The sequence below is a fragment of the Polypterus senegalus genome, chromosome 1 (genome assembly GCF_016835505.1).
Source record: "Polypterus senegalus isolate Bchr_013 chromosome 1, ASM1683550v1, whole genome shotgun sequence".
NCBI classification, from domain to species: domain Eukaryota; kingdom Metazoa; phylum Chordata; class Cladistia; order Polypteriformes; family Polypteridae; genus Polypterus; species Polypterus senegalus.
Window position 1 is genome coordinate 86,183,332 of NC_053154.1, and position 72,089 is coordinate 86,255,420.

The following is a 72,089-nucleotide window of genomic DNA, read 5'->3' on the forward strand; positions in this document are numbered from 1 at the left end:
TGAGAAATAGTTTGAGATGGCTTCTGGAAACACTTTGTGTCTGTCATGAACTCGGCCAAATGGGACTTTCTGGTAATGCTCCACACACATACAAACCCAAGGACATGAAGCAGAGATATCACTACTCTCTATTTGTTATGAGCTAATAACAGTTACAGTGACAATGAGTTTTAAACAAAGCGGCCCCACTCCAAGTGTTCAGTAGCAGGCCTGCTCTGCAGCCTGCCTCTTTCTTTCATTTGCAAGTTTAACTCCCATTAGCGAAACAAAGCAGGGAGCTGCGGGTTGGCGGTTTCCAGCAGCCCGCATGGTGTGGAGCTTCCCTCCATGTCCCCTCTGCTCTCTCCATGGGATCCTCATTCAGCTATTGTCTGGGAGAAGTCCCCAACCACTTTAATGGGAGATAATAGGTCCAAGAGTGAAAAGCAGAGGAATTCTCCCAGCAGGCACACATTTGTCACCCCTCACAAAGACTGTAATACATTTTAGTAAGAGAGGAAAAGTTTCTTTCATATTTTCATGCATAAAGAAAATGAAACAATTTTTCCTTTTGAAATGAGTTAGGTGACATGCTACAGAGATGCCCTGCGCCCCACACTAGTGTATGCTTTAGGGAGTTTAAAACGCTATAATGCGCTGTCTGCGCCCAGTTTACTGTAGATTTACAACTCAGCATTGTAGAAGAAGCACACAGCAAAGATAAAAGGAATGCTGGGCTTTGTGAGCTTAATTACAGAGTAATAACCAAGTTGTTCACAAAGCAAGAGCAATGTGAAAAGTAGTTTGAAAACATTTACCTTAATACTGTCTTTGAACATTCCTAAAACAGACATAATCGTTAAACCTTCATTAAATGCCACACAGTGCAAAAAAAAAACTTTTACTTCATGCTGTTTCATGTGGTGGAACGGTGGTGTGGTGGTTTGCTCCGGTAAAGCCTCGCTGGCACAATGCCTGGGTGGAGTGTGCCTGTTCCTCTCTGTTTGGTTGAGTTTCCTGTAGCTCCCCAAGTTTTCCTCTCACATCCCAGCGGTTGATCAGCAACTCTAAATGAGTGAGGTTAAAGTGTGTGGCCTGAAATGGACAGACACCCCAAGTTAGTTCCTGCTAAGCTGCAGATGCCTTCAACCAAGAACTGGACCATAAGCTGAAGAAAGTGGGTCCAATGGTCGATGGATGTTCAGTCAGGCTTTTGCTCCATCAGTATGTATTAACTGATCCTGTGGTGAGCTGGTGCCCTGCCTAGAGACTGTTCCTGCCTTGAGCCCTATGCTTACTGAGATAGGCTCCGGCTTCTCCTTGTCATTGCCCTGGATAAGCGGGTTAGGAAATGAATTGATGGAAATAAATAATATTTTAGGGTTGCTAACAGTTTTGTAATTTTCTAAATATGACATTTGGACCATGCCAAAATATGCATACATTATATAAAACAAAAATTCAAGTGCTTATTATCTGATTTGTATTGTCAAATGGACGGCGCTGTAGTGAGTGCTGCTGTCCCACTGGTATAAGTGAATCACAGCTTGTGCATTTACCCATTGTGTCAGTAAGGGATGTTCTCCACTTTTTCTGCCATATCTCAGAGCCATACAGGTTAGGTTTTGTTGTCTGTTTAAATTAGCCCAATATGTACAAATGATATCCCATCCAGAGCTGGTTTCTTCTTCTTTGTGTCTGGTGCTGCTGGGATGGGTTTCATGCCCGTGTGGCCCTGAAAAGGATTAAGTGGGTTCAGAAAGTGGATGGGTGGTTCATATTGTAAACTCTGTTGGCAGCATCGCCACAGCTAAGCTCCTACTATCCAGAGCTAAAGACACCTTGCACTGCAAGTGTGCAGATGGGAGCTCCCTTTTGATCAGATCCATTAAATTAAGAGTGACTGATTAGTAAATGTGTGGCATGTGAGTTTATTTGATTGCAAGAATGGCCACATCTTGCAGAATTTAGTTATTTGCCTGAAACTCTCATATATGAAATAAGTACCTCCAGATTAGTGAATTTGTTTAAAATGGATGCATGTTATGAAGCTTTTTTTTGAAAAGCAGTCTGTTCCAAAGAGTCACCTCATTATGTTCATGGCTGAGATATGCTGCTAATTAGCATTTGGTTTTATTGCATATTATTGTCTTTTGATAGCTCACAGGAGAAAGTAAACGAAGTTCAGATAAAGGGATTTCCCTGTGTTTACCCTTTTCCTATAGCCAAGCTTTGCTCATAGCTTAGCCATGAATTTACAATAGAACCTCACCAGACAATAGAGGAGTGACCAGATTTAATGAGCAGGGCTCAAGCTGTCCAGCCTCACCAGTTTTAGACAACTCTCCCATGACCCCCAGAGTGGCTGAGGTTACCAGGACAGGGGGTGAAGATCATCTTGCTGATGGAGCTGGGCGGACTGCCGCAGGTGAAGTTGAGGTAGACAGCTGGAGCGTAGGACCATTTTATTTTTATGTCTAGGCAAGTGGGTTCAAGTGCAAATTCAATTTGTTAAGGGTGGGGCTGGGGCCAGCCGGGTGAGGGTGAAAATGCAAGCTGAGGTCCTTCTTATGGTTCACAGATAATTGAAAGGCCCGCAGGGTTGACTAGCCAAAGAAAAGTCTATTGGGGTGCAATTGACAAAAGTGAGTGGAAAGGTCAAAGTTGAGTGATGGTGTGGCATGGGAAACTTTCCTCAGAAAAGAGAGGGTGGGGGATCCTGAATTGGGCAGATGGCTCTAATTCTAGCTGTACTGAAGACTCTTGGATTTGGAGGGGGTTGTAGCCTGTTCCACTGCTGTCCTTTCAGTCGAATGGGCTATTGTCATGTACCTAAGTTACAACTGAATAAAGTCACTCTTGACGCAACCCCCTCCCACCCCCATCGCCTTCCCCCACAATCCACCCCCTTGCCTCCGTCATTGTCCCAGCACCTACTGGACCCCAGGACCCTTTTTCATTGAGAGGCTCCATAGCATCAGGATTCTATTGTTGTACAAGAGCTATAGATCTCTCGCAGGCGGCTATTCCAGGAGCCATGTGGTTGCTTTGGCAGCAGAAAAAAAAATCCATCAATCAGAATAGGGGAAAGTCAAGTGCACCCATCTCAGAATCATACCTCCCTTATTATTTCTTACAACCCCCCCTAAAAAAGCCCCAACAATTCTTTGTCCTTAGTGCCTAGGAATGAAGCTATCAGCCCCAAACAGTCATTGCCCCTGGCCAGAAGTATGGTGTGCAGACACTAATAGTCATTTAACAGCAATGGCCCAAGGAAATTCGACATAGCCTCTTTCCTTTCCAAAGCATTAAGGCAGACAGAGGACATCACTCAAGTTTGCCTGTTTTTGTTACTTGTTGTTGAGAGCCTTCATCTGTATATACAAATAATCCACATGTCTATAAGCATTACAAGTGTAGTAAAAACAATCTAAGAAAACACATTAACCATTGCTCATATTTAGTAAATTATGGTATTGAGATATATGAGTCATTTGGGGATTGGAAACAATTTCTTAACAGAAACTCCAAATTGTAAATCAATAATGTGGATAAATCCAAGCAGCAGCCAGAGCCCATTCTGCACAGCCCCGTAACCCCCATCTGTTAATACACTACACTAGATATACTAAAGTATTTTACAGTATATCTAGCATATTCTAAACAGTATTTAGTGCAGATATTAGCCTGCTGCCTTTCCATTGCTACCCATAATATTATGTTAAATAACCATTAACATTTTCTACAAGAACACAGTATATGACATTAATGTGATATGTGCCTAGATGAACTTCACCTAAATATTTCTCTCACAGTGTATATTGCATCATAAATGGAAGGAGTAAAAGAAAATAATGAAACACCTTATAAAGAAAATAATATATATTTACTATGTCCAGCTTTAATGCTGTTCACCAGGAGGCCAGTCTAATCCACAAAATAAAAGGCATAAAAAATCTAGCTGCAAGCAACAAAGGTCTGTGGCTAAGGCTCCATATATCGACATGGCCTCTACCTATTTCACCCCTCAACCTACTGCCATTAAACAAGGAGTTTAGCTAAAGGACATAATTACCTTCTGATTAAAAATGGTCTCCAATGGAAAGTCAAACTGCTATGGCTTGAGAGGAACCTGGCTGAAACAGGCCTCAAGTATAATAACTAGGCCAGAGCCGAGCAATAATGGGGGGGTTAAGGCTCTAGAGGTAGAAGGGGGACAGCTAATTTGTGACTGAAACGTGTCATTAGCATTTTGCTTCCAAAATAAGCTCTTCTCTAGTTTGCATTTGAAAAGTGTGATCAGACTCCACTGTTTGATATAATACAGCCATATAACAATCTTCATGAATTTTTCAGGATTGCTCGACTAGATGCATGCCGGTTTGGCTGAGTGAAAGTTTATATGATAAAATAAACAAAATGGTTTAAAAATGTTTTAAATGGACCATTTTCTGGAGCTTTAGAAGAGATTGCGCAGGACTAAACGCCTAAATGCATATTATTTAATGTAGACACAAATATGCTGCAGGCATGAATAGCAATATTTCATTATTTGAGAAAGGGGGTATGTAAATAACAATCATTATTATTCATATTAAACATCATTTTAGGCAAATCACCAAGTCATGTTTCAAGTGTGTTTGATTGCACAGTGCACATATGAAATATTTCATTGTTCATCTCTACCAAGGAAACGCACATAATTTATAGCACCGGACTGTGTGTTATATGAGGTTGTTTTATACGTATATTCACAACGCTTGAACAAGCATAGCCTGTATTAAATGTAAGACACATCTCTGGTCAACTGGGCCAGATGCAGTAAGAGAAAAGTCAAATAGGTTTTCTTGACATTTTCAAAAAAGATGTGAGTTCTATGAAGCTGTCTCACCAACATGAGGGTCACATATGGACAAAATGTCAGATTATTAGCATATGCAGTTTTAAACATACAGTATATGTTTTCAATGTAATACATGTTTTTGACGATATGACACTGTACATTCTTGTTGCCTGATGTTCCTCTGCCTGGCACACCTACTTTGTACCAGTGCTGCAGTTACTGTAGGTGGTACAGAATGCTAAACCATTGATCAGATAAGCCTGTGATTCCAGAATAATCTGATAGGCATTTCCCCAAATGGCTTCCAGAACACATACCTTCTAAGATTCTTTTCTGAAGTGTCATCCGCCATTACAGGCTTTTTGCTTTGTGATAAGAGTCATCATAAAAAGACATTATTTCTATAGAACATTTTCATACAAAGGATGTAGTTCAAAGTGCTTTACAAGATGGCAAATAAATAGGCATGGCCTCATAAAATACGTGAACTATGAGTTCAGAATTTTGAGAATGACACAGAAATGAAGGTAGGCATTGCACTTCTGTGCTCCTCAGTCACCATTTCCGATTTCAAACAACCACTATTGAGAGAAACCGTACTTTACAACCTCATAAAAGCGCATAGTCTTTTATCACCTTTTGTTAAACGTAATAAAGGGCAACATTAAAACAGAAGCCTCGTTCTGGCGAGGTCTTAGCATTTGCTTACATACTTAACTGAATAAAATTTAAAGGCTACTTCCTCTTCTTGCATTGGAGCAGATCCCTTCAAACAGCCAACAGTAAACACTAACCTCATGAGCCGAGGTGACAAAACAGAGTAGCCAGCCAGCCGGCCAGGCGGTCAGTCAGTCAGCCATAGGAATAATTATCTAGGTGAACTGTGGCATGGCAAAGACGGCAGGAGGAATGGCGTAGCCATGAGCAGCTGCACCAGATTTCATAGTTCATTTATTTTGGAAATTGTATGCCATATCACAAGAATATGCCACAAAAAAAATCAATATTGAGGTTTACTCACATGTTTATAACACATAGAAGTGTGAGAGTATATTATTTAATTATTTAGTATTATTTCCAAAAGTCTGTTAATAGTAACAATAATAATGCATAATATAAAGCTTATAGCTGACCAAATACAAAAATTGAAGTACCTTGCCCCCCAGGCCTTAAAAGTTGCATATTTAGTTTGTCTCACCCACAATATATTCAAAAACCAGCCTGTTCTCACATTTTCCACGTACGTCAAGTGCATCTCTCTCTCCTCGCTCCCCAGCCCCCACAAGCCTGCTGACCCCATCCCTTTATCTCCTCCGGCTCCATTGTTTAACCAGAAGTCAATTTTGCCTGACACTGCCCGGTAGTTCTCAGGCCTGTGAGGCAAAAGAAGCCCCCTTGCCAGCTGTCAGGATGCAAATGTTGCTGTTTCAGACTGACCCCATGTTTCAGAAAGTCATCCTGATGTGTCATCTGCTCTCTCAAGTGTGAACTCTAGACAGAACCATCTTAGTAGATTTGTATGCTGACTTTAAATTCAGCCATCTTCCAACAAAGAGTTTATATTGTGTATGCCAGTATGAAATTATTACAACATGTAGGTGTTGGTCCCTAAATAAAAAAAAAAAAAAAACAATACAAAATGTGTCTGAGCCCAATACTTATCAACAATAGAAAGTTAGAGACCACAAAATGTGTGTTAATTTGTAGTATCATCTTCAGAAAACACCACCACACAAAACTGTACCATACTGTGCTCAATTTAACGGCAGCAGATTCTGCTTTTGTCTGCTTTAAAAGCCAAATTTACACTTATGCTATTTTGACATTTTAGAAAAATGTATATGATGGTGACATTTGTTGGTGGTTTTGGATTTTATAATGATAATAGTAATACATTTTATTTATATAGCGCCTTTCCCATGCTCAAGACACTTACAGAATATAAGAAAGAACAGCATTTTGAACCACTTGCTACTCGCTTTGTGTTGGTGGTACAAAGTGTATAAGCATTCTTAGGTAAAAACGTTAGCCAATAATAATAATAAATAATTAATCAGGATCAAACATAACAAATGGCTGTGGCTCTTATGCCCATCCTCCCTCACATGGTATGACATTTGGGCAGCTGCTTTCTCACTGAGGTGGGTATAAAATATATTTTTTATATCTGATCTCTGTATCCTGGGCATTTTCCTTGACATTTTTTCCTATTTCTCTTATCCTCTGATATTTAGTGAGTATTATGGGAATGCTCCCAGCATTAACAAGGTGAAGTGGGAGACCTATTCTAGGCAGGAAATAAGAATTTGTTAGGCATAAGCACACCAAAACATGTCTTAAAGCATCATGTGTTGATGTAAGTTGCTATTTTGTGTCTTTATTGAAGGTGAGTGTGTTAACAGACAATTACAAATGATAGCTTTTAGTAAATGATGTTAGATTTAGTTAGTACTGCTGTTAACACAAAGACTAGATGGAAATGGATCATTCGAAAAACAAAAATTTAGTACATTAAGGGCTGAATGGGCTTCTAAGCAGAGCAAAGTGATACAAAGCTTCAATGATGTAACTGTGTTGTTTGAAAAGGTCAGTCGTGAAGAGACATGTGAAGGACGGTACTCTGGGGGAAGACGCTCTGATGGGCTGGGGAAACTCATTGTTGGTTAAGGATCTGTGATCCCACTTTCATTCATACAAATAACTCGGCAACAAGTTGTATAACCAAGGAGCTATGATTGATTACAGCAGTGTGAATACTGAATGAGAGCCAATGCCACAATTTAAAGGTACCGTAAATATGAATTTCTGATTGATTCACTTACTTTATCACTTAGCAGAATGCTGTTAATCAAGTTACACAACACTGTGCACAATTTAAAACACAAAGCCTGTAATGATAACACAAATGTGACATATCTTCAATAAGAAAGTAATATTAAGCTAAAGGACTCTCCTTGTCATGCTATAAACAGAGCAATGTGTGACAACGATTGAATAAATTGAAAACAATGACACCATCCAGGTCTCAAGGACATCACATTATTTTACTGAAACCTTTAAACTCTCTGTCTTTATTTAGATCACAACTTCTTCTTTTGGCTGTTTCTCTTAGGGGTTGCCACAGCGGATCATCTGTTTCCATTTTTTCCTGTCCTCTACAGTTTGCTCCCATCACCTTCATGTCCACATCCATAAACCTCCTCTTAGACCTTCCTCTTTCCTCTTCCCTGGCAGCTCTATCCTTAACATCCTTCTCCCAATATACCCAGCATCTCTCCTCTGCACATGTCCAAACCAGCACAATCTCGCCTCTCTGACTTTGTCTCCCAACTGTCCAACTTGAGCTGACCCTCTAATGTACTGATTTCTAATCCTATCCATCCTCGTCACTCCCAGTGCAAATCTTATCATCTTTAACTCTGCTACCTCCAGCTCAGTCTCTTGCATTCTGGTCAGTGTCACCGTCTCCAGCCCATACAACATAGCTGGTGTCACTACCGTCCTGTAGACCTTCTTCACTTTCACTTTTGCTGATACCCATCTGTCAAATTCTTGTTTTTTTAGTGTAAAGTCTGTCACTGTACATCAAAATGGAGAAAGGGCTGACATTCATAATTAGTACTCACATAACTTGTAAGTGGTGTATGTCTAAGATACATAACACTTCTGAGGCACTATCTGGAATTTGAGCATTAGAAAGATTTAGATGAGAACAGGCCATTGAGCCCAACAAAGCTTGCCAGTCCTGTCCACTTAATTCCTCCAAAATAACATCAAGTCTAGTTTTGAAGGTCCCTAAAGTTCTACTGTCTATCACACTGCTTAGTAACTAATTCCATGTGTGTGAAGGAAACTTCCTAATGTTTGCGTGAAATTTACCCTTAACAAGTTTCCAACAGTGTCCCCGTGTTCTTGATGAACTCCTTTTAAAATAACAGTCTCCATCCACTGTACTAGTTCCCTTCATAATTTTAAACATTTCAATCATAATCTTAATCTCTTAATCTTCTTTTATTTAAACTGAAAAGGCTCAGCTCTTTCACTCTTTCCTCATAATTCATCCCCTGTAGCTCTGGAATCAGCTTAGTTGCTCATTTCTGGACTTCTTCCCGTTCTGCAATGTCCTTTTTGTAGTCTGGAGACCAAAACTGCTGAATTCTCTGCACAGTTTTCGATGAGCACAATTGCACTAGAAGAAGATCTGGGAAAATCTGCTGGAGTGATTCCAGGACTGTGAGTTGAATTCTGGGGAAATATTTAGGAAGTGGAGTCCTTTTTATCTTATACAAACAAAGTGGCCAGCCAGTTGGTGATCCAACATCTTAGTGTCTGTTCCCAGCCTTGTCACTGTCTCATATCAGGTGAATGTGGACTTTTACACGGCCTTGCAGTTTTCAGGGTAGGTTAAGCGGCATTTGTAACGTGTCCCAGTATGAGTCAGTGTGAGTGAAGCTTACTGTCTGAATGTTGTCTATGATGGACTGGTGCCCCTTCCATGGATGTTTTCAGCCTCTGGCTAAAGCAGGTTATGAAGGTAGAAGACTGAATGAATAATAAAGTTCTAAAGTTTGTAAGGGAAGTAAGTAAATCTGATGTCAGTTTTTATTTTTCTTCCTTTCATCTAATCATTTATTTCTAACTTGATTATTTGTTGCCAGTTTTACTTCACATGTAGTGATTGTTAAATAATTTTTCTTCAGGTAAAACAAATAAGGTCTACGTACCTGATTTACCCAGCAGGGTGACTGACACATGTACCTTGTGTCATGTTTCACTGCCACATCATTTTCAGTTTCAGTCACAGCTTAGTATAAAACAAAATGAGTAAGCACAAGGCATTTAGCTTGATCTTTCTTCTCTGCCACACTTTGTTTCAGACTGTCCATAAAGGTTACCAATGCTGCCTAACAATAAGATTTGTGTCACGGTGCTCCCCGTGTGGAGTTTGCATGTCCTCCCTGTGTCCACATGGGTTTCCTCTAGGGCGCCCTGTTTTCCACCCAAACTCCAACATTGATTGTCTGGCTGCATCAGATACAGCACCATGGAATAAAAAGTCTGTGGGGCAACCCCAGCGCGCAGACGTCATCTCGAGGTGTGGCGATACAAGACGTGTATGGTGTTCAGAAGTTCAACATTTTACCCACCTTATAATTTCACCTCAATGGTATTTTGCCTGTGTCATTGTCACATAGTTAATGCTATTGTCACAGACATGATTTTTTTTCTCAGCTCAGTCTCCATGTAGAGTTTTCACCTTTAACATTCTTGTGTACCGTCTTGGGTTTCCTTCCAGAGCTGGCTAGTGTTGCTCCCAGGATAGAATTTGGTTTCCGACCACCTTGTAATTGAAACAATCAGATTAGAAAATAGACGGACAAATACTACCTAACCCCTTTCTCATCAATGCATTTTGTTGTGTTATTTCTTTTCAGATTACTTTTGAACCTTACTTAAGAGAATACTGTATAAGGAAAACTTTAGAAGTTTGACACATTGTTCTGTACCGCCTGTATGTTGTGAAATGTCAGACTAAATATGCCTAATATAATGTTTTTTGGCTTCTCCACAGGCCAGGACAAGACTTCAGAGCTTTCTTTCCTTTCAGAGCCAGGTGACGTCATTGCAGTACGGGATCGTCCACTTATGCTTCACTGCCAGGTTGAAGGAGAAGGGCCTGTCACCATTACTTGGAGAAAGAATGGGGTGCCATTGGTGACTGGACAGCGTTTTTCTGTATTAGCCAATGGCTCTTTGTTGATCGAGAACTTCCACAAGCGGCGTGACAGCAATGAGACTGATGCCGGCGAGTATGACTGTGCAGCAGAGAACCGTTTTGGCATGTTGATCAGCAGGAAGGCCCGTGTTCAACTTGCATGTGAGTCTTTTAGCAGTTGAAGAAGCCATCATTGGGACTTAGGATGTAAATGAATTTACCCAAAAGGATTTAGAGGAATTCAAAAATCAGTTTTTCATATCACTTAGTTAATCTACTTTATATATTACTCATGTCATGAGAAACCAAGCGATGCATTAAGATGGAAAGAGTGGAGGGCAGTGAAAGCAGGCGAACAAAGCGATTCAGGCAAATATTACAAGAAACAAGACATATATAATTCTGCACCAGGGAAAATATGTAACGTAGGGGTTGAGAAGGACAGAAATGGCATTAGGGTAGCATGGGGAGGGGAATGGGCCACAATTGTGAAATGGGAGATATACATGAAATCCCACACTGTTAATAAAAAGTACCCTAATAAAATGGGCACCAGAGGCTCTGATCCACGAGAGTGCAGGTGATGCCACACAAGGTAATACAGAGCGTCGCCACCACAGAATTCAAGTTAAGATCAGCAGTGGGATGTATAGTGAAGCAACATATAGTGGGCTGTTTCTCCACTTAGTGCACCCTCTTAACCTGAAAACCAAAGATAAAAGAAAATGGCAGTCAGTTAGTGGCAGCTTTTTCTTACCTTGATTGTTGTGCCTGAAGGTTTTCAGGTTGTCTGTATTTTAAATAGAAGGCAAGGAGGAGGAGGAGTGATGGGAAGGATTGCTAGAATTTTTCTCCCGAAAGAACTTCAGAAACTTTTTTGCATAACTCAGTGGAGCAGCACCAAGCAAACATGGATGCTGCCTCTAAAGCCTCAAGTACATGTAGTTAACTGTCTTTGTTGATGTCCTTTATTTTATTGTACAGCACTGCAGAACCCCATTCACATTAGCTTTTTTTATCATTAATGTCCTGTTTTCAAATACAGTATAGTTATTTTTATTTAATTCTAAAGCAGAGAAATATTTTTTCTTAAATTTGTTCTACAAGATCCAAAAAATAATCCAGTGATTTATATCTGGGAGGTAAAAATTATATTTTGAGCTGCTACAGCATATAATCAGCATTATATAACAACAACATTTATTTATATAGCACATAGTAGCTCAAAGTGATTTACATAATGAAGAAAAGAAAAATAAAAGACAAAATAAGAAATTAAAATAAGACAACATTAGTTAACATAGAAAAGGAGTAAGGTCCGATGGCCAGGGTGGACAGAAAAAAACAAAAAACTCCAGACGGCTGGAGAAAAAAATAAAATCTGCAGGGGTTCCAGGCCACTGGACCGCCCAGTCCCCTGTGGGCATTCTGCGTAACATAAATGAAATAGTCATCTTTGTAGTTAGGGTTCTCATGGAGTCAGTTGATGTTGATGGTCATACAGACTTCTGGCTTTTAATCCATCCATCATTGTTGGAACATCACGGTGCTTTGAGTAGATGTTGGTGGCGCAAACCACCACCAAAAGGACACCGGAAAAAGAAACAGAAGAGAGAGTTGGGGTCAGTACGGATTTTAGAGCCACCATGAATAGTTATTCTAATGAGTTGGATATACAGAGTATCAGGATTTTGATTACAGTGAAGTTATGAAAAGGCCATGTTAAAGTAATGTGTTTTCAGCAGTTTTTTTAAAGTGCTCCACTGTATCATCCTGGTGAATTCCTATTGGCAGGCTATTCCAGATTTTAGGTGCATAACAGCAGAAGGCCGCCTCACCACTTCTTTTAAGTTTAGCTCTTGGAATTCTAAGGAGACACTCATTTGAGGATCTGAGGTTACGATTTGGAATATAAGGTGTCAGACATTCCGATATATAAGATGGGGCGAGATTATTTAAGGCTTTATAAACCATAAGCAGTATTTTAAAGTCAATCCTGAATGACACAGGCAACCAGTGTAGTGACATCAAAACTAGAGAGATGTGCTCAGATTTTCTTTTCCTAGTTAGGATTCTAGCAGCTGCATTCTGCACTCGTTGCAAACGATTTATGTCTTTTTTGGGTAGTCCAGAGAGGAGTGCGTTACAGTAATCTAGTCGACTGAAAACAAACGCGTGAACTAATTTCTCAGCCTCTTTCAATCATATAAAAGGTCTAACTTTACTTATGTTTCTTAAGTGAAAAATGTTTGAATGTCTGAATAATATGCGATTTAAAATTCAGATTGCAGACAACAATTACCCCTAAGTTTTTTACCTCTGTCTTGACTTTTAATCCTAATGTATCCAGTTTATTTCTAATAGCCTCATTGTATCCATTATTGCCAATAGTATATGTATACACCAAGGTATCTGATGTAATTTTCTGAGGATGCCAGTGAGGTCAAATGACCTAACGATATCAGAAGGAAGCCTACACTATTCCGCCATTATGCCAAATCTTGTCTGGCAAACCTCACATGAAATGGGTGCCGCTCTCCTGATTGTAAAAGAGAGCTGCACACCCACAAGCTACCATACAGGCCTGGCTCATTCGGGGGCACAGTGATGCAGTGGTCTTAGAGACAACCCAGAGCAAATTATTTTACAGGACACTGAAGACCCACAATTGACCCTGGAAAGGACTCTGCTCAAGTCTTGGATGTGAAACCCCAAGTGGAGTTCAGAGAAGTTTATGTTTTATTATGGTACTGACAAGACATCAGAGCATCACAAGACAAATCGGGCAAAAAGAAGGGCCAGAAAAAAGAGGGAACACAATACACATAGTGATGACTGGTGTTGTTTTGGGTGTTTTGTGCTGGACAGGTAGGTTAGTTATCTCCTAAGGTTAGGCAAGCTGGCAGATCCTCTATCCAGTGGGGCAGCACTCCAGCCACTGACAAGATGCAATAGTTCTGAGTTCTTCCTCTATTCCGCTGTCTCTTATGATTAGATTTTTGAATGTACCATTTATTTGAATACATTCAGGGGTCTTTTCTGGCTTTGTTCTGGTTTAGAGTGACTCTTGTTCTGCTGCTTTTAACAGCAGACATGTCTACAGTTACATGGCGGTAGACCAATTTGTTGCTGCTTCCCACTGAAAAGTAATTTCAGTTTTGTTGCAAATAGTGCAAACAAATTGGTAAAACCTTTGCCCCAAACTGAAAAAGGGTATTTTAAGGTGTTGCTTCTTTTTTACATATTCAGAAAGACATTTTTGTTTTGCAGGAGGGGATTCTAGTAGTATAGTCCACGAGGTAGGAATCAAACCTGGATGGAGTGCCAGTTGATTGAAGGGCACAGTCCAAGATACCAATTTCGAGTCTCCAATCAATGAAATAAGAAATCGAGCAAACACAGATAGGTAGGGATTTGCCCCGAGAACTCTGGAGTTGCAAGGCCCAGTGCTAACTACTTCCTGTTGCACAACTTCACCATTCCTTTTTATTATTTTGAGATTCCTGGCTAAATATTCTGCTTGAGCATAACTACCCTGATTTCTGTTTTGTTTTATTTAGTACCAATAATCCCATTCATTTTTTTTCACCTTTTTTGCATTTCTATGTACATGATTACATTGGCAAACATTTTGTAACCATCAGAGGATTTCCTGATCCTGCTCTTCTTTTAATAAAAACAAAATGATGGTTTAATACAGCTACGTTGTAGGATTCAGAAAGGTTATGGCTGGGGAAAAGGTCGCTGTGCTGGTAAGTGTGTGTGTATGTGTGAGTGGTTAATACTGCAGCAGACGCTTCCCAAGTGGTCATTCACTGAGGTGCTAAAAGTCGGTCATGCATTCTTCTGGTTTAGACAGGCCGTCTGAAATCCTGCCTTTTGTGTCGCCACTGTGCAATGCTAATGCTGAACTAAATCACCCCTGGTGTGGCATAACTGCCCATAAAAACTGAATAGCGCAGGAGAGTTGCAAAAGACATAGAGGCACAGAGGTTCAGGAAATGGGGGTTCAGTTAAATAATGGAGTTTTCTGTGCAGATGTAAGGCTTAGGCATTTACATACTTGGTGGAAGTCACAGCCCAGTAAGGGGATAGCTATGGAAGAGGCTAAGAGATAGAGCTCTCCTTTCTGTCTGTATGTGAGTACTGACGGAGCTGGAGACGGAATTGTAAGACAGGAATTTCATTTGCAAGGCTGATGTAGTCAGGCATGGTTAGGTCATGGCATGTCTTCTTTTGTATCTACTCACTAGTTGAACAGAAGGTGAAGGTTTGTTTAAAAAGAAATCAGCAGTGATAGGGGTTATACCAGGAAAACACCAAGTTCTGACCCTTACCCTTGGCTCAGTTTTAGATCCAAAAAGTCCATAACCATTACACTTCAACTGATATAAAGTCTATATGCTCTGTTAAAAAGTATACGTAGTGTACGCTGAGATGATCCACATCCTGAAAAGCCCAACATAAAATACAAATTCACCAGTCGTGTGGATCACATCTGGTATAACTTCCTAGCAATAGCTGATTCGTTGACAAAGAGAAGAGCTGCGACATCAAGCATTAACTGGATTTATTTCATATAACACCCACTGCAGAAGAGTGCTTTACCAAAGAATGAAGCATTCAAGTGGAGAAAATGTTAAAGAAAATGAGAATGTTATATTTTTAACAGCCTAGGGTATGTTAATGCACATATTTTCTCATTATATTTCACGTGGGTTTTTGTACAGTAAAGACGTCTAGGTTTTGCATATTTTAAAGTCGGTCAAAAATGACATTGCCAGAAACGAATGATTAAACACTAATGTGTTTGTGGGAAAGGCTGTTTATGGCTGGGAGGAACCATGTTCCCCCTAAAATATCTGAATTTTCTGAATATCACATAAATTATTTTTGCACACACACAAATACAAAACAAGAATCTTTCTGCTGTAAAGTGTGAAAAGAACCTTCTGCTCCAGCTACCTGGTCACAGAGGAAGAGAAATGGTGATTTTTAAGGAGAACAAGCTGGAACATACAATTATGCTGCATATACAGTATTTATATATTAGATTTGTATATTATGTGTAAATGGTGACATTATTGGTTTAACAGAAGGCACTGAAGAAAAAAAAAGCAAAATGAGATTTGGAGAAAATAAATGACTACTGTTCTAAAACTGCTCAGGTCAGCCATCATCCAGACATATCCTAAGTACAGAAGAAACAAAAAATGAGTTTCCTGTTTAGTTATCTGTAAGATGGTCTTTAGAGTCAGTGAAGCTACAGGCTTTTCTAAATTATGTTGCCATAAATTGTATAGTAAGCTGAATTTACCAGTCCTTTATATTCTTTATAATCATTCTTTCGGATCAACTTCAATGAGCCTTGGAGTTCATGTACAGTAAAGATTTAGTTTGTGCCATTGTGTATCTTTCTGTCTGCTTTCTGTGATAAGGACTGGTGTGACAGTATGCCATGCTGGACAGACCAGGCCACTCTGTGCTATGAACATTTCCTATCTCCTCTCGGGAGATTACCAAGCATTCCCAGGCCTGTCAAAAGATGTAATCCCTCATGGATTTCCTGGATCTTCAACCCCAGGGACATCCTAACTATTTGACAAACCACCTCAACTGGTTCTTCTTGATTCTGAGAGGCAGCAGATCTCCTCTACAGTCCTCTCATACTGCTGAGCTTCTCATTTATCATCAGGAGTGAGCCAAGGAGCTGGACATAGGAGCCTCATTTTAGCCACTTGTCCTTGTACAGTAATGTCATTCTTTGGTCATTGTCCAGAGCTTATGACCTTTGGTAAGGACTGGGATGTAGACTGACCTGCAAATCAATGGTTGTGCTCAGACAAAGTTTTGGAACCTGTCTGCTCCAGTGTTTGTAAATATGCAGCCCTGGTCAATTTGATGGTCCGTCTCAAACTCTCCATTGAGTTCTCTCATGAATACTTTGAACTCCTAAAGTTGAATTCCACACCTTACCTACAGAAACAGGCTGTTTTATTTTTTGAAACAGGACCATGGCTTCAGGTTTTGACTTATCTGGACCAGAGCTGTGAACTGTAGTTTGGGATACCTTTTTCTTGGTCTTTGCACAAATTCTAAAGCTGCCATTTGTTTCTTTTGTGGTGAGGTGACCACAACTGCCGACAGCACTCCACTTGGGGACTCAGTACATTGCAAAAAATGAAATCTAAGCAAGTGAAAAGTATTTATAGCATGACAATAAATCTTATTTTCCTTATTGTACGAATTATTGACTTATCAAAAATTTTGTATTTACTATGTTTTAGCTTACTTTAAGAAATCTTGTCAAGCTTTCTCTCATTAGCTGCTTCTAGCAACTTAGCCTAGTGATCCTTGTTATTTTTTAAAAAAATGAGCAATATTTTATTTCACAAAATAATGAAATAGTGTCCTCTTTAATTGAAAAAGTTCATCACATTATAAGCCATTGGATTTACAGATAAGGGCCTTCTCAGGACACAGAGCTCGTTTTATAGCCAATCATTCATTAATTCTTCTGAATCTTTATGTAGGGGGACTATGGGGGTCTGGAAATATTAAATGCAAGTTTGGCTTCTAATCAATCCAACATGCATGTCTTTGGTATGTGCAACAAATACCAAACTAGTCCAAGAAAAGCAAGAAGCTCTAGCTATGCTGCACAGTGCTCAGGGTTTTTATAACACCCAGTTTTGGTGGGGGTCATATAAAAGTAAGAAGACAGGTGACAGGGTGGGATTTGATTCCCTGGCCAACATTATGCACTTCTTGACAGCCATCTTTGAATCCTGAGATTAATGTTTCCCTAATATAGTTAGGAAAATTTTACTTTGATTTACTGGGGCTCAGAACATTATTTAAAGATACTTTTTATAGTAAGCAATCAAATGGCCCTGTATGACCTACACCCAGAAATCTAAAATTATATGGATAAATGAATGCCAAGTATATTATGTAATGGTGATCTCCACAACTCTAACTTCTCTAACTTTCTTTCCTCAGCCCTCCCCAAATTCTACACACACCCTGAATCAATGACTGTTGACGAAGGTGGTGTTGCTCGCTTTCAGTGCCAAGTGAATGGCATCCCAGAAGCTGTGATCACATGGGAGCGAAATCGAACAGCATTGGACACCATTGACCAGAGGTGAGCAGATGACTAAACTGAACAAATGTGTGTGCTTATCCGAAAAACCATTGACGACAGCAAGTTTCTGAAGTAAAAAGTGGTAGTGTGGATTTGTGTTTATCGTCCATTGTTAACTTATTCTGTTATTTTACCATTTACTGTATGTACGTAGGCCTTAATTTTTGGGAGAAAGCAGACTAATTATGATAAATACTCTAGACCCTTTTTTTCAGTACTGCTGGACAAGTAAAGCTAAAATAGTCATATTTGCTTCTTCAAAATCTGGCCCCAGATGTCAGCCTAAATTACTATGGTCCCTAGCTAGCTGACAACACTGTTTAACAGAACTTAATCCATAATTATTCTGTTCAAGTGTGCAAACACGACAGATACCTTCTTGATAGACTAAGACTGCACGAGCTAAGCAAGGCCCTACATTAACTTTTTGGCCATCCAGACCACGGATATCTACTGTCTATAGACTCTGACCTCCATAATCCTGAACTGAATTAACAACAGACATCATGTCAAGGCACTTCATACAGTAAGTACTGATGCACAGGGCCTCTGCTTACAGTTATTTTTTTTATAGATGGAACACAACCATGTTCGTCGTCTGGCTCGGGGTCAGGAGCAGGAATTGAACTGCCATCTTTTCTGACTAACAGTCAAGTTCAGTAGCTACTATACCAAATAATAATAATAAGAAGAAGAATATATAACATTCTCAAGCCCATTTAATTCACACAGGCATGGGATTACCATAAAAACGTCATATGAACAGTGACCAGGCATAGAATTCAAACACATAGAACTGAAGCAGAAGCAACACTAACCACTGCACTGCCATTCTGAAAATTATTGTTAGTGAGAAATAGGGTGGCATAAAGTAACCCTAAGATTAAAGTAAAATGTTTTATGAACTTTTCTGTTAATTCTAATAAGATGGGTCTAAACAAAAGGCTTATCGGAGAAAGAGTTAGGTTATTATTGACTTCGTTACTCCAAGTTAGCTGATTACCTTGACATTACCATGATATACTCAGACGGCATTTATACGCACACTCTTATATGTCAAATAGCAGATCCACAATTCAGTTTCTCTACATATGCAAGCAGGCTGTTAAAGGGTTGTATTTTCTTGAATTTTGTTTTATTGTTTTAGAAAAATAAGCTTATCAACTTTCATTTCATCGATCAGTCCTTTTTGGTTTCTTTATGGAAGAAATATTCTAGCTTCATGTAATGTTTATTCTTTGGATTCATTAATTCCCATCCAGGTACACACTCCTGCCTACAGGCATCCTGCAAATCACAGGTGTCCGTCGGCCAGACTACGGCTTCTACCGCTGTGTGGCAACCAATATCGCTAATACACGCTACAGCCATGAAGCACAACTCAATGTGTCAGGTGAGTGCAGGGCCTTGGGAAGATTTGGACTATACGATGTACAAAATTGCCAAATTCTTTGCTAAGTCAGATACATTTTAGCAATCATTTTTTATTTTATTCATTAATTATAATAATGATAAGCAGAAATATGACCCCAGAGTGGAATATCTTCACCCCACCAACTAGTCCTAAAAAGATGGAATGCAGGACATCATAATTTTTTGTGAACTTCAGATTTACAAAAGTTTGAATTAGTGCATGTTTTATGGTACAGTTTTATAAAAGTTTGAATTAGTGTAATGTTTATGGTAATGTTATAATAGGTTTCTATATTTTTTGGCGTCTTATGTCAAAGTCTAGAAAGTTATGTAGTTACAGGCCATATGACTTTTGCACATTGTCTGATGGGAGTCTACAAGCATCACTATAAACGAGACTGGCACTGGCACCTTTGTGTCATGTTGTGACCCATGTGGGAATGTGTGGTTCCACCAGTTCAGGACTGTGAACAGACAGTATGCAGGTACCTGGTCACCTGAAAAGCATACTACAGTAACCTGTAGTCCAGTGAGGTCCTAACATGCTGTAATCCCCATTCCCATCAGCATCATAACGGATCGTGTTCCCGAGTAAGATTTCAATTTCTTGGAACACATACAGGATAAAGAAGGTCTCTGTAGTGAGTGTGGGCAATGAGCTTTTTGATTTTGTTCTGAATTACATAAGGTATAATTCAGATGGCTTGCATCAAAGGCGCATATCTGAGCTCACTAATTCCCTTCAAAGTGAGGTTGTCATGGAGACGCCTCATTTGCTTCTGCAACACAAGTTTTCCTGGTCTTCCTTGTAATAGATTCAGAGGGTGAGCTTTTGTAGCCATTGCCTACCATTGTCCAGGTTGTGATGGGCAAATTTCCATTTCAATATTTCTAGTACACACCTGGGTGAAAGATTTCTCTGATACAGTTAATGAGCTCCATGTCTTTTTTTATAATCCGACTAAATGTATTCATTTTTAATTTGTCTATGATATGTCAGTACACTGTATGTTATAATAAATATTTTATTGTTTTTTAGCAGCTGCATCCCAGAGGATGTACAAGGAGCCGGTTATCCTCTCAGGGCCACAGAATCTTACCCTCACAGTTCACCAAACAGCCATCTTAGAATGTATAGCTACAGGAAACCCACGGCCGATTGTCTCTTGGAGCAGACTTGGTACGAACACCTTGGCCTATTTTATTTTTAATACTGGATTTATGGTCCTCTAGCATTTTTCCTTTATAAGAGGGGTGCAGGCTCTGCCTGTCACTTTGTAATACGTTTATCTGTTTTATCTGGACAGTTCTTTTACTCTGTTATGTCTGTCTAACATCTTTTTGGGTATCGTTTATTTTTTTGAGTTCACAGAAAACTGTTTTTAATGTCTCACTTACAGATGGCCGCTCCATTGGTGTGGAGGGAATCCAAGTGCTTGGCACAGGCAACCTCATGATTTCAGATGTTAGCCTGCAGCACTCCGGAGTGTATGTTTGTGCTGCCAACCGGCCAGGGACTAGGATGCGCCGTACTGCGCTGGGGCGTCTTGTTGTACAAGGTAGGAAACGAATGAGTTTTTCAGTTCTAGAGTGAGTGGGAAGCCATAATGAATGAGAATGGATATCTTAAAGTTCTCTTCTGTTAGTCAATCTCGCTACACATTGTCTTGATCAATAGAGGTCAGGATAGTGTTGATTCCATGTAAAATCAAAAAGGGGAGGATGGCAAGTCCAGTTCCTCACCAATATGCTGCACAGTGCACAGGAGTTAGACACCAGTATGAACTAATAATTCTGAGAACAGAGGAGTTTTACCACTCTGAATGGCTGATCTTCAAAAAGATTAAAAATATAGGAAAAGACAGAACATCCATTATTAGAACACAACACAACACAACATTTGTTAACAAGGAAAAAGTCATCTGGTCTATAAAATCCAGTGTAGATCCAAATTGATCACACATTCACTTATTTTAAATGTTTTACTTAAAAAATGATACCCAGCTATATATATATATATATATATATATATATATATATATATATATATATATATATATATATATATGTAGTAATAGTTAATTACCATAATATATTAAAATATATATCTATAGATTAATATATATAGCCCCAGGCTGAAGGGATGGGGGAGCCAGCCTCCGTTCGACTCAGTCTACCTCTCGCCACTTGTTGGAGAGTACCTTGCCTCCGCTTAGCTAGCAATACCTGTTTGTTCAACAGACAAGTTCATCTACAGATTGTTAAGGAGTAACGGTTGACGTTTTTGAGAGAAAGACCAGAGCTGCGTGTTTTAGAGCGTAGCTGCTCATTGGCAGAGAGATCACAGCCACATGCTTTTCTCCCCACATGGGGGGATGCTCTCCCATCAGAGTTGAACACGATTAGATACAGTGCCAACGTTTGACGTTGCAGCGTACCTACCTCCCATTTCAGGAGATTTACATTTTTTTCAATTTTTTTTTATTGATTTTTAAAGTTTGTCCTGTTTCACTATCACATGAGCAGAGCCGCAGGGAACAGCTGGTAGTTTAATATAAAAATAATGCATTTTGATCTCCCTTTTACAAGTTGGGGCCTCCTTTTTTTGCAGAGAAGTCATTTTGCTCCAAATGTTATCCTGACAACTCCTTTTATTCTTAACGTCAAAAATATGCACCTATGCATTATACTTTTAAGCGTATACACCAGGGGTCCTCAAGTTCAGTTCTGGAGGGCTGCAATGCCTGCAGATTTTTGTTCTAACCCAGCTGCTTAATTAGAAGCAACAAATCTTAAATAATTTCATTCTTGCTAGTGCTTTGAATCTGTCATGTCAATTTATTCTTATCCTAAGGATGTTTCCTTGCAGAGGATATCATCTAAATGATTTGTGGACCAGGGTAGATTAGTAATCCACAGCTTTTCCCTTTTTTCCTTTCCATTTCTTCCAAGTGTTTTATTAAAACATATACTTGATGAACACACATACACAAGTGTAAGTGGGACTAAGTTATATGGTGAGCTGCTGGCTTCCTTTGTCTTTTGCATCTCATTGTTGGTTGGTAGCTGTGGAAGAAAACAAGAAGAAATTCAGACCAACTGTTTAAGACTAAAAGAAGCAATTAAGGGTTGGGAATCTTAATGAGTGAGCTAGCTGAAATGATGCCCACAACTGGTGCTTGATTAAAAATGTTTCAGAAGCAGCAATTGGCTTCAAATTAAGAAACTGGGAAGGAGCAAATAATCTACAGCCTCTACGGCCCACCTGAATGAACTTGAAGACACCTGCTATCATGGAGAGCCAGAGTACATCACATTGTGAATTGTTTCTAGGTATGAACCTATCTCAGGTGGGATGGCAGTCCAGTGCAGGACACACTGACTTGTGCTTGTCCACCTTCACTCATATTGGACCAATCAAGAGTTACTGTTTCAAACAATGTAGGTGTTCTGGAGATCAGAGTAGAAAACAGAAACAGAGAGCTCTGTAGAAAATGAATACCTTAAAGTTCATGCGGTCATAAATGTCAAATGTTTTTCAGTTTAGCAATTTCCAATTTCACATCCCATATCCAAATGCGTCAAGCATTCATGCTCCATGTACAGGGACTTTCTCTAAGTCCATTCTCATATATGCTAACATATCTTTACCTAAGTAAGAATGAGATTAGAAGGACACCAAAAACCATCCACTCTTCATATCTGGTCCAAACGTTAGACTCAGTCTACTGCAGGGGTCCCCAATTCCAGTCCTGGATGGTGGCAGAGGCTGCAGGTTTTCATTCTAACACTTTTCTTTATTAGTGACCTGTTTTTGTTGCTAATTAACTCTTTTGCCTTAGTTTTAATCAGCTTGCTATTTAAAACTTGGGCCCCTTAATAATGTTGATCTCCTCAGGTCCACAAAGCATTTTGATGGTGTTCTTAGAAAAAAGAAAATGAACAGTTTTGGAAATGTCTGCTGTGGCAGACTGAGAGCACCAACAAGCCGTGGAATTAATTAAATAATTGGTTTAATTAACAACAAGGATTGGCTTCTGATTAAGAAACTGGATAGAGTGAAATGGTTGGGGTTTGTGGTCCTCACTTAGCTGGTCATATGTTGGCACACTAAGATCTCATTTCTGTTTGGGTGTCATTTAAGGCAAAAATGAAAAATTCTGAGGACTGAATCTTAAAAAACAAGGCAATTAAAATGAAGGGAAAAGAAGTCAATTAGCAGCAAAAGATGAAAACAGATTAAAAAAGAGTTACAATGAAAACCTGCAGCCACAGTGGCGCTTCAGGACCGTAGTTGGAGATTCCTGCCCTCATAAGCTTTTATTGTTATCATTAGACTAGCATGTCCAGAAGCCTCTGATTTCTACATTTTATACTTGGATATCCATATTTCAAGTTTTTACACTTTAATAATTAATTAAATTTATATACCACTTTTCACACTACTCAAAGCACTTTACATAGACAGAGGGGAACCAATTCAGCCACCACCAATGTGTAGCATCCACTTGGATGATGTGACGGCAGCCATTATTGCACCAATGCGCTCACCACACATTAGCTGTTAGGTGGTGAAATGGTGGAAGAGATAGCCAATTAGAGACAGGGGATAATTTGGACAGCATAACGGACAAGGCCATTATGGATGATTTAGCCAAGACATCAGGATAAACCCTACTCTTCTGGAAAGTTTCCCAGGGATCTTTAAAGACCACAGAGAATCAAGACCTCGGTTTTACGTCTCATCTGAAGGACAGCGCCATTTTTACAGCACAGTGTCCCCATCGCTGCCCTGATCCACACATACACCACAGGGTAAGCACCCCATGCTGGCTGGCCACACCAACATCTCTTCCAGCAGCAACACAAGCTTTTTCCTAGATGGTCTCCCATCCAACGACTGGCCAGGCCCAAAGATGCTTTAAAGTCACAGTCCTCACAACTTGGTCACTGTTTATAGTTTGTCTCCAGGTGTTCCAGGTTTCTCCCAAATTCTGTACATGTTGGCTAGCCTAATGGCGACTTTGTAGGAATGCCTGTCTGTGCCCTCTGCTAGACTATCCTGTCCAGGACTGGCTCCTGTCTTGAACCCATTGTTACTAGGAGTTGCTGTAGTTTTCCACAATTATACAATGGAATAAAGACATTCATGAAATGGAAGATTAAATTAATTGTTAACAAGATAAAGGAAAACGAGATCTAACTTAAGCATATGCTGCTGAAACATTATGAAAGCTTGTACTTTACTGGTGTAAATTTACAGGGCCCTAGTGTAACTTAGTCCTTTGTTTTGGATTAGTATTTATTCTCTTTCATACGTAAACTATTTTGAAATCTGTAGTAAGAATTTAAACAAACAACAGAAATGTGATGCATATGATTTTAGATTACAATAGAAAATAATAATGGCATCAAGAAGCATGGGTAAAAGTGCACAATGCAAAATAAACCGCTCCAGAAAGTGACTTACTCCATTTTCAGCCTCATAGATGGTCACTGCCCTCAGTAGATATACTCCACTGTTCCAGAGTAAAACATAAAGCCTTAAAGATCTCATCTGACCCACCACACAGCCTGCATCCTCTGTACACTCTCCTTCATCCGATAATCGCTTAGGTCTCTCAAGATCACAGCCATAAAGGTTTGTAATAGTTGTTCCTCACAAACTATCTAATTCATAAATTTACACTCTTGGGTATTCAAAGGACACGATAATTTTTTTATACTCCATTTACTTGTATAGATCGTGGAAGTAGCCTGTTTGATGGATATGTGTAAAGCTTTGCCGTGGCTTGGTTGGTTGGAAATTGTTGAGGAATGATTATCGCTATTATTCTTATGTGGTGCTTACATTTGTATTGATTTTTTTGTTTATATGAGTTTCACTAAATCATATTCCATGTGACTAGCAGCTTATGGCAATAACTGAAAATAAAGAAAAATAAAATAACAGGCAAAAGGAGGCCGAACAGATTTAGCCAACTTAATGTTAAGGCTTTTCATTGCAAACCATCCCCACTCTTAGCCTATCTGTCCTTAGCACATTGTCCTTCATATCTGTTTGTTCTCAAACGTTCATCTGGTACATGTATGCTATTTTTTTAGATCCCAATTTGGCTCTACTTGTGTATTTTGACATTGATTGTCCCAGAAGATGGCTTTAGGTCCTTCTTAAGTTAACCTCCTATTGATTTGTTGGTTTGGTGGCATAGCCTGCTCTTTGTTTGGACAACTGATGTTGAAATTCCTCCATCATACTGTTTAATGACTGGCTTGAAATCCCTTTGAATGTACTTTGTGAACTCACCCAAGAGACAAATAGGTGTCATTTTCTGAGTTTTGAGGGCTCCTGGGAGCATTTGTCCTTGAGACAGTGTGGTACCACTCACCTGGAATGGTTATGAAATGCATGAAAGTCTACGCACATCCAGAAATGCGCACAATCTCCATTTGCTTGGGCAACAATTAAACATTTAACTTATATCACAGAGCATATTTTACCTTAAAATAAAAAGATACATTAAATAAGCAAATAGTAGGAAAAAGCTGCAGCTGTATGGCCTTCAGAAGATATAGTGATGAAAGACAAGGTACAGAGGAAGTGCAGAACGTCATAAGCAATCGTCCTGTCGCTGCCACTGCATGCCTCAGTTGCTCTAAGCAATACACAGAATTTGTGAGTTTAATCCTACCTGTTTGAAAAGAAAGGGCTGGTTTTCATTGCACAAATATTTTATGGTAAAAATATAATATATGTAGAACTACACCTGGGTTTATAAACCTTTAAGCTAACTACATGTATGAAAAGTGAAACAATGAATCTGGGATGCTGGCCTTAGAGCAGAATTTCAAAGAAAAAAAACTGGCTAATATAAAGCAACAGTGAAGATGGGCAAACATTCAGAATCACCCAGAAATCCACAGTTCGATGTCTATGCTTCTTAGTCCATTTGAACCTTTCCCTGCCATTGTTGCACATGACACTGGTGTTTGGCATATACTGCTTAAGGAATAATATGGCCAGCAGCCAAGCCGCCTGCACTTCAGAGCAAGTCATCCTTCATCCTGAAGCTAAGCCTGGTGAGTACTTGGATGGGAGACCATCTAGGAAAAGCTTGGGTTGCCACTGGAAGAGGTGTTGGTGAGACCATCCTGGGCCTCTTACCCTGGGGTCTGTGTGTGGACCCCAATGCACAAGTGCAGTGCAAAATGGTGCCCACCTTGAGAAGAGATGTAAAACGAAGGTCCTGACTGTCTTTGGTAATAAAAAACAATTCCATGGCATCTTTCTAAAAGAGTAAGGTGTTTCTCAATGTCCCGACCTACCATGTTCTTGTCCATTCCTCCTAGTCACCATCTCTCCCTTTTTGGCTGACTATCTCTCTCAACCCTTCACAGCCTAATAGCTAATGTGTGCTGAGTGTACTGGCACTATAATGGCTGCCATCACGTTACTGTGGCTGCTGCACATGAGCGGTGGTTGAAGTGACTCCCTACTGCCCATGTAAAGTGTTATGAGTCTCTAGAAAAGCACTATATAAATGTAACTGTCTATCTAAGGGAGACGCCAACTGAGGACCCGTAAGGCATTTCTTTCTCAAAGTGCGGAATCTGATGTCCTTATCCTCTTATAATGTTGTCCATCTGTCACTTTCCCTTCTTCTATCCTGGTTAGTTTTCCCTCCTCTCTCAATACAGTAATAGACACCTTTGTGTGAAACCTTCCATATCTTGTCAGTCTGACAAAATGAACTAACCTCCACTTCCCAAAACAACAATAGACTGATGTGTTTTTCCAGAAAGCTGTTTAATTTTGCCCATTTTTGAGTCCAGAATAGAACTTTAGGAATGCCAGTACCTTGCAGTCTAAGGAAAGACAGCTTACCTGCTTTACTGAACAGAACAGCACAGGTACAAATGTTTATCTAATAATGAAATAACATTTAAAGAGGATTAACAAAGGATGAGCTGATGGAGTTTACCATTAGGGTGCTGAAGCAATGACAGCTGAAAATAGGGCTTTGCAGTCATATGGGAATAATAAATGAAAAAAGGAGCAATTTCAAGTAGTGATAGTCACTAGAAACACTAGTAATGTCTTGGCTGTTTATTGGTACCTCAATCTATCAACACCAACTTGTGAATGCTTGTGTATATATCTCATAACCATACACACACACGCGCACACACACACACATATATATATATAACATTTATAATATAATTCACACAGTTTTGGCCTCCCCCATATTCACTTATGTCTTGCTGTACAGGCCTCGATCAATACAATACTTATTAAAGACCCTAATAGCTTATCTAAGCTGAACTGAAAGGCAGGCAGGGACTGCAGCTGCACCTTCAAGCCAAGCACTGCTGTGTCTGTTGACTTAAATCATTAATGGTGATGTTTGGATGAACCCTGGTGACTTGTTCTTACTGACAGACTGTGTGAGAAAAGCAAAATTAGGTTATAAGCACAGGTTATTGTTGGGAAATAGAATTAATTTCATCCTGTGGAGAGAATTGGATCCAAACTAAGATGTGACATACTGCTTGACGTTCAGGTCAGCTCCAGCACATGAATGGGTTTATCATGACACTTGTGTATAAAAAGCATCCGTGAGTCTCAAAGAGAAATGCTATGGTCAGTATGGCTTGGCATTATTGCAGCCCCTTTTCATTTGTCTTCATGGACATCTTAATTTTTTTTTTGAAGGTGCAGAGGCTAAAGGCTACACATTGAAAGGCACAAAGTCTGTTACTCGAATTTTGCAATTTAAAACATCTTTCTCTGTTGATCGAAGTTCACATCCACCTTCCATATGGACACCTTTGGTAAATATAGCAATCTGTGGATTCTCTGACTAATCAGAATGACAATGCAGCTCTTCGTTATTAAAGAAGTGCGAATGTGAGATGTGAGCCTTGGCCTTTCGCACACTCGGTCCTGATCTCCTTGGCCTTAAACTCCATTTGGGAGACAGAGGCTTTGAACTTCATCTGTCTGTGGCTCTGCTCGTGCATGTGTGTGGGAGTGTGTGGCACCTCCCCGAGAGCCTCTGGAGAGTCAGAGACAGCTGCAGTGCTCCGCTGGACAATAGAAACCATTTGACCAAACCTGAAAAGGTGGGGGGAGGGCCCAGCGCACTAAGGAGATGAAGGGGGATGTGGGAAGGCAAGGGAAGGCTTTAGCCTTCACCTCTGACCCGTGACCCTCTAACAATAAGCCCTAAGAAAACCACGGTGATGAATTGGCAAAGTTGAATAAACAGGGGCCGGACATTAGCATGGGTACATTTGTAGTGCGGGAGGGAAGATTGATGACGATGTGCTGCAGGAGAGACTGGCCAGTCGGGGACACTGGAAAGGCCTGCGCTGCCATTGTTCTCAGCTGTCACATTTCTGTCACCCAGATCTGTCCTGCAGTGCTGGCGGCGAGACCAAAGTCGAGCGCACACTAGTCACCCACTGCTTTTTTATTGGAAAGCCAGAAGACAAAAGACAGCGACCACTAAATCACAGGAAAACTCCTTTTATTGCACAGAAGGCGAGAATGAAAGATTTAGTGAAAAATGAGAATCTCCAAGTGACTGTTTTGTATGGGCAGAAGCTTCACATTGGCTGTTTTGGAGACGAAAGAGTCAGGGTAAAATTTTAAACTGCTGTTGTTTTTGTGAAAAAATGACAGGGACCAAGTTTTCATTTGCATTCTGTTAAGACTTTGCTGAGGGACTTAATGCTGCTTTACAATTCACCAAAATCTAAACCTTGCTTGTGTTAATTGGACAAGTGTCTTGCTTTTGAGAGACCAGGGCAAAGTTCCTGTGTCTTGTAATAAGAATAAAAAAATTAAATATTATGTAAAGACTAAATGGCAGCTTGCAGTTTTCGATGCCTTTATGTTTTCACATACGCAGTGGTGTGAGCTGCTGCCTCACAGCTCCTGGGACCTCAGTTCAAATCCCACCTCGGTCTTTGTTGGGTTTTCTCCAGAAATATTCCAGTTTCATCCAAAATACATTCACAACAGGTTCTATGGTGAAGGTATACTATATACTGTATCTGCTCTACACTTAATGTTGCCCTTTTAAAAATCCATCCCGCTAAATCTTAACTACAAGGTCATGGGGGTCCGCTGGAGCCAATCCCAGCCAACACAGGGCGCAAGGCAGGAAACAAACCCCGGGCAGCCCACCACAGGACACACACACACACCAGGGACAATTTAGAATCGCCAATGTCCCTAACCTGCATGTCTTTGGATTGTGGGAGGAAACCAGAGTACCCGGAGGAAACCCACGCAGACACGGGGAGAACATGCAAACTCCACGCTGGGAGGACCTGGGAGGCGAACCCGGGTCTCCTAACTGCGAGGCAGCAGCGCTACTCACTGCACCACCGTGCTGCCCCCCTTTTAAAAATGGGTTTGCAAAATAAATGGATGTTTTCTATTTTACTATGAAATAGTCACATAAATTTGGGAATGTTGCTTCAGCTCCAGATTTGCTGTGAAACCTTTCGCTGACTTCCACTATTTGTGATGTTCAGAGATTCCTCTATGTGGACATGAGTTTAGGCCATGAGATCTTAATTTCTAGAATATGTGTACTTGTGACTCCAGTTTTTGTGCATGGCAGCCCATGTCATGCTGATTCCATCCTTTGCGGCAACGATTGCCAGGTTTCTTCTGGTTGTTACTTTAAGTGGGAAAGAAGAGCGACAAGGCTGATTCTGGGATGGAGAGGTATGAGTTAAGAGGAAAGGTTGAAGGACTTGAAACAGATATATATTAAGAGGTGACATGATTGTTGTGAGTGTTTCAAATTATAAAGGGAATTAGTACAGTGGATCGAGACGGTTATTTTAAAATGAGTTCAGTAAGAACACACGGACACAGTTGGAAACTTGTTAAGGGTAAAATTCACACAAACATTAGGAAGTATTTTTTCACTCAGAGAACCATAGACGCTTGGAATAAGTGACCAAAAAGTGTGGTGGACATTAGGAAGTTAGGGCCTCCAAAGTTTGAATTGATGTTGTTTTGGAGGAATCAGACGTATAGGATTGGCAAGCTTTGTTGGGCTGAATGCTTGGTTCTTATCAAAAATGTTTCTATTGTTCTAATGAAAAAGTATTGTTGCTGTACTGCCCAGGTTAGGATTAGCCAGTAGAGCAAATAGCTGTTGTAGCTCAAAGCTCACATTTTTTAAAAGTGCAACTTGCTTTTACAGGAAATATTAACAAAGGCCTTTAAAATGCCAATTAATTGATAGAATGTATTGATGTAAATGACAAAGAGCCTGAACCAGGAGCTGCTTGTTTCTTTCTATTCAATTTGCACTGACATGGGAGCCTATGAGAAGTCAAGCAAAATTATACCTTTTATTGGCTAACTAAAAAGATTATAATATGCAAGCTTTCAGGGCAGCTCAGGCTTCTTCTTCAGGGACATGGGAGTTAGGTTAACTTAGATTAGGTTAAATTACCAAAACTAAGTATAAGGCACTAGCGAAACTTATTCTGGAGTACCGTCTGTAGTTCTGGTCAAAAAATTACGAAAAAGGCAAAACGGCACATGAAGTCTTCAGATAAAACCAAGTGCACCCTTGGCTAATCTGAAAAAGCTGCATTGGAACCTTAATCAGGTCCTCAAAATTCACAGAAACATTGATAAAGCTGAGTTCCTCCATTTAAGCAGTGAATCGTGTACTCAAGAATATTAACGTGCATTAAACACTGAAGCCAGGAAGCTCTTCCTCACACACGAGTCATGAGAATCTGGGACATAACATCAATTCATGCAATTGAGGCAGAACAATCGAGAACTTATCAAAAAATACACAGTATGTGGGTGAGGCATTGAGACATCATGGCTGTTACTTTCAGGTCTATCAGCTGTTGCGTGGTAAGTCATTTTAAGGCAGTTAGAAGATCTAACTTCAAAGGCACTCTTCTTAAAACTTACTGTAGTTAAAAGGAACAAGTCAGAATTTTGGGTCCAAAATAGTCTATTGTCTCATCCTGACAAAGTTGGACCAAGAGCATGGAATTGCACAAAGAACAAACACATGCACACTATGTATCATGGCGCCAGAGAGTGCCAACATGATCGGTGTTGGTTGAAGAGAACTTGTCAGTACTTTATACACAAGACGATATTACCTAACCAAACACACCTAATATACTGAATGGTTTCCTCTTATTTGTCAAACTTCTCAAGTCACCTGTAATGAAATAAATAACAAGAAAATGTACAGATGTTAGTTAAATTCTGTAGAAAAGCAAATTGAAGTCTGTTCAGGCATTTCTGGAATGGAACAATGAAAGGAGATATTATAATATAACATCCTGTTCAGAAATTAATAAATTAGTTTGAATGATAATTATCTAGCATTGGGTAATTCAGGACTGAATGTGGCGATCAGTGCACTGGCCCCTGTCAGCAAACAGAATTCGTTTTTTATGTTTCTGAATACAAACTTCAAATAAGAAAGGAATAGAGTAGAATAATGAAAATTTCAAACAAGAGACTGCCTTTTGTCAATAAAGCAATACACCCGAGAAGAAAAATTCATAGTTTAGTTTTGGTCTCCTTATTCATTGTCAGCTTGTATGTGACGTGTAAGTGAAATTGTGTGTATTGTTCTTGGCCTGTTGTAACAGGAAGCACACAATAGTAGGACGTAAGTCGGCACAAATTAATATTCAGCCTTTTAATCTCATGCTATAAGAGCAGGCTTCAGCTCCTTGTTATGCAGTATTTGAATAAGACCATTTGAAAAATGAATAAATGAATCTAACAGATAATTGTTTTTTTTTTGAAGTCAAGGCTAAAAGATCAACTAATGATGGTGGAGCAAAACTTGATATCAACAGAAGAGAATGCATTCTATTTAGTTTTTTTAACATAAAATGAAAGCCTCATTTATAGACAATCTAGATTGTAATTTTTAGTTCTATTTCCACTTACAGTTCAAGGATGCACTAAAGTTATTTCTTTATTTCTTATATGACAAACAAATAATAAAAAGTACTTTAAGTATATCCTAAAACTATAGGTGCACTGCTATTGAAAGTCCTGCTAATGCATGAGCGTTCTCAATGGATACTCTGACTCACTTGAATGCACGCTGACTCGGACTATTGTGCAGCGTACTGTGCATCTTTAGCTATAAAAGTCTGCTACATTATTAGACATCTCCGGTCTAAAATGTCAGTCGCAACCCAGCAGCGTCTTTGAGGGGTGTCGTTTCTATTCAGAGTCGGCCTATCCTTTTCACAGTCATGTAGAGCTCTCTATACAATCTAACATCACCTCTGCTCTCAAAGCACAGAGCCGTTGCTTTATATGGCAGAAAACTTTTTTTTTTTTTTTAATAAGTAACACAATGAAGTAAGCTGATGTGATCCTTATGCCTAAGCACTCTAGTATGGACTAATAATACACTGAGGCTGTTATCTTGCTTATCCTACATGAAAATAAAATACATAATGGATACACACTGTAAAATATATATAAAATGTAAAGAAATTGTGCTAATCTTTCCATGTTTGGTCCATTCATGACTATGGAGGCATCTGGAAGTAACAAGACCAGGCACACCCTATGGGGACCACTGAGCACACAGAATACACAACTAAGAGGTGCACATCAGCCTAACAGAGCGCATGGAGAAGGCGTTTACAGCACCCTGATAAGCCAACATGCCTTGAGATAACCCAGACATAACACAGCATGGAATTCTCAAACACGGGAGCCACAGCCTATCCCAGCAGCACTGAGTGCAAGGCAGGATGCAGTGCTGGGCAAGGCAGCACCTCATCACAGAGATTATCTAAAAAATAAAGATATGTTGTATAGATCCCATTATGAAGTTCCAAACAATGGGTGCTAATCCCAGAACCCAGAATTTTTGCTAAGATGCCAGCATATAAAAATGTGTCAAGTTTATTGCATATAAATAAAAGGAAATGTTAAACAAAAAGAGGCACGTAATATTAGAAAATGAAACAGAAAAAATCTCCTTCAGCCTTTCTGGGCCTATCAAAACCAACATAGCAATGCACAGCTTCATGCAAACCAATTCTACACTGGTGACTCCTGATGTCATCGCCAACAAGCTAACTCAACATAACAAAAATATAATTCTGACAAAACTGTGTAATTTACTTGTAAATCCTGACCCTACTCTGTTTCTTTTGACAATCTGTTCTTCCATTTTCTTGCTGAAGATTTCAAAGCAATAGCTAGCATCTTCTCTCCCTGTTCCCTTTGCAATTTTCAACACCACAAATATGTCCTTCATCTTTCTTTACGGCTCACTCCCTGCAGTCCTGAAATCATTCTGGTAGCTCTTCTCTTGGCATTCTCTAGGGCTTTTATAATATAACATAACTGTTCTCAAATCTTCTTAACCCAGCTCAAGGCTGTGGGGTGGCAGCATTGCGTGTAGGACATGAACCAGGCCACTGGTCCATCACAGGTCCCATTCACGCACACATCCATGCAGCCAAATGTAGACTCGTCAATTCACCTGCACATCTTTGAGCATGTTGGATGAAAACTGAAGTACCCAGGGAACATCCCATAGAGATTTTGGGGGGGGAGAACTAACAAATTGCACATGGAACACAACCAGGCACGGACATTAACCACTGTGCCAACTGGCCGCTCTGTCTCCTGAAGTATTGAGACCATTTAGTAATGACAATTATATTGTTGATAAAAGCTGATGAAATCCTGTCATGGTTGTAAATAAGGATTCTCCCAGTCTAAACCCCCGCTATTCATAACCAATACACGGATAACTGCTTTTGCATTTTACCTTTAAAAATAGGCAATTTGATTGTGATACAACTTGAGTCAATTGTCTTGTCTGAAGTAATTATAGGCTTCTTTTCATATAATGTTAGAAATACGGTAGAATGTTTACTCTTTTTAGGTTCTTTGACTAGTTTATAGTGAGATTCAAAAATGATAATACAGATATGTGTGTAATATATGTGTCACAAAGGACACAGACTGGATGGCATCCTGGCCGGGATGGATGCTTCCTTACCCTGCTGGAAAATCTTTATAATGGATGAATGGGTGGAGGCAGGCCATGTGCTCCTCTGGTGTGATAGGAGGCAGCATCCCCCTGGTAGATCGTCCATGTAAACACCCAAATGGCTGTATGGAAATTGTAATCCCAATGGACCTCCAGGCTAGGTTTCTTGGGAGCCACAAGGGGGAGCCGTTGGGAGAAGCATTTTTTTGTTTTACGGATTTTCTGCATTACCTGTAAGTGCTTTCTGGATGCAGTGTTGTAGCACCAGAAGTACTCCTAGGTCTGGCATAAAGGAAACTGCGCTGCTTCACTCAGATTAGTTAGTAGAGTCGGGAGAGGAAAAGGACAATGCTTACCTGGAGAGAAATAGAGAAAAGGTACAAGAAAGATAGGTGCAGAATGCATTCTTGAGAAGGTAAGGCTTGTTAAGGTATTTCTTTCAAATAAATTCTTACTAAAACCCGGGACTTGTTCCTATATTGTTGTGTCTGAGGTTTGTGCGTCTGAAGCACCCCCACTGCTCAGAGTATATAAAGTGCTTTTAGAAAGTATTCAGATGTCTTCACTTTTTCCACATTTTATTATGTTGCTGCATTATGTCAATTAGTTTTAGTTAAATTAGTTTTTTCTCTAATCAAACAACACTATATATACACTATATAGTCAAATTCTGAATACATATTAGTCATTATGAAATTATGATATTATTTTTGAAAATATAAAGTCAATGTATGAATATATAAAGTCTGTTCTGATAATATAAAGTAAAAGTTTGATTGTATAAAGTCAGCGCCTGAATATATATAAAGCTATTTCTGAATATATAAATTCAAAGTCTCAGTATATAAAATAAGTCCAAGTCTAAATATATAACTTCAGGGCTGAATAAATAAAGACAGTTGCTAAATATATAAAGCCATTTCTGAATATACAGAATCAAAGTCTCAATATATAAAGCCATTTGTGAAAATATTGACATCTGAATATGGGTGGTACGGTGGTAGCGCTGCTGCCTTGGAGACCAGAGGTTTGTGTCTCAGATCCTCCCTGTGTGGAGTCTGCATGTTCTCCCTGTGTCTGTGTGGTTTCCTCTGAGTGCTCCAGTTTCCTCCCACAGTTCAATGACATGCAAATTAGGTGAATTGTCTTTAGCTGTGTGGCTGATTGTGTTTGCCCTGCGATGGACTGGCACCTTGTCCTGGGTTTGTTCCTGCCTTGTGCCCTGTGCTGGCTGGGATAGGCTCCAGCACCCCCGCGACACTGGTCTAGAAGATGAATGCTGTCCAATGTTAGTGATTTAGTTTTTAACTGTTGTCACACATTTCATTCTGTAATCTTCAAGTCACCTACTAGGACCTGCATATTCCTTGCACCTACTGGCACATTACTGACCTCGTCACAGATGCAGACTTAATAAATTAAAAGTGAAGTGCATCTGCTACACTATTTACTTATATTTTATATACAGTATATATATATATATATATATATATATATATATATATATATATATATATATATATATATATATATATATATATATATATATATATATATTTCCTCCATGCTGTTCTTTAACCAAAGGTGTACTGTGGGATTATCGCTGGTGAAAGCAGTCCATTATGATTTTAAACCTTTGACAGTTGGTTTTATAACTTCTCTGACCAATTCTTAGTCACACAAGTTAATGATCCATCAGTCCATTTACTTACATCTAGTCCTTTACTCAACCTGCAATGTCCAATTTTATGGTCATCTGAAGCTGAAGTCTGTCCCGGCAGCATTGGGCATAAGACAGGAGCAGCGACTGGGTGGGGTGCCAGTGTGCAGCTGAGTACACTCAGTTTATTGATCTACTTTGTAAATTTAACGCAGCATCTTAAAAGATGAACTGAATGAGATAATGCTCTTCCCAATAAATAAGCACATTATAAAGAAGTAATTTGACAGATTTATATACCAAATAGCTTAAATGATTTAAGCAAGTTGTGACTTAATCGTAGTAGATTTGTGAGGTATGGATTGGCATTAGTCTGAAAAAAAGGAAATACTTGGGATAGAGGATTTAAGCATATAGGTATGACAGTGTGAAATAATGTACAGTATGAATTCCATCCATCCAGCTATTATCCAACCCGCTATATCCTAACTACAGGATCATGGGGGTCTGCTGGAGCCAATCCCAGCCAACACAGGGCACAAGGCAGGAAACTAACCCCGGGCAGGGTGCCAGCTCACCACAGACAGTATGAATTCAATACTGATAAATATAAATATCTATCTACATATCTATGCATTCTCTGAACCTACTTTTATCATTCTAAACTTGAAGGAGACTGGAGTTTATGCCAGCAGTATTAGATACAGTTTTGGGTGGCATGCTAGTACATCACTGGGCACACTCAAATACTTTATCTTGTATGCACATCATTATGATACTGGGGGAACAGGAGTACCTGAAGATAACCAAGCATTTGGGAACTTCACACCGACTTTGTGAAGGGTCCAGAAATAAAGTGGATGGGGTATAGATAATGAAATTAAAACAATAACAAGAGAAAGAAGAAAAAGGGAATTTGGAGGCTCAGGAGCCAAGCTGCCAGTGAGGGGGTCTCAACTGAGCTGAGATTTAGCAAAACAGGCAGAAGTTATTTCATATTTCTGATACTGTGTTTGTTTACAGATGACTTACTTCTGTTTGTGTTGCCTTACATTGGACACATGTCAGCTGTAACAACAGATTCTTTATTCTCTGCTGCACAGACTTTGTTGGTGCCTAAAAGCTGCCAGCTTCCATTCTTCCTGATCTTCCATGCAGTGGGGTTTTAAGTTCCACAACAGCCTGACACTCTTTGTTTTTCTCAAAGATGCAAAAACAAAGATCAAACCCCAGCTGAAAGTTAAACAAACGGTAATGTAAATTTAACTGCTGTTGCCACTTGCTTCCAAGTGCTTTCCTGCTAGGATTGTGAGTTTTGTTTTTTGTCTGGCACAGGCAATTAACGGAATGTATAAGCGTCTCCTGTCATAAGGTTTAAATGGGTTGAAAGATTTTTGGTAGCAGTGGCTTTTACATCAAGCCATCAATTCTGGAAATAAAATCCCATCGAGCCTCTGTGGCCCAGGCTTGAACCACAGGCGAGTCCCTCTCAAGACCCTCACCTCCTCCCTGTCCCCCCACCTTTGTGTCTCTCCTGGTGAGAGCTGGCTCTATGAGGTGAAGATAAATGGCTCCCTGTAAGTTCAAGTGTGAAGGGCCCTTAACGGTGAGAATTTATCCTCCTCCTGTAGATTAATTACAGTGCGGGGAGACACTTGAAAACTTGCAAAGCCTGTTGAAGGGTCTCTATTCAAGTGCAGGAAAAACATAGTTCTTTGGTAAAGACTTGCAGGGAACAGAGCTGCTTAAATGGGCTCTTTGCACCTGTTAGGGAAGGAGCAGACTTGGCATGGCCTTGCTGGGAAAGGACTGCTGGTGGCCTCGCTGCAGGCTCCTACTTATTTACTTTAGGAGGGAATATTCCTGCATGTGTAACAAGAAACTGTAGCAAAACAATAGGCATTGCTAACGTAATTGAAATAAAGGTTGTGACCACTGGGCTGACATGTAACAACTGGGAGGTGGCAACTGCTGAAGCCATAAGAAGCAATACAAGGTCGTATCCAGGTATCTCGTGTACATGAATAAGTTAAACTCTATTTTTCATTTTTCGGGGCTAACGACAGTGCTCACTGTTATATGTCTACTGAAGTCTGCTCTTACACTTTTCAGGCTTGCAGTTTCAGAGCACTTAATGCTTTGTCAAGCTTTCCTTAAATATTCATGGAGTGCTCCATTTCCAGGGAACCCATTATAAGTAATTTACATGTAATTCTAAAAAGATGGGAAGATATTTCTCCTCATGTTCCTTAATCCTGAGCACAAGAATGGAAAGTTCTGGTGTTTTTACCTTAATTATTGACCAAAGTGTTGTCATGTTCTAGGGGTTGGACATGTGGGCTTCACGTGGAGACCCCCTGATGATACCGAGTCTTTGTCTCATTGTGGATGCTTATGGGTCATGTTAATAGCCTCATGCCTACTTTTTCTGTGTGGTTCACTCCCAAATGAGAATTGTTGCCATTAAAAAGGAATGAATCGTCAGCTTTTAGAGAATATGTTGCATACCCTTGATACAGCATGCAAAACTGATATGATGCTCAGAATCTAAAATATTAAATTATTTCGGCAGCTGCAGCAGCCCAACCCCACCTGGCTTTGTGCATTACTATTGATGAAGTGCATCCGGTAAAAATGTCAATAAATCCGCATGAGAGATTTAGATAACTAGCTGTTAGCTAACAATCCGCACTTCTTGTATTAAATACATGTCTCCTCTCATTTCTATTTCTATCTATCTATCTATCTATTCTTTCATTTTGCTTGTGTCTGAATTTCACAATATCTTTGTAACGGCTCACCAGCCAATATTCCCCGCTTAAGTTGTTCTTCAGCTCACCAAGTGCACACAAGTATAAAGAATTCTGCATACTTTGGTCCCACCATTTGCTCAAGTCAAATGTGAGTGAAATCGCTGTGAAGGAGCAGCGATGTTTGCTGTTTATTGCAGTTGAAATATTTTGATAAACAGACGGCCACATCACATGAACGGGTAACAACATACAGGGGTGGTAAGAATCTGAGAAGACCTGACATTCTATAAATAAGTCATTCATCCCAATCTAGCTCCCCAGCTCCTAATTTAGATGACATTTCCTAATAATGTCAAGATCTGAAGGTTATCAAAGTGTTTATTTCAGCTGCATTACTAGGCAACCAACTCCAGGTCTCTGCAGCTCTCTGTGTAAAGATTTGTTTCCCGATATTTGTGGAAAATGTACGCTTAAAAGTCTAGCTGGTGTCCACCCTACATACTCCCCTGTAGTTTTAAACTGTCGTGTTACCTCCTTATTTCTGTTTGCTAAACGTTTTCAGTCCTTCCTCTTAGTGTAGCTCACGCCACAAAGTCCCTTCCTCATAGTCCTGGAGCTTTCTTAGATGATTTGGTTCACTGTTGAGGAAAGTGATGTGGACATTTCTAGTTCCAGATGCTCTTTTGCATTGTGTAATCATGTTGACTGTTTTACTCTTTCAATAAAAGCTTTTATATTTATGTACATTAAATGTCTTCTGACACATATCTACCTCTATCAAGCTGTTTCTGTATAGGGATTTTGTTGATGATAAATGTGATCTATGTGAGTGGCATCTGCAAATATAACTGATTTGTTAAGTTGACCTTTTATCTAAACAAGTATAATAAATTAAAAGATGCTGCAGTCCCATTATTGAAACTGTGAGAAATCAATTTTGATTTCAGCTTTTTAGGAAAAAGTCCCCAAAAATCTATTTTTTTAATAACATAACAACCTAGACAAGAACAGGCCATTCAGCCCAACAAAGCTTGCCAGTCCTATTCTTCTAAGGAACATCAAGTCGAGTTTAGAAAGGCCTTAAAGTCTTACTGTCTACCACACTACTTGTAGCGTATTCCAAGTATCTGTGGCTCTCTGCGTTAAGAAAATCTTCCTAATGTCTGTGTAGTGAGATGTCAAGCAAAATGACACCTTTTATTGGCTAACTAAACAGATCACAATATGCAAGCTTTCGAGGCAACTCAGGCCCCTTCTTCAGGCAAGATGTAATACAGAAACTGGAGTTCCCTGTGTTTATATCCACACACTAGGACAAGAAACAACATTGGTAAAACTTTAAGGGAGACATCTTAAATGTAAAAAAATAATAGACCTCTGCAAGCTAAGATTCTTATATCTGCCCTAGTGTCTATATAAAGTTTCTGTACTCTGTCTTGCTCAATGTTGCTCTGCCTGTGAGTTGACCTGATATCTCCCACCATGTCGCATTACTCAATCAGCATAAGACTATAAGAAATGCCATTGGGGGTCTTTGACCCGTTCAGATGTTTTGTTATTGGTATTAATCGTGTTATTCTTTCTCCCACTTATGCCACATAAAGTGCATTTTTAAGGTCAGATGTATGTTATTTTTTTTTTTTGCAGTAGTGAAAGTTAAAAATATATGCAGCCAGAAGTGGACTCCAGTCATGTCTGCCTCTGCCTGTGCAATCAGTGCCTGATCAAAATGTTATAGAAGACACCATTGAGCCTCAGAACGTGACACTGGTTGTAAATCATAAAGTTGCTGGTTTTGTGCCCACCTCTGACTTTGTTATATGTATATAGGAAGGGGGTTATACAAAATAAAGGTTGAAAGGTTTTTCAAAACAAGATAAGCATTCAAACTTCAAACAGGATTTAGACTTTGCCAAAATCAAAACCTGGATCCAAGTGCTGTGAATTGGCCCACTGTTTTGCTAATTCACAAAATGTTCAGTAATTCACACACTGAGTTCCATTGTAGCTACCAAGCTGTTTCAGGTAATACTTGTGGTCTCATCCCACCATTAATCTGAAACAGCCTAAGATGAATGAATAAATAGAGTTACCTCACTTTCAAAATAAACACCAAACTGGTGGGGACACCAATGCCAACCTGTCAAGACTCAAACAGTTTCCAAGTGATGTTGTTGTCACCACATGGTGCAGAGTGACTCTATCCCTGATGGTCTGTGGCTAGAGATTGAGACTCATCCCTAAAATGCCACCTCCTGTGATCGTCTTAACCAGGACTTTGCTTTAGTTCAGGCCGCCAAGCTCACTGATGCTTTGCCTTATTTAATGGAGGTGCAGTTATACTCCCTGGAATCTCTTCAGCTACATTTCTCCATGGTGTTGTGTGGTGGTCTAAGCTATATTAAAAGCTTAAGTAGCCTTAATTAAAGTTTTGGATTTTTCCTTAAAATGAGTCAATTTAGTTTAGATTGGTTTGCCACACTGCTGTATGGTCTGTGGTCTTACAGGCGAGGGCAGGTTTGAGAGCCAAGGCTCAGTGTTAGAAGAGAGAATAGCTTACTTTATATGGGATCTGATTAGACTCTTAAGTTGTGTTTTCTGTTTCTGATTTGTCTATCAATAGTCGTGCATTTCCTTTGGATTCATCCTGAAATATTCCTCACACTCAAAGGTGTCACTTAAGCTGATGTTCATTTGCAAATAGAAGATAAAGAACATCAGTTACTCTCACGACAGTGCAGACAGTGATATTTTTTTAAGACACAGTTTTATTACATCCACAGAATGTTAGAGATCCTCTGTAAGGTTGCTGTCGCTGATAACATTAAAACTAGTAAAAACACTTTTCCTTAAACGCAACTGTATTTTTTTTTTACACCACTAAATGTGATGTTATTTGTGCCATTAATATGTTTGCAAAAGCGAGGCTCTGAAATGCTGGTATTTGTCATCTTCTAGTTCTTTCTTTCAGTTTTCTTTGAACATACATGCTATTGTACATATTCTGAATGAGGTTTTATCTGCAGATGTTCTCTGATGGCTGCACAAACACTTGAGAACATCTCTCAGATGAGATTAGTCAATGAGGCAAGATTTGGAAAACCGATAACAATTGCTTTTTCTCTTTCTTGGAGAAAAAAGCAAAAATGTAAGAAAAAAAAAAAAGCTGGACGAAGCAAGCTTATAGGTGGTGGTGGTGGGGAGTGGAATAAATTAATTCCACAAATTGATTAATGATTCCCTATTGAAAGCCACGGTCTCCCCCTCTGTCAGTGGCTGTTCAATAGCAGTATGAGGCCCCTATTCACTCAGGGGTGATAGATCAGCACTGACCCTCCTAATTAGATGCAGGAGAAGTTCACGATCATTTAGACGGCCATTGTCCCCCTTTGAGATCAATGTCAGGGCTTGGCAATGAGACACATCTGTCCCACAGTCAGAGGCAGGGGGGTTGGTCTGTTTCTTCTAGGGGTGGAGCTTAATGACAAAGGAGATGGGGCTGAGTGGGAAGGGCAGGGGCTATGGGGTGGGGCTTAGGGCCTTCTGCCTCAGGATTAGAAATTCTAATTGTGGGAAAGAATTCTAGTGAACTGGGATCTAAATCCACTATATCTGCCAGAAGAGGTTAAGTGCGCCACCCAGCATCTGGTTGATGGGGATTACTGGCTCTATGGTAATTAAGACAAAAAGTTTATCCACAGTGACAACCAGAGTGCCTTGGAGAAATAAGGCAAGAAAGCTGGACCAACAGAGAGCTGAACCCAAAACAAATGTTCTTTTTTTTTTAAGGGTAATCTTGCTTCTTTTCTCTCAATGGTTAAAATTAAAGCAGACTGTTTGAGTTGAGATTGGAGAAACAAAGAAAAAATAATCTGCTTGAGGAATGATTAGAGATATCTGCTGAAACACCCCACACTATCTGTCTGTCACGCTATCTATCTAGGTTTATTTTTAAGAAATAACATATTTAGTGAGATAATATAGCGGGTTGGACAACAGATGGATGAAAAGATGAATAAAGCTGTTACACAAAACAGCTAATCCAATATTATGCTGTGTTTATGAAAACCTATTAGAAGCTAAAACTGAAATCATAGCATCCTCTGATTTAAAGGTATTTCTTTGAAAATCCCGGGTCCAGCATCATGTTTATTGAAATCTGTATGAGACTGGAGTAATCAGGAAAATATTACGAGAAATTGTTTGTATACAAATAGAAACATTTTATACTGTATATATGTTACTATCAATGTGTGAAATTAGGCATTGTGTAGAATGTGTGGGAAATCTACGGAATGCCGAAAATGGGACGTCAACGTATGAAGCGATTAAAATTTCAAACAATTTCTAGGCAATGCCAAGAGGCAAACCGGCAAATCATTCTTTATTATGTCTTGGTATTATATTTAATGCTGAAGGAGAATATATAGCATATTAAAGTAACACAGATATTTCATACTTTGCCTAAAAATGTCACGCATTCTAAGATTCCCTAGCCCTTCTATACAATACCTGCAATTCACACGTTGCCAGTAATATACATAAAAACAATCTGATTATGTTTTTCCAGTCATTATATACAAGACCAACAGCTAATCATATGACAGTCTAAGTAAAGTGTGAGGATCTCAGTGTTGGGCTACAGCCTGTAGGTTTCCCATGATCTTATGTGCTGAGCTGTATGAGAAGTTGAATGCAATGTAAGGCTTTCACACCAGTGGAAGAACCACACATGCAAATTAAATCAGTATACTGCGCAACAGAAGTATTTCCTGCGGTATACAACAGCATCTTTGACTTGAAAAATGTGTAATTACACTTGACTTATTTTACTCGCTTTCATTTATTTTAGTTTGAACAAAAATGTACTTTGCAGTATGTATCAAAAATATCTTAGCTACAGCCCACATTAGCAGCCCTGGAGGTGCTATTGGTTGGGCGAGTTTGAAATCAAAGTAAGGGATTCACCATGAAGTCTGCACTCTGAATTGTGAAGATGAATATTGTGATTAGCAGCATGTGCATATTTGAAAATTCAAGGAAGTTAGTCAAATATTTGTGTCTGATCTTCAATGTAACTGTTACTAGATTTAGATCAAAATTAGATATAACCTTTATCATTAATATATTTTATTAAATGTTGGAGTACATTTTTATTATTTCTTATGTTCTAAATTTTAACAAAGATCAGTTTTCTTTCTTTCTTTCTTTCTTTCTTTCTTTCTTTCTTTCTTTCTTTCTTTCTTTCTTTCTTTACGTCTAGTGCCATTTAATACAATTGTAATGGATGTTCTGACCTCATTTTTTTTCTCATCAAGATGTTCAATTTCAGCAGATATTAACAGCAATGTTCTTACCTAAAACATTCCTGCCTTAAGCAAAGTACTAAATTCGATTTGTAGTTCTCCAGGTGATTGCTTAAATTAAACCAAACTACTAAAATACTTGCATATAAAATTAATTCTCTTCATAAAAGAAGCCAGCAGCCCTGCCAGCATTGTCACCGACTCCACACCTCAGCCCAGATGGGTTCAGAACACGGGCAGCTGGGCGGACGGCACACTGGTAATGTGCAAATGCTGCCCTCTAGAGTTCATTTAGGGAATTACAGCACAAAGGAACGTGGCGACATCTGGTTCTTTCTTTGTATTTCATGGACAAATACTTCCATCTCTAATTCCTTTATATAATCGTGAGTCTGTAGCATATGTGTAGAATTCAAGACGGCAGACTTTGCATTTAGCATGTTAGGTGAGATGTTATTGTGGAGTGTCTTCCTAAATGCGGTCTTTTGTTTCAAGCTGCTCAGCAAACCAATTCACACGTGCAGCTTGGGAAGCTAAGGTGGTGACCCGAAAAGAAAGATATAGAGACAAATGGGAAAACGTGCTAATGAAAATACAAACTCTAGCTTGATCTGTGTTTGTTTGGTTCCTGATGTTTTAGTTTTATCTATTTATTTTTTGCTATTAATAAATTGGTCTATTTTTTTAGGATAGCTAAAGTCAAACTATTTTTTTTAAATGTGATCTATTCTTGCTGTTTATAGAAGAAATCTTTCTTTCTTTCTTTCTTTCTTTTTCTTTCTCACCCCTCTCCTTTTCTGTCCTTACAGCTCCACCCGAGTTCCTGCAATGGCCACAGTCCATGTCCAAGCCAGCGGGGAGCAGCGCCTTGTTTAACTGTGTGGCACAAGGGGTACCAGAGCCACACCTCATCTGGCTAAAGAACGGCAAAGTCCTGGTGCCAGGGGACAACATTAAACTGACCAACAACAACAGGTGAGGCTCTCTTAATGTGACTTTTTTTCATGCCCCGCCCCCCCCAAACTGCTCTGCATGTGTGCCCCTTTGACCTGTGGTGACCCTTTGTCAGCTGGGCAACACATTCTTGACGTCCATCTCTGTGGACTCTGTCTGTGTCAAGTAATGTGATGGGCACCTCGCAGGTCTACTGTGATCATCTCAATTTGTGCTACCTTGGTGGTGCCTTGTTGGTACAGAACGTCTGTTAGTCGTGTGACACCAACACAGGCCTTCTAAAGGTGGCAACAAGTGACTAATAAATGCACTCCCGGTAGCCTCATTTGAAAGTTTCATTCTTCTTTCATAAATATTGAGCTAAGGCCTTGTTACTATTGTTACTAAGCAAATGCACTATCGGGTACACCATATTCTGATGAGCTTTTGCAAAGCATTATTAACAGGCTAAATTCAGGTTTTCTTTTCCTGTTAGTAACCTGTTAGTACCCACTACACATTAAAGATTTCGTATTTTTCCACATATTAAGAACTCTTTCAAAGCCCAAAGAACCAATTTCATATGCAAAGAACTCTTCTCAGAAATCAAATGGTTCTTTGTCAAGCAAAGGATCCACATAACCCAATAAGCAACATTTATTTTTAAGAGTACAGTCGCTACTCTATTCTATGCTACGCTATTTTTATTTCTCCCCACACAATAAAGCATTACAATTAAATATTACATTTTTATTTGATTCCCTGTATGTGGCCAAAGAAAATGTTCAGCCTCCCACGCTAAACATTTTAATTTGCCTCAATATGAAATCTTATGTATATAAAATGAATTTTTTGATACTGTTTAGCACAAAACGTTTCCATTGAACATACCATGTAGCGCAAGCCATCAAAACAGACACAAGTTCACAGATTAAATGTGATCCCTGAGTGTGTTTGCTTGACAAATGCTTGCAACATTCACAGCGTCGGCACAAGGTGTGCAAATCCATCAAAGCTGATCAATAAACCCCAGTAATGTGCAGTTAGCCTTGACAGCATTTTTAAAAATCAGAAAGAAAAACTCAGGTGTGCGCGAGAGCTCCTGTTTTCTGTTCACACTGGCGCCCTATTCATCATTCTGATGCCAGCTTTTAATTTATTTCTCTACTATTCCTAATTTTTTCTTCTATTACTGAATTGATTCCTCTTCTGGGAATAGCTGAGACAAAGTGTATAGATCCGTTCAGTCCTATATTACGAACAGTTAAATAGACGCAGTATGTTTCCTCATATCTAAAGACTTCACACATTTTCATGGCTGCTTTGGTGGCTGTTCATTTCTAAGGGCTCTGAGTCTCTCCTCAGAGACGACTACTGTTTTAATTAAATTAAATGTTCCAGATGTGTTTCTGTTAGATCAGCCAGCAGCAAGCAGTGCCCTGGACATGGCCACCACAGTTCACATTTGACTGCTCTACCTGGCTTAGTCAGGTAAAACAGATTGGCCTCCCCTGACTTTCGGATATAATTGAACCTGAGAATAATTAGTTGGTTTATCACTCGAGTACCTCAAACACAGCAGGGCACAGAAAGGTTAAATTGCATGTGGCTGTTAAGGCAGAAATGAGGTCACAAATACCAAGGCCATTAAATGGCGTCTCTAGGGGATGGCCTTATGTGGTGTTCAATATTCACTTCTTCTTGGGTCCAAAATTAATTGCACTCACAGCTGAGTGGAGATTATGGTCGAGTTTAATCAGGCTTTGTTCCCCTCTTCGACAATAGCACTCTTAAGGTCATCTACTTACTGACCACAGTGTCACCCATTTATGACTCCAGTATTTGTGACATCTGTGCCCCCCGGATCTCTAGGCAGGGTCACTTATACCATTTGATATTTCATTGAGGCATACTGTATATACTTTATTAATGCCTTATGCTTGTTGGATGATTTATTGATTAATTGTGCTGTTCAGTTTTAAATTCTTGAAATTTCCAGTAGAACTCTTCTCTTTTGAGACTATGGGCTCTCACTAATGGGATGGTGTGATGAATTGCATTCTTTTGGTTTAATTTTTTTCAAATTTTTATGACTATTATATAAATATTTAGCACTTCTATCCTATGAGATATGGGCAGAAAGTTACAGGGCCAGCATCGGAAATCCCCCTACTGTATGACCCAGAGAAAGTCTGAACCTCTCTCTGATGTGATTGCACTAATTTGTGGCTTCTTAACCTCTCTTGTACTGTGGTGTTTATGGAGTCTGCATGTTCTCTCTGTGTCTATGGTATTCTCCTTGTGCTCTTTTTTGTTTGTTTTTCCTTCCACAGTCCCATAAAAGTTTGTATTAGGATACCTGGCCAGTATAAATTAGCTATGTCTGACTGGGAGTGTGGCTCCTGTGTTGATCTAACGCTCCATCCAAAGTTGGTTCTGCTTGCATCCAATACCACCAGGATAGGTGCCAGCCATCTTGAACCCTGAACTTGATTAAGTTGGATTCATAGTGTTATGTTATGTTATGAATCTATAGCTATAGATATGTTTTCTTTGAAAGGTAATATGTGAAATAAATATTGATATATAACTACAGTAATCTGAATGAATTATCTAGTCATTGAAAAGGGTTTATTAGTAAATCATATTAATCACATTGTATTTATTCCTATGCAGCTAAAGGGATAAGCTTAGCAAATCTTAGAAGTTCAGGGCCTATCAAGGGCCACAAGGCTAGTGTTTAGAAGTAGCATCAGGATACTAATGCCTTTATTTTCATTATCCTGTCTGTCGTTGTGTTCACAGCACTCTGGCCATCACTCGCATCACATCAGAAGATGAGGCTATCTACCAATGCATTGCTGAGAACACCGCTGGGACCAACCAGGCCAGTGCCCGGCTAGCTGTGTCACTGTCCAAAGACCTGCCAGAATCCCCTGAGCTGCTCTCTGCCCAAGCCCTGTCCACAACCTCCATCCAGGTGACCTGGGCCCAGCCTCCCGCAGAGGTTACTGACAGCATCATTGGCTACGTATTGCACATCCGCAAGATGGGAGGTGGGTAGCTCGGAGTGTGGCGCAATGTAGCTCTTTGCCATGTTGCCAAGTCTCTGTACTTCTTTAGTCTTCTATATGTTACAGGCACTTCAAATGTAAACCCAAAAACCCAAACATTTCCTATTTACTGATTTTCTTTATACACAGATGTTTACTTACAAGTTGTACATATACACAGTATGCGGGTTGATTAATGATTTTTAAGCCTTGTAACAGCTTCAGCTGCACCCAGTGATGTGGGTGTCTCACAGTTCCAGAATCCTGGTTGCCTATTTGAGTTGTTCTCCTGGTATTCTGCCATTACTTGCATATCCCAACATGCAGATTAGATTTAATGGCAACCATGAGTGTGTGTGTGCCCATGCGCATAAATGTGCCCTGTGAATGACTGGTACCTCATACAGACTGCAGCCAGTGCTGCCCTGAACTGGATTAGCAGGTTAGGAGATGGATGAACAGATAGTGTGTAAGTTTGAGCTTTGATTTTACAGATGTGTCAAAGATGGCAGTATAAAGCCAATTGTATGATACTGAAGATATACTTTAAAAAGAACTGGAGAAACTATGTTCATAGTGGAACAGCATGGTGGTGCAGTGGTTATTGTCCTACCTTGGCTGTTGCCTGTTTTTCCACTGTCAGCTTGGGTTTTCCTTTGGGTACTTCATTCGTCTGCCACATCCCCAAACAGATGCAGATCAGCATAACCAGCTACTCTAAATTTAGAGTGACCTTTCGTCTCGATTCTTGTCTCATTTTACTTACTTTGATTGGTCTTTGGAATCACTAAAAGGCAGATGCATTATGTAACACATGATTGCCTAACCTAATGTTTTATGCTGTACAACACTGGAGATCAGAAACAAAACATGTTAGCTGCATACTTTCTTTCTCCACAAAGCTGGAAATGAATGGACAAGCTTGTTGTACTGCACTAGAACCAACTACGGTATCTAACCTTCTCCTTTCTATCACCATCTTCTTCAGAACCAGACAGAGGCGAGCTGCAGGAAGCTGTCAGTAAGACCACATTTCAGCACACCCTTAACTTCCTTGAACCATCAACTACCTACTCCATCTACCTGAAAGCTTATTCCCCTCTGGGAGCCAGCAAGGAGTCCCAAGTAATTGTGGTCACCACGCATGGAGGTGGTAAGTGTCCAAGATTCGATCGAGACAGGGCAGTCTGCTTCTGGCCTGGCCAAGTGCAGTTTTCTTTGCTGCCGTTACATGTCTTTTTCTGAACAACTTGAGCTCCAACTTCTGGTATTGTATGATGCATTGTTAAACAGTAAAATTAATTTAAATCTGTGTGAACATCTGTTGTAGCACAACTAGTAAATTAAGGTGGAAAAATAAATACCTGACATATACCCCCTAGTCCACACTCATCAAAATCTCTGTTCTAAGCATTGCGCTCATAAAGTTTGTTGGATTAAATCATTAATGGATCACAGAGAAAATTTTGTATCTCTTTCTAAAGGAAAAATGTCATTTACTTAACAAAGTTGTATTTTGCAATGAAGTAGATTATAGCTTGATATATCACTACAGTTCTCTTGGCATACACTTTCCAACTTATTATCGTGACAAACCTCCAAATGACCTTCACAGAGACAGATAAACTTTACAGACTTCTTTAAATTGTAGGTAATGGGGAAATAGATGAGAGGATGGGTAGAATGACAACAGTTTTGCAGCGGTGTTAGTAGACATTGAAGAATTCTCAGGAGAGCCATTTGTATTTGTCAGACATGTTGTGCACCCTGACATTATTCATCTTCCTCAACTTTAGTGCCTGCTGCCCCTGTGTTCTTCACCAAGGTGCTCAATTCTAGTGCCATACAAGTGTTCTGGGAGCTTCCTGACAAGCCGGGTAAAGTGGAGGGCTTCAAGCTCTATTATCGGCGGGTGCCACAGCACGAATTTCTGGGTCCTCAGGTTCTACCAAGCACCACAAATGCCTTTGTCCTTACTGGCCTCGGTGAGTGGAAATCTGTATGAATTTGAATGTTTGCCTTTGCTCTTATAATCTAAAATGTTGTTAAACAGTCTAGACTGTGATTGCACAAATAATCTGTTTTTATACCAACTCATTTTAAAGAACGAAATGAGAGATTCGGGTCTGGTGAATTAGCAGTTGTAGGGCACGTTGTCATAGGAACTGTCCTCTTTGTGATTCCAGAATCCTCTGCTGTCTATGAGGTTAAGTTGCTATCCTACAATGGAAACGGTGATGGGAACTGTACCACCCGCTTTGTCTCTATGAGAGAGGAAGTCTCCAGCGACAAAACAGATGCAGGTAGGTTGTTTATTTCCAGAGCAAGAATTTTAAAGACACAAGAGTCTTTTGGTGTTAGACATGTTAGGGTTCGGAAGAGTCATGGTGCTTGTTACCTTTGATCCTTACTATTGAGCAAGCCTTTGTGCTATCGTGATCAAAGCACAATGCAGTCATCTTCAGCTTTGAAGAAGAGCTATAAATGTATCACTTATGGCTGATGAAGTTCAAGAAGACACAGTGCACAGGGCGGCTGCATGAGAGTACTAGAGTTCCACTCTCAGGCAACTCATCGTCTAAAGGATGTTTAAATGTCCTCCTTGTACTCACTTGGGGTTTTTCAGGTTATCTCATATACATCTTTATGTTCCTAAACTGTTCAGTGTGTGTTTGTTGAAGTGATAACATTGCATTTGCCAAGTTTGTGTGAGAATAATTGAGTCTGTTTGTCTTACATTCCTCAGGGATAGTTCATACTTTACAACCATTGCTGTCCGGCACTCCTGTAATGGAAGAAGCGGTACATAAATAGAAAGAATAATAGAAATTATTTTAGAATTTTCTTTTACAGTCAGACAGATTGTTTTTGTTTAAAAACTCAGTTTTTACAAAAAAATATAAAAGTGTGCATGCAGCCTCATTTGCATCACCCCAAGGCAAGGTGTTATGATGCATCACCTTCAAACTTGCTAGTTATTAGAACTGTGTGATTATGACAAACAGCTCAGAGGCAGATTAAGAAAACTGCGATGTTTTAATTTTCAGAATTCACAAATAAAGATTTTGAAGAAAGCTTTTACAGGCTGAAGTTATGTTGTAAATTAATTTTCTTAATTTAAGGTTCTTAGCTTTTAACACTGTGAAGGAGCAATATGAAGTAGATGGTGCAAGTGTGGCAAGCTTAAACATTATTATTTTAACATTAACCTATATTGAAATTATACGATCAAGTGTATATAATTCAGTCTGACAAGCTTGTGTGGCTAGAAAATAACAGAATTATCTTTATCTCTCATCTAAATATCTTGTTTTAATGTTGTTGGTTTCTTTGCTTTATTTATATGGTCCTTTGTGTGAAGAAGTGAACCTCACACTCCATCTTGAATACAATTCGCTTTAGTTTCTCAGTGTCCTTAAATATGTGATTAATTGAAACAAATTCTGCTGTTTCATCTTTACTAACGCCATCAAGAATTTTGAAGACCTGATTTAAGTCCCCATGCAGCCAACTCCCCTTAACCTGTCAGATTGCAACATGCTCTCCAGTCTGGGCTACACTTGGTTACTTCTCTTTGCACAACATTTGCAGATGTTCTGATTTTTGAGCCATTGTGAGTAAAACTGTGCACAGGATTCAATAGGTCATTGCAGTGATTTGAGAAAACAGTATCTCTTGATTTGTTGTCTTTATTGCTAGCCATTGCTTTGTCAGATGGATGACTTCTTTGATTTTTTTGTACATTATATAAAGCCATGAAACAATCTGGAGAGAATATTGCATTTTATGTATTTCATTGCATACAATGTGATCATCCGTCTCAGTGTATGACTGTTGCATGATCACATCAAACCCACCACCTCTATAGATAATCACTGAAATGAATTCATGTTTATTTTGTATTGTGCATATGGAGAGAATACTATCACAAGGCATTTCATAAATGAAATAACAATGATACTATATAACAGTTCAAACAATAACATAGAAATGACACACTGGAATAGACTCATGACCAGGGTTGGTCCTAAGTTGATTAAATGAGTTCAATGAGGAACAGATAAGTATATATATATATATATACATTCGTATAATCACATGCATATACACTATTTAACATAGCAGTTATTTAATCCTAAATCTCTCTATTCTCTACAGGGAGTGAGGCAGTGTGTAATTGTCGACAGGAGGGTGAGAGCTCCATCACTGGCATCGTTGTTGGAATCCATATTGGCATGGCGTGCATCGTCTTCTGTGTTCTGTTTCTCATGTTTGGGTACAGAAGAAGGTAAGATTTTTGCTTCATGGTGGTATTTTATGCATGACCACAAATACATCCCATACTTATAGATGGGTACCTAGTGACTGGGTGAGGAGTATGGGGACTAGATTGCTGTCTCTATAATGAATTCTTAAACTTTCAGCTAAAGGAGTGCAGAAATGAATAACTTTTCTAGTGCTTACTTTATAGGATGTTCTCAGTTATTTATGTTTTTCTGTCTTCTACTTTGGTGATGATTACATTCTAGTTGGAACAGAACTGAAGTAGCTGCTCCTGTTATATATACTATACTAGCTATATATTAGTTATATATACTATATACTAGCATTTGCCTTGCTGCTGCTTTTTCTATATGGTATATTTAAAAAAAATGTTTAGAAGACATTAAGAAAACAACATAAGTTCTTCTGGGTAGTCTGACTTTCCTGCCAAATCCCCAGAGATGTTTAAGTGAAGTGAATTGTTGATTCCTGTGTGAGCTCCTTGATGGACTCTGGTGCTTTGGCAAGGACTATTTCCTTCCACCTGGTGTGGCCCCTAAAGTTCCCAATGAGGATATGCAGGTCTGAATATGTGGTATTGTAATAAAGTCAGACACTGGTCAAATAATCAAGCAAATATTAACCTAAACACAGAAACTAGTCTTAAAATAAGAAACCGCTGAAACACCACCATCCAATGAGTCTGGGGATCTGTACCTGATGACATCAAAGAAAGGTGAAGCCATTGATCTAAGGCCAGCCCTGCCAATAAACAGTGTTCAGAGATTATCGTTGGTATGCATGACCTGACTCCATCTCTTGAATTTGACACACTAACAGAAGTTAAAATGTATGATACACAGGACACTTGGTTTGAATCATTTGATTATGTTTTTGCACGCTGTTTGTATGTTTTCCCTATGACTGCTTGGGTTTTTCTCTCCGTCAGTCCAACAGGCCTGATGACATGCAGGTTAGGTTGGCTGCAGATTAAAATCAATGTGTCAGCTCATGCAAACAGCTACCCTGTGTAAATGAAGAAGGGTGTGTGTGTGTGTGAAGTATGCTTTGTGCTCAGTGTTGCAGAAAGAGGTTCGGGAACCTGCAACCCTACAGTAGATTCAACAGACTAAATTATGGTGGGTGAATGGATAACTGGATTAACTCTTTCAGGGCTGATGTAGACTTTTGTCAAAAGGAGGTGTTGACAGTGTTAATCAACTGTAAACTGTGACAAACCCAAACGTTACATTTTAGTTGGACTCTCTTTGCTAGAAGGAAAGTTAGATTCATTGGTTTGACCGAGATTTCCTGTGCTCGTGTGAGTGGCAAAGCGCACACAACGGCAAAAATGGCACTGACATCTGGCGAGTGATGAAAGCGAATGCTTAAAGCAAAATACTCCATGGACAGCGTTTTGCCTATTATCTCTGAACAGGACTATGACTAGTCAGACTCAGTTGTTGATACAAGTGATCGAAAACGAATGTGAGGTTTCAGCTTCAGCTGATCGGGCCCCAGCTAGTCGTGGTACTGACAATGTTTGCCAGGGAGGACTGACACTTAACAATGATAAGAGGTAGAAACCAGATTGTAATGCACTGCAACCATGACAGCCACTGCTGCTGTCCCAGCCACACAAAGACAGCCTGGCAGCAAACCTGCCGCACATTCTTGGCAAACTGGCAGCCACAGCATGCAGCAACAGATGTTTTATGTTGATTTCTGACTGAAAGACTCAAAGAGTTAATGGAGATATTGTACATTTATTAAATAAAGGGAACAAGACAGTACATCCCTTTTCCAGTGTTGTTTCCTTTCTGTTTGATTGAGCAGCTAGCCTTCTCTTGTGTGCCCATTTCTTTTGTCTCCGATGTCATCTTGAAAACACTCTCTCTTCTTCTCGTTTGTCATGAGTCTCTGGCTACTTTTTATTTCTCCTATACAGCTATTGAGCACTCAATCTCAGCTCTTACTTTATTGTATATAATAAACCATTTATGCCTTCATTGAAGGGTGAAATAGACCTTCCTGATAGAAAATCATGGTGGAAACTGAACTCAAGCCTCTCGTAGTTTTGAGGTTCTCTGGATCCCTTTAGTTTCCTTGTCTGGGACTAATCCTGGAGATTCTTGTCCTTGCCATTAAAAGTTGTTGCACCAACAGGGCTCTCCATCAGCTATCATAACAGTCATAATCATGCTATTGCAGTGGAGTACAAGTTCTCTCTGAAAACTCATTCACTAAGTGCCCTTAGTTCATCAATCACCCCAAGATGAAGCAGCTCAAGGTCAGATTAATAAGGAAATTGAGCAGAAGTTGGGCCTCCCAACCTTTAACAGTACAATAGTCACCATATGAATGTCTTCAGTGAATAACCACCCCCTACTTTTTGTTAATGGAAGCACCAAAACTGAATAAACACTCAGATCATTTGCTGAATCACTTGTCATTAGAACATAATTAATCATGGGAAAGATTTTGCTTGATGTATATGGCATTTTATCCTACCTTATAATGAAGATGGCACAGATAATGACGAGAACACTCTTGTGTCTCACTGTGTGGTCACGGTATTTTGGAGGAGCTCACGGTGTTGTTTTCTTCTTAGTCTTTTCTGCAGAAAGGGGACGCAGGACAGCTGGACTGTGCCTCAAGGAACAGAGACCAGCAATGGTGGTGCTATTGTCATCGGTCAACGAAACACTTCTCATAAGGAGGGAGTGAATAGACCTCCTGAAGCCATAGAATTAGTACCTCAGGTACAGTATATTATCCTAAAGGGTTTCTTCAGCCTCATTATTTTTATTACACCATACAGATAATTGTTGAGAATAAGAGAGAAGGCCATGGTTTACTTTCCAATATCCGTCACGGCTACTCACTCTTCATGGTTGGCACAAGTGGATTAGTGTTGTGACCTTGCATCTGCATGTGTTGACTACACGACATTTGGATTTCCTAACCTCTCGTTTTTTTCTGTGCTTTCAGGGCTCTTCAGTAGAGGTTCGGGATTCTCAGGCTCAGCAGCTCACATCCCAGTGCGAGGTCTTGATTGAACCCCATCAGTCTGACCAGCCTGGTATGGGTGCAGGTTAATGTGCGGCCAAGATGCTAGTGCCATAATAAGCGACCCTCTTGGGCACCCCTTCCCCACGCACACTCGTGTCTTTTCCCAGTCTTACTGTTGACAGTTTTTCAAGCAGCACCAGGTTTGATATTGGCAACTCAGTTTACTGATATTTTACCCCCAGGTGTTTGCACTGCCATAGCTAGCAATAATGCTGGCATTCATGGAAGGCATACCCCCGCCCTCTCCCCACAGTTACGCTTTCTGTGATTTCATTGCACAACCTGAAGCCATCCATTTTCTTCTTCTTGTGCGTGGAGGAAAGCCCATGAGCCAGTCGCTAAACCTTCTTACCTCCAAAGATAGCTACCTCACCTAAAGAAAAAGAATGTTCTAGCCAAACTACTAAGGTCCGCCATTGAGCCAAGAGCATTGCCACAATGACAGCTGAAGACAACTACCTCAAACCTCTAAGTGCTCACCTGAGAGTGTCATGTGCCATCTCTGCCTGCGTTTACAAGGACGAAGCAGCCAGCGGTGTCCAGCAGGATCAGTCCTTCATCTCCACTTTTGTCACTGAAAGCCAAAAAAGCCTCACTCAGATTTAAAACAAGAAAAAAACATACTTATTTTTATATTACCAATGTATAGATACTGAGGACTGCTGAAGTGTACACAGTATATTCTTAAAGTCATCTGTAAAATACGATGGTGAAACTCCATCCAATGATTTTCCAATGAAGCCAACATATGTGTGCCTAACCGCAGACAAACCAGGAAGTGGTCTTCACTTCAGAAAGTGTTCTGGTTAGCTGTTCACACTGATGGTCCACACTTCTGGAAGCAGGACCAAAGACTTTCATTTCCTGTCCAGAATTTTTGATATTCTGAGCAAACCGCTGGGCATAACCTGTAGAAGGTGGCCAAGCAGTTTCTAAAGTGTTTTTTTTTTTTTGGTATAAGAAATATTTTTCACCAAGATTAAAATTTTTATATTTCATAGAATTAAGCCAATGAACGATTTTAGGTTGTAGATGCTGTTTTTTTTTTTTTTCATTTTTTATTTCATCTCTCCATTCAGGCCAGTCCCGAGGCAATTGGTCTGTTTTAGCAGGGACGTTACCGCCTGCGCCTGCTTGGCCCTCTTATTGCTACGCAGGGGACATCTGAGTCTGTGTGCATTGGGCCTTCTCTGTCTGTGGCAAGTAAACCAGGTGTGACACTTGCTCCTACGAATGGACTACTTTGTTAACCTATCCAAATATTTTATAGTACAAGCTGAATAATGTCCAAAGATGTACATTAAAAAGCATTATTTGTTTAATTTAACAGATAAACAAATTAGAACTGTGCTGATAAGCTACAAAGCATCTATCTGTAAAGGTCATCTGGGTACTTTTCATGTGTTTTTCACATTAAATACTTAAACTAGGAGCAAAAGCATCTTCATAATAATGCACATTTAAAAGCACAAACTTCACTTTAGTATTTTAGTAAATGAATACGCTACCTTCATTGAAGCCTACCACTATTGGAAAATTTCCTGAAGAACAATGCGCTGCTCTATTTTTTGGAATGCTCAGCCATTTTCTGGCACTGGTTTTTCTTTTGGAAATTTTCACGCCAGGTATGTTTCATTGGGGTGAAGTTCTCAGGTGTAACAAGCATCCATTCTGAACAATATTCAACTTCAGGTTTTTTTAAACTATAGTAAGTTTTCCAAATCCTAGTCCCAGTAAGTTATTCCACTGACTGCAAAGAATATTGCCATTGAAAGTTGAAACCTATGCTATTCATATTTCAGCTTCACTGCTTCTTATGCCGTATTCACATCAGGACAGAGTAACAGGAAATACGAGTGGACGACTTGACTTGTTAAAGAAATGCTGATCGATCCTTAGTGCAGGCTGTTCCTGGCCTTTGACATCTTCTGGCTGTGCTAGTGAATTTGCTCAGAATTTTACTTTGACAGGTTGTTTAGATCTTCTCCATGTACTTCCGCAGAGGCCCACCTGGTATGACTGTCCTAGCAGTTCAAACCTGCACTGCAGGCTGTCAAGCTGTCTCTCTGTTGACTCCAAGTTGGTTTAAATACAATTCCACATTTTGTATTAGTCATGTGTAATCCACCTCTCCTCCACTAGGTGGTGCCAGATTTCCCCAAAAGCTGTGTTTGCCTCTACAGGGTGGTCCAGATCTAATTCTGCAGATCGTCTGGATGACTTTGATTTATGTGGGGACGATTCCAGTTCGGCGTGAAGACGATTCTTCATGTTGTCAGTTTGCACACTTCTCAATGGTCCAGGATTTTTCGGGTGATTTTCTGTGTAATAAACTTAAGTTATAGCGTAATGAAAATTGCATAATTAGATCTAGACCACCCTATATAATTTGAACCTCATGAAAGCAACATTTGAAAAACGACCAGATGAACCTTTAAAGAATAGTTGCCTTTTTACCTCTTTTTCTAACTTTTTAACACAAACTACCATTTCATAAAGAGATATCTTTTTTACCAAACAGAGTTTCTATGTAACAGTAAAGTGGTACTGTTTTCTTCCTTAAGTAGTAGAGTTGAATTTGCCAAATACTGATTTTTCTGAAGCGACCAAAATGCTGCGTTGGTTTTCCACTCTTCTGCATTTACCTTGTGTGACGTTAACTCGTGACCAAAGCTGGGGGACACCAGATATTGTGGCCTAAGGGGCAAGTAAAGTGTTGAATTATTTCTAGAGGAGCTAATTGGCAGGAATTTTGTATTGATTTACAAACCTAAGCAGAAAACCAATGATATCTAAATCCAAAAATAACCATAATTAGCAATAAAATATTTAAGAGTTGCATTAAAATTGCCCACAGAATCGACAGCAGTAGTCAAGGCAGAATCTGGCATCTCCACTACAGGCTTTTGTGCAATGCCCATGTTTGCAAAGAGGGAACTAGATGTTTTCCAAAATGCTTTCAATTTAAATATTAATTATTTTCATGATTTAAAATAAAGAAGAAGAATATTATATGAGATAATATTAATATAGTACCCAGCCAAAGAGGCAAGAATATGGCGTCAATAGCCTGCCTTCTGCTAGATGATGTCCAGTTATGAACGTCTTAGAGGCCCCTGGGTGCCAAGATCTGGACGGTCCCCAAACAAGTGTTGACGTTGCACAAGGACAACACAATGAATTGTATGAATTATGTTTAACTTCATGTTTTTTTTGTTTTTTTTTATGAAACAAGGAAAAAATAACCAACCAAAATGCTACTTTTGTCATTTTTAGACAGGCCATAGCTTTTTTTTATTTTTTTAGAATTAATTTCTATTTGCTGTATTTCCTATTATGTATGGAAATGTTGCCAAAACCTGAACTGTTTTCATTTTATTCATTTTTTAAAAATGTTTTTAAATGGTTATTTTCATTTTTTTTAAATGTTTGTGTATTATGTTAGACATTTCACGCTTAGATTTCGCGTTAATGATAATGTGAAAATGTGGATTAGAGGAAAAAAAGTGGTTTTGTTAGTGAAGACACAGATTCTGAAAGGGGAAATGAGGTGGGGCAGGTTGGGAAATTTTCTACATGGGTGGATTTTTCTATTTTAATTTCCACACTGATCCGTCGTTGTAAAAGCTGGGATAGATGAGCAGTTGAACCAAAGAGAAAGTATGGAGCCTAAGAAAAAAATGTAGCCCCCTTTATAAATGACCCTTTAAGGGTAGTCTATCTGACTCGACCATTGCAAAATTTTGAAGCATATTTCTATCCAGTGGTGACACTGTCATCCAGGCTGTCCCATGGCCCCAGCTGTGAATGCCAGTCTGGACACTCCCTGTGTGCAGTTTGCACATTCTGCCCATGTCAGTGTGGGCTTTTTATCTCCAGGTACTTCTGCTTTTCTCCTCTTCCTCAACACACGCTTGTGTACTTTAGTTTGTGACACTCTATTGGCCTGGTGTGACAGTGGATTGATGAATGTGGTCTGTGATGGACCAGTGCCTTGCCAAGGTCTGGCACCTGCCAGAATAAGATCCAGCTTCCACAACCTTGAACGTGATTAAGTGAGTTTGATAATGGATGAGTGATCTCCTAAAGTGTACCACACAGAGTGTTATTTATGTAACCCCTCAATGGGTTGCCAGTTCATGCAAAACCAAATTTTACGAAATGAATTAATGTTCACATACACAGTTGTCTAGACTGCTGTGAAGCTGTTCAGATTTAATTTGAGCCTGTGGTGCCTTCTGTGTGGAGGGTGCTTGTCCATGTAGGCCTCCATCAACACAGTCCATCGACATGCTGGGATGCCAGTTTGTAACTCCAGATAGACTTTATGTCAGTCAAGTCTGCAGTGGGTTGCTTGTTTGCACCAATTTCTGTCATGTTCTTGAATCCTTTCTGGAGAAAGCTTGTTCAACTCAGTTAAGGTGCAAAATGGCAAAGCAAAATATAACACAAAAGTTTAACCTTTTCTTAAAACATATTTGGCTATTACTGGCTTCTAATGAACCTCTTGAGATTTGTCATCTTTGGTTCGATTGCTCTAAGCACGTCCTGTTTGCCCATGAGAGAGCATTTCTTTGAAGAGTCTGCTTGACCAAAGTAGACCTACATGGTGCATGCAGTTTGCTGTGTCTTCACTGTACAACAGAACCACATGTTAGAAAGAAAAATGCTAAAAAAAAAAAATAAGAAAGTAGAAATTTAGAGATAAATGCTAGAACCAATGAGAAAATGCTTTAACATTATTTGTTTTTGTTTGCATTGTTTCTTTTGTGGAAAAAAACCCAAAAGCTTTAAACGGTTTGTAGACAGGTGGGTCCTCACGTGACTTTTGGGCAGAGATCTCAGTCCCCCTCAGCTCAGTGTTTCTGAATCCTACCTGACCCAAGGATGATCCCTGCATCATACAGAGGATGTTTCTTTTTTTTTGTTTAATAAAGTGGATGCTGTAGGGAGCAAAGTCTTCCAGGAAGGGCAATTAGTTTTGTTAATTTTAGGCCCCCAATTTATATTCAAATCCCAAATCTATCACTCTGGATCCCATGCATTTTGCTTGCATGTTAAAAAGTAAACTTAGATGCCGTAAACCAAACATTAAAACTTTGGCTTTTTCTAAACTGCCCACACTATGGCAGGCAAATTACACAACTGTTCTGATGGTCAGAAGCAAATGCTGCTCTTGACCACCATTGGTATCACTTATTTATTTGGACCAATATCTTGATATAAATCCTTGTCTTGTGAATATTGGACATGGCCGACATTCATTAGTTGGTATCTTTTGATCAGAATACAAAATCTGCCCATTTTAGCTACCTTCTGGTAAAACTGGGCAGAATCAATTTAGTCCAATTCATTTCCAGTAAGCAGCAGGCAGGATCACATGAGGTAAGCAATATGGAGGATCATCTTCCTCCAGACCATTTCTGCTAAGGATCGAAGACTATAAAATAATTCAGTTCACATCCATAAAATAGCCGACAAGGTCATCTTACTAAACTTCATTTCGAATAAAGCAGGGTTCTATGAATCCACTTCTCATCCATGAGCACCAGAACAGATCAGGTTAGTCCAGTTCAGTTCTAATAAGCAACAGAGGATCGTCTGAATCCACGTCATGTCCAGTAAGCTGCAAACAGGCTTATTGTGCTCCACCAAAAAGCAGACATGATGTCCATTTTCTTCCCACTAAGAAGCAGAATCTTATGGTGTAAAGAGATGCCGATCAATGCACCAGTGCCAAGTTTAGATTTATTTTATGCTTGTCCGAGTCAGTCACTGAAACAGCAAAAGAACAACAACATACAGTATACTGAATGCCAAGCATCTTCCATGGGAATCCAGAAGAAATCCCCGCTAAAATAATATGTATATATTTTGTCATGTCAGTAAAGACCCCTACAATTAGTTGCACTAAAGATATAGTATTTATTTATTTTATTATTTATTTCAGAAAACTAAGTGCAAAGTGACATATTGTAGATTGTTAGACCCTCGTTTTTTTATTTCTACACCACCTTGCCGATATCGACCACACTTCTAATGCAGCTTCCTCTGATGTAGTCATTGTTCCTTTGGTGCTGATTTCCATTACTTCATGACCCCTGTCCTTAGTGGAGGTATTTCTCCAGTTTGAATTTCTTCAGTCAAGCAGTAGTCCTTAACAGGCAGTTATTTTAAGTAATATTATCTTCCAAACATATCAGCTTCTTGTTTCTGTATTAAACATTCAAGAGCTAGAAATGTGCTAAAGGCTTAAAAAAAGGATGCTAACATGAAGTGCTACTCTGATGTGAATATTGAGAAGGGTGGAAACGTTCTAGAAGGGAACGACTGAAAAAAATGCGAGGATGAGTAGTGGTAAATGGGGGTAACTGGCCAGTCAGCTGCCCCTGACCAAAGCGTCCTCATGCCCTTCTGTAGCAAAAGCTGGCTTAAGAACTCCACATACACTGAGATGGAATGTCACGGTGGGGGACGGGGTCTCTGACTTCTGCAGTTTCTCATGCTAGAGCACCGGTCACTGAGCCATAACCAAAAATAAATTAATAAAGGTCTCTAAATAAGATGCCGGTGCACTGGAGTGGGGAACACCAGAAATGACAGACTTTATTTCCAGTAACCACCAGTGAGGCTGTGAAACGCTGGGTTCTCTGCCTAAAAACAGCTCTGAGGTTCCCACCTGACTCTCCGACTCCTAGTCAAATGTCTATTTCTTTCCTTCAGATACTTTAATGTCTGAAAACCAAATAAAACAAAGAGCATTAATGTGACATCTACTGTGTGGTCTCAGTTTCTGTTATTCCTGTGCCCCTTTTGAAGGTCTGTACAACACTCTCCTCATTTCATTTTGCTTAAGTCAAGGTGATTGTGTAGCTCTCACTCAGAACAACACAAAGCTGTCCAGTGATGATGACTATGACTCTTTCCTTCTTAACAACATCACACTGTTTTCTTGAATGGGCCTGAAGAACACATCGTAAATTCTCAGATCTGTCCTTCTACTCATCACATTCCTCCAAGATGTTGACTTCTTTATTTGCTCATAAGTTTGGAAATTCTTTTAACTTGTGTGAGGAGGTAGGTATCTAAATTGAAAATCTATCCCCATGTTCATTAGGGATGTTGGCCATTGTAAAAGAAGAGTCAGGGTGATTAGGAAGGTTTGGAGTTCCAAGATGGAAGAAGAATGCTCGGATGCATTACATAGTGGTAGAGGTGACTGAGATCAAAGCTGGTGATGTGTGTTGATCACAATGACTTGTAGCAGAGCTCTGCTCCAATCTGGCCACAGGGTGAAGGCGAGAAAAACTGTTGGTTTTACATCAAATGTAGTCAGGAAAGGTGGATGATAACGTAGGCGACAATGTGACCCTTCTCCTTTGAATCTTTTAAAGCAGTCAAGTGGTCACACACATGACACCACCATTGATGGATCTAGCACACTCAGCCAATGATCATCACCAGAAATACCTAAAAGTGATGTACCAGGCCCACCACATTCTACTAGATGCCCTGGCCCTTGAAAACATTCTGTACATAACATCACTGGTCACCTTTTGGTTCTATTAAGTAATTTTCTACTTCATCCAACTCTGTTACATACTGTACACTCTCTTCATAAATGAGATTTATAAAAGCTACTTTATTTTGTAAATGTTTGGTGGCACTGTGGTACAATGGTTCCCACTGCCTGATCTAGCATCCTGGGTTCAAATAAATGCCATGTCATTGTCTCCGTAGACTTTCTTCCCACAACCCCAAAGATGTGTGTGTTTCTAAGGTGTGTGTGTGACGAGCCTGTGTGGTGAGTCCTGTCATCGTCTGGTATCAGGTATTTCATTCCCAGTTCCTAGTGCTACTCCAGTAGCACTTCCATGACTTTGAATTGGATTAAATGGGCTTGACAATCCTAAATTATGCTTCTTTTCAAAGCACAGTGTTTGTTTTATTAAATCTGTAACTGTGTTGAAAAGGGCGGTAAACACAAAATGTTAAGCTCAGCTCAAGTAAAATGACATGTGTCCATTACTGTCATAGAGTGTTTCTAAATCAGATGACAAATTCAAAACATAAAGAGAAAAGCCTAATAATTCAGGCGCACCTTCTATTAATTAAACAATGGTCTTGATTACTAAAAATGAATTATTATTATCATTATTAGATGAATGATTTATGGCAGGTTCAGCTAAACACATTTTAAACAGTGAGTCTACATTTATCAGAAACAGGGTCTTCCCCCTCTAACCTTAACATAATCATTTTCAAAAACTAAATTATAATTAACTTTTAATTACAACACACATTATGATACACTTTAACAAAAATAGCTACACACAACCTAAAGTACAAATGCAATCTTTTAAACAACATAGCCCATGATACTACGGTATATTAACCCAGAATTCCATGGGAACACTCGTTCTTCATTTCTCCATAAGCCAGTAAAGCTGAAAAATTGGAGAATGGAAAACAAACACCAAAGGTAATAAAATGCACTGTAACACTATAGTTTAGGTACTGGGAAAATGCATCTGTCATGTCTTTACTCTCCTGTAGCAAGACCTTAACAAACACTTTGGGTCTTCATAACACTTACATACCATCAGTAAAGTGTTTATTCATCTGTGCAATGTGACCGACTAAAAACTGAGACACATTTCTCTTGATATTTCAGATTTAGCATAAGACTCATAACTCCTTCATGTTAACAAGTAATTTTACCATTATGGCCATAACTGCACAGACATAGTAACGCTATCTACTGAGGTTTTATAGCATGTAAAGTGTTACCAAACTTACAATTTAGCATATAATAATATTGTAGTGTATGTTTCATTTGTTTTATATAAGGGATTCACCATATGAGCAAAACACAATTTAAACACAAGAACAACTATAAACAGTGTGAAGAGACTTAGGCTATGTCCACGCTACAATGTCAAAATTTAAAAATGGCATTTTAAAATAAAAGATCTCCATCCAGATAGGCACTTTCACATCGTTTACAAATACAATACAATACAATACAGTTTATTTTTGTATAGCCCAAAATCACACAGGAAGTGCCGCAATGGGCTTTAACAGGCCCTGCCTTTTGACAGCCCCCCAGCCTTGACTCTCTGAGAAGACAAGGAAAACTCCCAATAAAACCTTGTAGGGAAAATGGAAGAAACCTCGGGAAAGGCAGTTCAAAGAGAGACCCCTTTCCAGGTAGGTTGGGCGTGCAGTGGGTGTCAAAAGGAGGGGGTCAATACAGTACAATACACAGAACAGAACAATTCCTCTCTGTCCACTCTAAAACAACCAAAAACGTAGTTCACATAGAAATTCACCTACGGTGCACTGTGCGCTGCTCCTTGAAGGGACAGTAACACTGACGGCCGTGAGATTTATTACAAGACCATAGCAACTGATAAATATTTTGGTTTTTGTGCGTGTATGCAGAATTCAAACTGCACAAAATGCACTTTCGATACATACAGGTAAGCGGTACAAGAGCCATTGAAAGCAAGTCCACTATGGTGAAATATGGTTTTCTTTTATGAAGGGTGACCAATCAGGGAATGAGATGTTGTAATGAGCAGGATCCAATCAGGAGAAGGCCATATAATATGCACAAACCAATCAGAATACAATTAGAGTCTGTGTTTTTTGAAAAGCTCAATTTTTTTCCTGTCCACATTACAACAATGAGGCTGCGTTTTCAGAAGTATCTGGCTCTGGAAAGCATTTTCAGAAGTTTTCATGTTTGGGATTGAAAATGTCAGGGCAGTGTGGACAAGAGGTGAAAATGGAGACTACTGTTTGTGTTTTAAATGAAGTGTAGTAGTGTGGACAGGGACTTTAATATCACAAGGGGGGCAGATTAGAAGAAGATGTTTTATCAAGTACTGCATATATCAAAACTTTGCTAGAAATGAAGACTTCAGAAACCGAGCTTACTCATTTAAATTAAAGTATTTTAGATATTTGCTGAATATTCACTCATTGGAGGAAAAAAAAAACTATTCCGGTTTCTGACACCATAATAAAGGTCAAGACTGATCACAAACATTTGTATTTATATACCACACTGTCATACAAAATGTGTAGCTCAAAGTGCTTTACAAGCAGTAAAAGAAAGAATTATGAAAACAAGGGGAAAAACAAATAAATGCATTACATAATGTTTTAAAGCCTGTTTAAATGCAATGCAGGAGTCACAGGTTTCAGGATCTATTTTAAATCACAATGCATTTCCTTTTTATCTGCTCCTACTCTAAACAGACCAAAGATTAATAATATTTCAAGAGCATGAAACATTATCTGAGAGGCTAAAGTGGATTAGATGTAAGAGGAGGAGGCCAATGTTGCAGACACAAGGGCATTTATTATAAATAAAGCACTGGATGGCTATAAGGAGTGACAAAATATGCAAGTAAACAGAAACAAAACAAAAGCCTAATAGCCGTCTAGGCCTTCCTACATGGCTATCAAGTTGGGTGGCCGGCCCACTCTTCACCTCAGTACCATGTCCTGCAGTCCTGTTTACCACGTGCCATTCCTCTTCGTTGAATCTCTAGCTTCACTCTCGTTTGAAACCTTGTCATGACTCATCCTTAACTCCAAATTCCAGAAGAGTCTGCACCAAGTTAAATGTTCACGATGATCACCCAAATTACTTGCAGGGTCTGGAATGTTGTATGGAGTTCCTTGGACTGTCCACCTAGACTTCACTTAACCAGCCCGAGATATTCCAAAAAAACAAATCTCCAATTAAGCTTTTCAGGACCAGGTAACCTCATCAGACAGCCTACCATCATACACCCTCTTGGCGACAGTCAGGTTCTCCTACTGGATCCACTACAGATGCTACTCTAGCATGCAGACCCAAGCAAGAGGTTTAGCTGTTGCCTTAACAAACATTAGCATTGTAACATAATGTAATTCACCTTGACTGTGGTGTGATTATTAGTGTGTTCATCCAGAAAGAAATTCAGCAGAAAAACATGAATGAAAGACCAGAAGATGAACGGAGGAGTATGAGACTAAACAACAAAACCAAAACACTAACCACAACTAACAGTTAAAATGTAACCAGCATGGTGAAAAGCAATAATTTGAGTATCCAAAATCTTGGACATAAGCACTAGTGGGCCACCATTTTAGCTACTATCTAAGCGATGACATCATGCAATCAACATCATGTCATCGCATAGTCACAACATAACAGTACAGGCAAAAACAATATGGATGCCATTGTGAAAAAAAATACTCAAGAAGACAGTTCCCACCATAAGCAAAATAGTTGTGTGAAAATAAATAAAACTAACAATAAAAATAATTAACGAGTCTAAATCAGACAACTAAATGCAAAAACTTCCCAAAAGACATGCAGGCAAGATGTATTGGTGCTGTTAAATTGGCATGTGTGTGTGTTCACTCTGCAGTTGACTGCTGTCCTGTCCCAGGATTGTTTCAGACTTGTGCCTGATGTTTGCTGGGATGGGCTATGGCCTCACTGTGACCCTGCTCTAGATAAGCGAGTTTGGAAATGAATGGAAAGATGGAACAAGATACTGCCCTTCATTGATTAATGTTTAATAAAGAGCCTTACTTAAGCACTTCTAGCTTCCCATTCAAAGGGAATGACCTTTTGGTTTTTCTTGGACATTTGCAACTAACTCAAGAACTATTTTGGAGCTGTGATGCTTAGTATATTGTGAGTGAGTGAACCACAGAACGTACATCTCACTGCAGCCCCGCCTCCTTTGGCAGGCTGCAATGAAGACAGTGTCTGAAAAACATGGAAATAATTGACACTGAGACTGAGTCTCCCTACTGCCTGGCTCCGCCCCAGATGTCCAGCCCCGCCCCATTTGGTGTGCTGCAGTGAAGCATATTTGAAATGGCTGTGTAGATGATCGAGTGTTAGTGCCAGTGGTGCACATTTCAAAACTATCCCAGATACTTCTTACACACATTTTGTTAATTTGGGGCTAGCCTGTATTTTAGATAACTGGGTGACTAAAACAATGTGCTTTTTTGTATAACCCTTTTGTTTTCTGGTAGTATTGCAGTAACAAATGTGCCCACAAAAATATACCAAAGTAAAAGTAGACATTTGCAATTTAAACTCTAGTAAAATAAAACCGAAAATAAGGAGAACATTTTTTACTCATGTAAAGTAGAAACATTTTCAAAACACACTCAGATACAGAGACAAAGCAATTGTGCTTATTATATAATGCTGATTAGGTACACATGACAATAAATATGATCTTGAATGCATTCACTCATTTGCTAATTCAGAGTTTTTAAAATTTGTTGATGAGACAAAGTTTGGGGCACTGACCTCCAGACCACGGGCAGCTGTAGTCCCACTAAAGGAATCGGGCACTGCTTTGGTGTTTGCAGGTTGGCAATTCTACTAATGGATACCTTGGAGATGAACAGAAGATAACATAACAACATAACATAACATGATATACCATTACAGCTCATAACATAACACAACAGCACATCACATCACATCATCAAAACCTCATAATCATATATTTCTCTCTAAATCAGGAGAGGTTTATGCACCAAGTCCCTCCAAGTTAGCCTTCAGTTAATGTATGGAACCTTTAAGACCCAGTAATTAAATAACTCATTTATAAAAATGATCGATTTAGGGAATTTAGAGTTTAGAATTCAGAGTGCTTCTATTTTTATAGCAAGGAGCTTCTAAATAACAGAGTTGCTTTAGAACTAATTTCAAAAGTTTTTCTAGAGAAGACTGTAAGAAATACACTGAGGAACAAGTGACATTTTCTTACTTTTAAAGCAAATACAGCAGAGATACAGCAGAGGGCAGCCATCAGCTATGAAGGACAGCAAAGGGACCAAGAGCTGCTACTGCTGCTGCTGCTGCTGCGTGTCTTTAGTTACGTACTGAGGGATGCTAATTTGAGAGTGATGGAGAGGTGACAAGGACAGCCTGTGCAAAAAATGGTAATATACTGTAATCTATATTATATATATATATATATATATATATATATATATATATATATATATATATATATATATATATGTGTGTGTGTGTGTGTGTGTGCAATGTGCAATATATTGGTGTCTTGCATTTGTCACCTGACCAATTTTCAAAATTCTATGCTGAAATGTATTTTCCTGTGATTATTTGATTTAAAAACACAAAAATACTAAATATTTTTTTTTAGTGTAACATTGTCATATATTACGAAAACATTTGAGAAAGTAATTCTGCAGTCTGCATAACTAACTGTATTGTGGAAGCTCTAAGTCGGCCCAAGTGAGATACAATTTGCTAACAAGAATACAGTCGCCTAATATTTTTGCCTCCAGGGAAATCATTAAAATACAGTTTATACAATACAATTTATTTTTTGTATAGCCCAAAATCACACAGGAAGTGCCGCAATGGGCTTTAACAGGCCCTGCCTTTTGACAGCCCCCCAGCCTTGACTCTCTGAGAAGACAAGGAAAACTCCCAAAACCTTGTAGGGAAAATGGAAGAAACCTTGGGAAAGGCAGTTCAAAGAGAGACCCCTTTGCAGGTAGGTTGGGCGTGCAGTGGGTGTCAAAAGTAGGGGGTCAATACAATACAATATACACAACAGAACAATTCCTTAAGACAGCATAATAATAAAAATTTTAGAAGTACGGTTTAACAGTAGATGATATGACATAATTAGGTTTGGATATTTTTAACAGCAACAGTTCAAATTAATTCACAATTGAGGGATCTTGTAAAAATGAAGACTAGAGATTATTCCACAGAACACAGAGATAAAATAATGAACACATAACATGGGAAATAAAATGCCCAAGTGTGAACTGTTAATTCAATTACAAGCAAGTGGAAGTGCCTTCCATCCACCCTGGTACTGCCTAAGGAAGGTCTTCTCTCAAAACTCTCCAGACAAACACTTGTAAGAGAAGCCATTGGGACGTCAGTTTTCAATTTGAAGGATTTTGAGGTCGTTATCTCAGACTGGTCTAAAGACATACCAGTCAGGCATAATAAGGGCTCTCCATGACATTAGTCTGTATGGCAAACATCACTCAAGTTCTGTTGTCAGAAGAGACCAAGACAGAACATTTTGACCAAAATCTAAAGAGTAACACTGCCCACACTTCAAGAAGACAACGCAGTACATAAAGTGAAGTATGGTGCTAGTAGTGTTATGTTATGGAATCAGGCTGGACATCTGGTTGAAAGAGAAGCAGGAATGGATGATGAGAAATACAAACACTCTAAGATGATCAGTTACAGTCTGCTAAAATGAAAGTTTGGGAGAAAATTCACGTTCAATGATTCAAAACCACAAGTCCAAAGTAACCTTTGGGTGGCTCAAGGAATAAATGTTGAATGATTTGTACTTATCATCTAAATATCCCGAACAACCTGAAGCAAATCTTTCTGGAAGAAATGGCCAAAATGAACAGTCAGCAAAACTGCTACCTGCATAGACTTAATGCCCAAAAGCTGCTACTACAGCAGAAGGGACTCCATAAAATATTGAAGGGTGGGTATTGAATATATGTCAACAACATATTGTCATTTTACAAATTTTCATGAAATAATGTCACATATAAAAATACTTTGGAGTTTTAATATTTTGAAATAAAAATATCACAGAGAACTAAATCTCAGTCGTAATATCTGTTTTTCAGTAAAATTAAAGAATCAGTCGAAGGACTGTATATATATATACATTGTGGAGCATGGCCCGGACACAGACAGGCAGACATCATTTTTAAGCATCCACACACGTTTATTTAGTTATTATTTACAAGGTGCACATACAACCCCCAAACTCCCCCAAAGTCCAGGCCTCACAATGCCCTCCACTCCTCCTCACCAAGACCTTGTCCTCTGCACTCCCGACTCCAGCCATCGAATGGGGGGAGACGGCCCCTTTTATCCCCACCCGGATATGCTCCAGGTGCCTCCCGATTAGGAAGTACCGGCTGCGCACCCGGAAGCATTCTGGGTGTCCCTGGTCTTCTTCCCCCCAGCACTTCCGGGTGTAGCGGAAGTGCTGAGGGCCAGGGCTCCACGGGGCGCCCACTGAGAGTGACAATGGGCCTATATAGGGTTGAGCTTCCAAACTCAGTTCCTGTGGTCCCCAAAGCCACCAGGGCGGTTGCCTCCATATGGTCTGGGGGAGGCATAAGCCCTCCTCCGGGGTGTCCCGGTTGGGTACCACCCGCAACCACCTGTGACTATATATATATATATATATATATATATATATATATATATATATATATATATATACACACACTGTATTTATTGTGATGAACAGCACCCATGGGCTGACACCCCATGCAGGTTGGACGCCGGTCCATTACTGGACCTGGAGGACAGAATATGGAACATTTCATGTTCTCTTGTAGAGGTTGGCAGAGGTTGGCAGAAGATGCCAACATTATGAAGAATGTGTTGGCATGCCTTTGGACATGGAGGAGACAGAATTATCCAGTATGGCTAAGTCCCCAAAAACAGGGATCACAAATTCCCATAGCATTTCCTGCTGGCATCCATGGAAGCCAACAGGGCTGCTCCATGACCGTACAATTCCCAGCATATCCTGCAGATATTCACTTGGATATCAAGGCCAAGGGGTGCTGCCATCTAGGGTACCAGTGAAGACCATACCTACGTCCCATTGTTTCCCTTTGTCCTTCCTATTTATTGACTTCCCAGCAAGGTGACTATCTTTGTCCTTTGCCCACCAGGATGCCAAGACACTCTTCATAATTTTGGCATCTCTGCCAGCCTCATGGAGAGAACATGAGATGTTCAATTTTTCCTTCCTCTTGGCCAGGTAATGGAGCAGCACTCATCCTGCAAGGTGTGCCAGCCCATGAGTGCTGTCCGTCACATTTTATTGTTTTATAGTTTTTAATCAGAGTGGATTTAATTCAGCATTTTGGACATTGATGACCAGGAAACAACTCTCTGCAGTGTGATCTAAATTAACTATGAATATAAAATAAAACAAATTCTCACTGGATTGAGATAAGGACAGTGACTCAGCCACTCCAGGACATTCACATTGTTGTTTTTAAGTTATTTTGTGTAGCTTTGGTTTTATGCTTGAGGTTGTCGTCTTGCTGGAACACAAATCTTCTCCCATTTCTTGCAGACTGTATCAGGTTTTCCTCTAGGATTTCCAAATATTTTGATGCATTCATTTTACCTCACAAATCCAAATATATGCATCATTCTTTTAAGCTCACAGTATCAGGATTTAATCTGTGATGGAATGTGTTGTGTGGTATACGTCAGAATGTAATGGCTGTCTCTAGGTATCCAGTCTGCTTTCATTTTTAATTGTAATTTGCCACTTGACCTGTTTCTTTTGACTAAGCTGCAAACAGTAACTGTTGGAGTGTTTTAGGCATTAATAAAATTAGAACAAAGAGGTGAAGATTAAGAGTGAAGCTCTATTTTACATAAAGAGCAGTGGCAGGGTGTAGTGTCCCACAGTTCCCGAGATCAACGTTCAAATCATGGCTGGTATGGAGTCAACACATTCTTTCTGCATCTGTCTGGGTATTTTCCTCTGAAGAATATTGGATTGATTGCTCATTCTGAATCAGACTTCTATAAAGGAGTGTAGGTGTGTACTTTCGTATGGCCTGAGATTCAAGTGGCACCCGATCCAGAGGTCTTTGCTATATTAACCTGCCTTGAAAGTAAGCAAGTTCAGAAAAAGAACGGCCAAATGGCCCCTGGAAACTACCATTCCTCAGTTCAGCTGACAACATGTCGCAATAAGATCAACATCATGGAGATCCAAAGAGATGTGATTAACACAAAGGTGAGAAGATTCGTCCACTCATGTTCCAACTCTCTTTATGTTTCTCTGGTTGTCTTGGCCTTCTAA

At 39.5% G+C, this 72,089-nt stretch overlaps 1 protein-coding gene across 1 annotated transcript; it reads left to right on the forward strand.

Annotated features, from left to right (window-relative positions):
- The first annotated feature begins 9,254 nt into the window (after window positions 1–9,254).
- On the forward strand, window positions 9,255–55,420 carry si:ch211-57n23.4 (immunoglobulin superfamily DCC subclass member 3). Its single transcript, XM_039748081.1, has 14 exons — window positions 9,255–9,264; window positions 10,395–10,700; window positions 17,541–17,685; window positions 18,948–19,078; window positions 20,141–20,278; window positions 20,499–20,657; window positions 44,677–44,842; window positions 47,606–47,856; window positions 48,842–49,006; window positions 49,650–49,838; window positions 50,040–50,156; window positions 52,012–52,141; window positions 54,728–54,878; window positions 55,108–55,420. The coding sequence occupies exons 1-14, from the start codon at window positions 9,255–9,257 to the stop codon at window positions 55,213–55,215; spliced, it is 2,166 nt and encodes a 721-aa protein (XP_039604015.1). The 3' UTR covers window positions 55,216–55,420.
- Window positions 55,421–72,089: the final 16,669 nt, after the last annotated feature.

Coding starts and splice junctions, on each gene's coding strand:
- si:ch211-57n23.4 (XM_039748081.1), top strand. Junction 44,843..47,605: donor AAACTGACCAACAACAACAG/GTGAGGCTCTCT, acceptor TTGTGTTCACAG/CACTCTGGCCATCACTCGCA. Junction 49,839..50,039: donor CTTTGTCCTTACTGGCCTCG/GTGAGTGGAAAT, acceptor TTGTGATTCCAG/AATCCTCTGCTGTCTATGAG.